At 44.4% G+C, this 72,089-nt stretch overlaps 5 protein-coding genes across 5 annotated transcripts in view; 3 read left to right on the top strand and 2 right to left on the bottom strand.

The window, feature by feature from the left end:
* LOC8080872 (putative UPF0481 protein At3g02645) overlaps nt 1-2,739 on the top strand; it is a 3,506-nt gene extending 767 nt beyond the window's left edge. Inside the window, exon 2 of the mRNA XM_002445075.2 lies at nt 1,231-2,739. Within this exon, the coding sequence (XP_002445120.1) occupies nt 1,231-2,554 (1,324 nt within the window). The 3' untranslated portion in view covers nt 2,555-2,739. The remainder of the gene's footprint in view (nt 1-1,230) is intronic.
* LOC8080871 (valine--tRNA ligase, mitochondrial 1) lies at nt 19,674-28,088 on the top strand. Its single transcript, XM_002445074.2, has 22 exons — nt 19,674-19,935; nt 20,041-20,082; nt 20,220-20,267; nt 20,708-20,767; nt 20,854-21,023; nt 21,121-21,193; nt 21,345-21,410; nt 21,503-21,586; nt 22,683-22,760; nt 22,982-23,065; nt 23,201-23,280; nt 23,413-23,470; nt 23,556-23,858; nt 23,969-24,139; nt 24,671-24,861; nt 24,965-25,367; nt 25,919-26,170; nt 26,248-26,748; nt 26,860-26,957; nt 27,077-27,176; nt 27,469-27,614; nt 27,722-28,088. The coding sequence occupies exons 1-22, from the start codon at nt 19,927-19,929 to the stop codon at nt 27,873-27,875; spliced, it is 3,171 nt and encodes a 1,056-aa protein (XP_002445119.1). The 5' UTR covers nt 19,674-19,926; the 3' UTR covers nt 27,876-28,088.
* Nucleotides 28,237-30,961, top strand: LOC8069654. Its single transcript, XM_002445073.2, has 2 exons — nt 28,237-29,236; nt 29,422-30,961. Exon 2 carries the CDS (start codon nt 29,452-29,454, stop codon nt 30,835-30,837), a length of 1,386 nt encoding a protein of 461 aa, XP_002445118.1. The 5' UTR covers nt 28,237-29,236; nt 29,422-29,451; the 3' UTR covers nt 30,838-30,961.
* LOC8069653 (forkhead box protein D1) lies at nt 33,105-33,629 on the bottom strand. The gene has a single exon (XM_002443876.2). It carries the CDS (start codon nt 33,627-33,629, stop codon nt 33,105-33,107), a length of 525 nt encoding a protein of 174 aa, XP_002443921.2.
* Nucleotides 36,986-41,393, bottom strand: LOC8069652 (ABC transporter G family member 14). The gene is made up of 3 exons (XM_002443875.2): nt 40,859-41,393; nt 39,807-40,722; nt 36,986-38,472 (listed from the first exon to the last, which is right to left on the bottom strand). Exons 1-3 carry the CDS (start codon nt 41,144-41,146, stop codon nt 37,427-37,429), a joined length of 2,250 nt encoding a protein of 749 aa, XP_002443920.1. The 5' UTR covers nt 41,147-41,393; the 3' UTR covers nt 36,986-37,426.

Raw genomic sequence — 72,089 nt, 5'->3', positions numbered from 1 at the left:
CTAAACTTCTTACTCCCTCTGTCTCCCCTGAAAAATACAATTGTCATTTTTTGAGTAGCTAAACGGTTTAGAGATTGACCAAATTAAGTTATTATATATAAAAAGGGAGTACTAACATTTATGAAATAAACACACCAGTACAATAATTAATTATAGAATATATTTCCATAGCAAACCAAGTTATTAGAGACATAAATGTTAATATTATTCACTGCACAAATATCATAGTTACATTCTTTTTTGGTAGGGGGAGTATTGGAGTGCTAACTATTGTTCTCCTAGAGTGTATTGTTTCCTGCTGCCTTACTTAACTTCATACCAGATGGTTGTTGACTTAGCTAATGTGATCTTTTTTTTGCATTTATACTAAGAAAAAATGAGAATGAGGCAGAAAAACAAGTCGGATTGACCCGGTTTGTCGAGCCTGCTAAAATACAGTAATACACACAAATTTTTGGAGTTACACATTTCCGGCCTTTCCTATAGAGCTTATACGTTGAGTGAAGCTTTTTTTTTTTTGAACCTAGAGTGAAGCTTTTTGTTGATACAATAGTAGCACTCATTATTTTGGAAGCCAAATTTTGGAGCAGTGATGGTTTCACCGGTCATATAGGCTTCCATTTTTTTTTAAAAAAAGACTCATATAAGCTTTAGAGGCCGTTTGACCAAAATGGGCATTAAAAAGGCTAACAGTTCACTGGCTTTTGGGCTGTTTTGGGGCAAAGCCCAAACACTACCGGCCCATTAGTAACCAGACTCTGTACCCTAGTGTCTACTAGGAACGATTCACAAAATCAGTCTGTTTCAAACTTTCAATTCACAACAACAACAACAACAACAACAAACTGCCTGCTTCTTAGGCCTTGTTTAGATCTATTCTTTTTAGATTTGTACAATGTAGCATTTTTGTTTATATTTGATAACTATTATCTAATTATAGACTAACTAGGCTTAAAAAAATCGTCTCGTAATTTTTAGGCAAATTGTGTAATTAGTTATTTTTTATCTATATCTAATGCTCTAGAAATTTACCGTAAGATTCGATGTGATGGAAAATCTTGAAAAGTTTTTAGATTCTGGAGAGAACTAAACAAGGCCTTAGTCCTCTCAATCTCAGATTTCCCACTCTTCACACAATTAGAATATAACTGAAGTTCTGTAATATTTAATTTTGGTTACAAGATTCACTAAATAATTAACTGATTACTATTAGTGCACGTACGTCCACAGGTTCCTGGAGCTGAGCGACCAGACGCTGGCATGGATGATGGCCATTGACACCTGCTTCCTCCTCGACTTCCTCGAGAGCTACCACCGCGACGAGGTGACCGACATGGTGTCCTCGGCGACCAACTGGATCAACGCCACCGTGCGCGACGCCATGATGCTGGAGAACCAGATCCCGCTCTTCCTCTTCTCCCAGGCGCTCGCGCTCCGCCACCCCAAGGCCGAGCAGGCCGCCGCCGGCGCGCTGCACGCCGTGCTCGACCGCTTCATCAAGGAGGTGTCCCCGATCAAGACCACCGCCGAGCTGATCGCCGCCGACGTCGCCAGGCACGCGCACATGCTCGAGCTCCTCTACCACTTCCTCGTCCCCGACGCGACGGTCTTCGACGGCGGAGACGGCGGCGGCCGTGAGCCGCCGCCGATGGTGCCCGAGGAGTTCACCATCGCCATGCTCGACCCGTCGCAGCAGCTGCCGGACTACGACAAGGTGAAGCAGGCGTGCATGCAGGTGTCCAGCCTCGACGTGGCGCCCGTCCGGTTCATCCGGAAGAACCTCATCTCCCGGCCGATGAGCATGGCGTCGAGCCTCCCGGGGAAGATCATGCGCAAGGTGCCGCTGCTGTCGGCGATGGCGCCGCTGGTGACCAAGCTGATGGCGTCGACGGACATGGAGGCGCGGCTCAAGGGCGTGAACCTGGGCGGCATCATCAGCAGCAGCTCGCCGCTGGCGCAGGAGATCATGATCCCGTCGGTGGCGACGCTAGCGCGGTGGGGCGTCCGGTTCGTGCCGGCGCCGGAGGGGATCGCCGGGATCGCCTTCGACGCGGCGGCGGCGACGCTGAGCCTGCCGATCATCACGCTGGACGGCAACACGGAGGTGGTGCTCCGGAACCTGGTGGCGTACGAGGCCGTGGCGGTGCGCGGCCCGCTGGTGCTGGCGAGGTACACGGAGCTGATGAACGGCATCGTCGACACGGCCAAGGACGTGAAGATCCTCCGGCAGAGCGGCGTGGTGGTGAACCACCTCAAGAGCGACAGGGAGGCCGCCGACATGTGGAACGGCATGTGCCGGGCGACGCGGCTGGGCAAGGTGCCCCGGCTGGACGCCGCGATACGGGAGGTGAACGCGCACCGGAGCCGGCGAGCGGCGGCGCGGGCGCAGAAGCTGCTCAGGAAGTACGTGTTCAGGTCGTGGCGGATCCTCACGCTGCTCGCCGCCGTCGTGCTGCTGCTCATGACGGCGATGCAGACCTTCTGCACCGTGTACCCGTGTTCCCGATGGTTCGGATCGGTGTTCCAGATGCCGCAGGTCGGAGGAACCCAGTGATTCAGTACCGTAGTATTTGCTATAAGCTGTATGATGCGTTTAATTGGACTCACTTTTTATATGTTGCCTGTTTTTTTTCTTTTGAGAATTACACAGTTGAACGCTGACGTCTAAATATGTATGCGCACTTAATCCTATGAACACACGTACGCTAACATTATCTTCATGAGCACGTATGTGATTTTCTAAATTGGAAAATCAAAATGAAACCTTTGTTACCTTTTTGTATACTAAGTATTAATTAGAATAGTGCATAAGTTTCATTTGGCTGATAAGTCATAGTTAAAAACATTGTTTGTTGATTTATTGTGAGAGAGAGAAAAACACTGTCAGATTTAACAGATAAACTCAAACAAATAGATAAGTGAATCTTCAAAATTGCAGGCCACCATCACTTTTCATTAATGAAAACACACACCTCTGAATGGCGAAAGTGATCTTAGGCAAACACACGCCTCTATTGATCGTCTATAAGAGACCACTTCAGTTAATGACTATTTGAAATGAATTTCTTAGGATGTAACACACCTCTCTAAAAATAGTTGCATAAAAAATTCATAACTTTTATACAAAGTTGGATGAATATAAACTTTAAGTAAAAATTGTAGATCTCAACATTATCTACAACTTTGTGATTGATAAATTCTTTATTTGTTAGAGTACAAATTGTTTTTGTTTAAGTTCTTAAATTTTCAAATTTAAATTTTTTAAACTAGTTGAGTCTACAATTTTGTAGTGCAAGTTTTTTTATTCAAAATTGCAAAGAGTCCCGAATAAATGTTTTAAGTTCTTAGATTTTGAAATTCAAAATTTATAGTTTCTGAACAATTAATGAAACTTAGATTCAAACGAATTTGAAATTCAAAACTCAGAGCCTGACCTTCTGTTGGAGCAAGTTCTTTAAGCGTACGACTCCCAGGTTGAAAACTGTCGGATGTACGAGCATTCTAACTTGAATTGACTTTTGCCGCGAGCCTCTGGATCTACTGTTTATTCACAAAATTCTGATATGCCCAAATCAACAATTTTGTTAAGGGCACCTGAAAGAGGCGGCAGAGCACCCAAAAGCTTGCGACGAAAATCTTGTCGGCGTTGGCGGCGATGGTGAACGACCCAATCGCTGAGACTAAAAAATTTTGTGGCCCATGAAGATTCATGCACGAAAAGTAAAAGAGAAGAAAGCTCGTTAAAGCCCATCCCGTCAGGTGCAAATTGGGCCAATTTTTCGAAGACCCCACATGCTAGTGGAACATCTACAAAAATAGCCTACTTGTGTAATGCCACTCCACTTGCCCCGCCTGCCCAATGCCCCAATCCCCTTTCATGTCCAAACCGGAAATGTTTGTTAAAACAAATCTATGTAATTTTATGAACCCATAGACTCCCGACTCTGTCATGCTTGAGCTAAAAGCATGGACAAAGTAAGACTTTGTTTAGTTTTTAAAAATTTTCAAGATTTCTCATCACATCAAATCTGTATATATATGCATGAAGCATTAAATATAGATAAAAACAAAAACTAATTGCACAATTTGTCTGTAATTTACGAGACGAATCTTTTGAGTCTAATTAGTCTGTAATTGGATAATAATTTTTACATACAAATGAAAGTACTACGGTAGCCAAAGTCAAATTTTTTCGCGAACTGAACAAGACGCCGATCAAGCAACCCGTCCATCCGCTACTGCTACTCGTGGGGGTCCCTTATCTATGTTTGGGTTTGTGGGAGTGATTTGGGTGTGGAGTTAAGCAAAGCCGAATGTTTTTGGTATTTGATTTGACATAAAAGATCACAGGAGGCGAGTGATGGACTGTTTGCCGCTATTATTGGCTGCCGACCAGTCAGACACGATCACAGGAAGATCGCCATGAGTACTGTAAAAACTAGGTGAATTCCCCGCATGTTGTCGTAGGATTTTTTTAAAAATAAATTATTATATACATAGTATTACTATATAATATTTAGTCTATTATGTATGTATACATATGAATTGGACTTGCATGTATTTTATTGTATTAGATCTAGTAAAAAATTGCTAAGCTAATAAAACAAAAACTAATATTTGGTTACATTATAGAGAAATTAATTGGTGATGAAACAAATAATGTATGTACATGACTTGTATGTGAATATATTAAAGATTTAAAGTATTTCATATGATATAGATGACATGGTTATTTTTTATAATTAATATGAAATGACATGGACTTAGTAGGAAATGATGTGGACATCTTGCATGAAGAGATAAAATATTTAGTGGGTCACTTAGTGGGAATGATGTGGACACCTTGCATGAAGAGAGAATTAATCTAGGCCTTGTTTAGTTCACCCCGAAAACCAAAAACTTTTCAAGATTCCCCATCATATCAAATCTTGGAGCACATGCATGAAGCATTAGATATAGACGAAAATAAAAACTAATTGCACAGTTGCCTGTAAATCACGAGATGAATCTTTTGAGCCTAATTAGTCCATAATTGGATAATATTTATCAAATAAAAACGAAAATACTACAGTGTCGAAATCCGAAATTTTTTCGGAACTAAACAAGGCCCTAGTGGGGTTTAGCTTTATAAGAGTTATAGATAAGGGAAACATTATCAGAACAATAAAATAAAACTAGAAAAGTTTCAAGATAACATCACAAGATCACAAAGGTCACGGATACATGAAAAACTTCTATTAAATATATATAACAAAAATACAAACAAAGATATATAAAAATAATATAAGGTAAAGAAAATACAAATGAGCAAAGAAAATACAAAACTTGAGGGAACATGAAAAGCGAAGGGAAAGAACACTCGTAACATAGGACGAAAGAAAAAATGTAAATAAAGAAGTGATTTGGAAAAAAAATAAAATAACAGTCAATATCAAGAATAATAAAAAGAAAACAAGGAAAATAAATAAGAAAAAATAAGAGAAAAATAATCTTTTTTGAGGGGAAGAAAAGAAAAGAATAAGAAAGGCACGCACATGCATCTTAGTGTCCGGCACAACTGGAGCAACTCCATGCTAAAAGTACTTGGCATCATAGAATTTTTGCCAAAACCACAAAAAACAACCTCCAACAAGTTGGCAAAACTACTTGGCAATTTTATGAGCTTGATTCCCCCTTCACTTGGCAAATATGCCAAGTCCTCCATCGCTTGGCATCACGTGTATCCTAATTTGCCAACTAGTTTTGCCAATTTGTTGGAGGCTTAATTTTGTGATTTTGGCAAAAATCCTAGGATGTCAAGTTCTTTTGCCAAGGCTAAATAGCAAACTATTGGAGAAGACCTTATTAGAGCAACTCCAAGAGAGTTGGTAAAAATGGATGGCTAAATTCAAGATTTAGCCAACCTCTAAAATAGAAAATTATGTAAAAAAAACAAAAATCTCCAACAGTCTTTCTATATGGCAAATCATATAGCTAATGGGACATGCAAGCTATATTTACCATGCGAGAACTCCAGTATAGATGACTTGCTATTTTAGCAAACCAAATACCATAGCTGTTGGATTCTCTTTTCTCTCTCAAAATAGGCAAATATAGAATACATAACATGGATAGCTCTTCTCTTGGAGTTGCTGTGGGGGTATAAACCCCTATACCCTTACGGCTAGACTTCGGCCAGGAGGCTTGGCCCATTACGAGACGAGTTCAAGGCTTGATCCGACAATCTGGAGTTTCGCGCAAGGAAACAAGATGTGGAGATCAAGCAGGATTCTAGTCGGTTAGAATAGGAATTGATATCGAATTATCCATGGCAATTGTAACCGACTAGGATTAGTTTCCAGATCTGTAACCCTGCCCTCCAGACTATATAAGGAGGGGCAAGGGACCCCCCTAGGACACATCATATTCTCTCAACACAAATCAATACAACCAGACGCAGGACGTAGGTATTACGCCAACTCGGCGGCCGAACCTGGATAAAAAGCTTGTCCGTGTCTTGCGTCACCATCGAGTTCGTAGTTTGCGCACCGTCTACCGATAAACTACTACCGTGGGTATACCTCAAGGTAGACTGCCGACTAGCTTTCGTCGACAGTGGCGCGCCAGGTAGGGGGTGTGCGTGCAACTTTTCCGGCGAACAAGATGGTCACGATCCCAGCTTCCGCGACCGTGCCCGAAGGCCTCACGTTCACCGTCGGCCAGATCACGTGGACGACGTGCAGCGGCGGCTTCGCGACCACGGTTCCGAAGGAGATCCAGATCCAATCTGAGATCACGCCGTCTCCGACCACACGCATGACGGCACCAAGCGCCCGACCACCGTTCCCACTCTACAAGGGAAAGGAGATCGACTGCTCGGACCTCCTCCAAGCGCTTGATCGCGCTGACTCCAAGCTACTCGAAGTTTCCCAACTAATAAATGGAGTTCTGCGTCGGCCCGACCAAGCTGCTCCAACGGATTTTTTCAAATCTCGCCGGCCAACTCGTGTCACCACACACGAACGGCTGGGAGCGTCTCTGACGATAACCTCAACCCCCTCAGGACGATCCGTCGAGCTCAAGAAGGAAGGCTATCCTTGCGGCCTGAACAACTCGGCCTCTGTTTACTCACAGCACATCCAGTCCACTTTCAGCAAGGCGGGTTGGTTGCCGACAAGGAACAATCGTCACCACGTCAACATGGTGACCATCCGAGAAATACGGGACGACCAGGTTTCCAGCACCAACTCAAGCACCGGCTCCGTCCCCACCGAGGTTATAAACACCGAAGATGAGGACTACGACCTGGATTTTCCTTCACACCCTCCGGGTTTCGACCGATTCCCGATATTCCCCCCCCGCCGAGGGGATATTGTGTTCAATATCAGCGCTGACGAACCCGACGTTGATGGAGAAACAGATGACCAGAGGCAACTCCGCGAACAGCGTAACGCCGAGCGCGCCCGACGACATGCGGACGAGCAACAACAAATGCCACCAAATAATCTCAACGATGCCTTTGACATGGTCGGGGACCAGCCAGTCTACAAAACGCCAAGCGCCAACGTGGCTGTTGCCATGGCTAACCTAGATCGGCTTCCTGATACCCCCGAATGCCAGGGAGTCCGGACCAGCATCCGAGCACACCTGATCGCCGCAATGGGACAGACAGCCACTCTGCTCAAGAGAGTCCAGGACGTCTCTTATACGGGAGCCGCCTCCGACCAGACTAATCGTAGCCGGGCCTCACCCAGCAGGCGTCACCGCAGCCGCTCCCCCGACAACCGTCGAGGGGACTCACGGCGCGATGATGGTGGTCGGGACGCCGATGGCCGCCGCCAGCAGAACCGCGCACGCGGCCAAGAAGAAAATCAACACAGGGATCTCCGCCACAACATCCCTCCCAAAGATGCCCGGGACCGCATCAACAGGCGCACCGCAGAGAGGGCAGTCCACGAAAACCTGCGCCGCATCGAGTACGATGCAACGCACGGTCCTCCGGGCCTAAGACAGTTCTCCTCACACCTCCGCCAGGTCGTGTGGCCCCGCAATTTCAAGCTCGAAAAACTTAAAAAATACGACGGCAAGGAAAATCCAGAGAACTGGATCACCCTCTATGAAATCGCCGTCCGATCAGCGGCAGGGGATGAGCACGTCATGGCCAACTACTTCCCCGTAGTTCTCGACCAGGCTGGTCATCAGTGGCTTCTCGGCTTGCCCGAGGACTCCTTCGACTCTTGGGAAGAGCTGCGCCAGGCTTTCATCGACAACTTCATCGCCACATGCGAGCAGCCTGGAAACAAGTATGACCTTGAAAGGATAAGGGACAGGAGGAACGAACCTCTGCGCGATTACATCCGACGATTCTCGGATATGCGCCTCAAAATCCCGAAGATTTCTCACGACGAGGCCATCTCAGCCTTCATCAAGGGCCTGCGATTCCACGAAGCGCTGAGGAACAAGCTGTTGCGTAAACGTCCAACAACGGTAGCAGAGCTCCTCGCCACGGCTAAAAATTACGCCGATGCCGACGACGCAGAAAAACTAATCCGAGACGATGCGAGAGGTCCTGACCAGCCTCCCCGGCGAGATGACGGTCGTGGTCGCTACGACAACAGAAATCACCGCCGCTCTGACAACCGCGATCACCGAGAGGGTTGGGATCGGCGGCGCGACAGCCGCGACGACTTCAGAGGAAAGCGCCCTCGCGAATACGACCACGAAGTAAATACGGTCAAACGTCCCAATGGACGACGGGACTACCAAGACGACTACAACAAAACGTTGAAGGGATCGTGCCAGCTACACCCAAAGTCTAACCATACCATGGAAGAGTGCCGCGTCCTCAAAAGTATCTATACACTGCGGGCCGCCCAAGAGGACTCCGCCAAGAAAAATAACAAGCGCGACGGGCACGACCACGAAGATGAGGATGAGGACCAAGACAGGGACCCCCGACACCAATACGTCAGCCCCACCGACGTGGTCCACTCCATTTTCGGGGGCAAGGTCTCCACTGAGTCCAAGCGAGAAAGAAAGCTGTTAAAGAGAGCCTGCCTCAACATAGACAGCACGGACGGGCTGATTGCAGATCCGAAATTTCCCGCGTGGTCCCACAGGGAGATCTCGTTCAGCAGGAAGGACCAGTGGGCCGCTATCCCAGAGCCGGGTCGTTTCCCACTGATTCTTGATCCCTGCATCAATAGCATCAGATTCGAGCGCGTGCTCGTGGACGGGGGAAGCTCCATCGACATCCTTTTCCGCAACAGCCTGCCCGCCCTCAAGATATCACCGGCACAACTAAAACCTTACGACGCCCAATTCTGGGGGGTTTTGCCAGGTCAAAGTTCGGTGCCCCTCGGACAGATAACATTGCCTGTCCAATTCGGCACACCCGATCACTTCCGGACGGAGTTCATCAACTTCGTAGTCGCGGATATCGACGGGACCTATCACGCCATACTGGGCCGCCCATCGCTGACAAAGTTCATGGCAGTCCCGCACTACTCATACCTAGTCCTTAAGATGCCCACGGAGAAGGGTGTCCTAACCATCAGAGGCAACGTCTACACCGCGTACACCTGCGAAGAAGAAAGCTTCAAGATCACCGAGGCAATCGACCTCTCAATCCGCATGGCGGAAACAGCAAACCAAGCCGCACAGCTGCCTCCCGACCAGCTCCGATTACCTGAGCAGGAGACAGCCAGAAAGAACTCGAAATCCAAGGAGTACAAAGAAGTGCAGCTGGTCGAAGGCAACCCCGAGAAGACAGCCCTCATCGGGGCTAACCTGGATCCAAAATAGGAAGACGCGCTCGTCAGGTTTCTAAGGGACAACGTGAGCGTCTTCGCATGGAAACCCGCAGACATGCCCGGTGTCCCACGAAACCTGATCGAGCACTCCTTAAATGTCTCGAAGACCGCAAGACCAATCAAGCAAAAACTGCGACGGTTCGCTCGTGACAAAAAGGAGGCTATTAGGACAGAAATAACACGGCTTCTAGCAGCCGGATTCATAAAAGAAGTGTATCACCCCGATTGGCTCGCCAATCTGGTTCTTGTACGCAAAAAGTATAATGAATGGAGAATGTGCGTTGATTACACCGATCTCAACAAACACTGTCCTAAAGATCCTTTTGGTCTTCCTCGCATCGACGAGGTGGTCGACTCAACGGCCGGATGCGAACTCCTCTCCTTTCTAGATTGCTACTCTGGTTATCACCAGATCTCGCTAAAGGAAGAAGATCAGATCAAAACATCCTTCATCACACCCTTCGGCGCATACTGCTACACTACCATGTCTTTCGGACTTAAAAACGCCGGGGCCACTTATCAAAGGGCCATCCAGCAATGCCTCCACGACGAGATTCGCGATGACCTCGTCGAGGCCTATGTGGTCGTAAAAACAAGGGACGCGAGCACCCTAATCGACAACTTAGACCGAACCTTCAAGGCACTCAATAGGTACAAGTGGAAGCTCAACCCCAAGAAATGCATTTTCGGCGTTCCTTCCGGTCTACTGCTCGGCAACGTCGTCAGTCGCGACGGCATACGACCAAACCCTTCAAAAGTCAAAGCCGTACTCGACATGCGACCACCGAAAAATGTCAAGGATATTCAGAAGCTAACCGGATGCATGGCCGCCCTCAGTCGTTTCATCTCAAGGCTGGGAGAAAAAGGCCTCCCTTTCTTCAAACTATTGAAAGCGTCAGAAAAATTTTCTTGGACAGAGGAAGCCGACGCTGCGTTCACTCAGCTTAAGACCTTCCTCACTTCACCACCTGTCCTCACAGCGCCTCAGCCCAATGAAGACCTACTCCTTTACATTGCTGCAACCGACAGGGTTGTTTCCACGGCAATAGTGGTCGAGCGAGATGAACCAGGTCACGTCTGCAAGGTCCAGAGACCCGTTTACTTCATAAGCGAAGTCTTAAACGAGTCCAAGGCCAGGTACCCACAAATACAGAAGCTTATATACGCCATCCTGATAACGTCAAGAAAGCTGAAGCACTACTTCGACGGCCATCGAGTCCTGGTGACAACCAGCTTTCCTCTCGGGGACATCCTGCGCAATAAAGACGCCAATGGCAGAATCGTGAAATGGGCAATGGAATTATGTCCATTTTCCCTGGAGTTCCAGAGTCGCACCACTGTCAAGTCTCAAGCCCTGGTCGATTTCATTGCCGAATGGACGGATCTCAACGAGCCTTCCGTTCCCGATGTCTCAGACCACTGGTCAATGTTCTTTGATGGGTCCTTGAACATCAACGGTGCAGGCGCTGGGATATTGTTCGTATCACCCAACAAGGACAAACTCCGTTACGTCCTTCGGATCCTTTTTCCGGCGTCAAACAACGTCGCCGAATACGAAGCATGCTTACATGGCATACGGCTAGCCGTTGAACTGGGGGTCAAGCGCCTCTATGTCTACGGCGACTCCGCTTTGGTCATCAACCAGCTCAACAAGGAGTGGGACGCAACCCACGAGAAGATGGATCTCTACTGCAAAGAAATTCGCAAATAGGAAACTAACTTCTATGGCATAGAGTACATCCACGTGGTCCGGGATAAGAACCAAGCAGCAGATGCGTTGTCAAAGTTAGGCTCATCTCGGGCCCAAATCCCGCGGGGTATTTTCGTCCAGGACATCCATGAGCCGAGCGTAAGCCCCCCCTGGTCGACAAGCAACCCACCGAAGCAATGCTCATAGATGACGCCACTCCGACAACCGGTGGGCGTGACTGGCGTACCCCGTTCATCAAATACATATCAGACGGGACAGGCTTTCAGGACAAAACAGAGAACGAGCGCCTCATCCGACGATCAAAGAACTACATCCTGGTCGACGGAAAACTCATGCGGAAAAACGCAAGCTCCGAAGTACTGCTCAAGTGCATACCCCAAGATGATGGTATCAAGCTCTTGGAGGACATACACGCTGGATCCTGCGGCAATCACGCCGCATCTAGAACGCTGGTCGGAAAGGCTTTCCGAGCAGGTTTTTATTGGCCAACCGCGGTCGGCGACGCAGAAAAACTGGTTCGGCATTGCGAAGGATGTCAGTTTTTCGCTAAGAGGACCCACGTACCTGCCCATGAAATTCAAACCATCCCGTCGTCTTGGCCCTTTGCTTGCTGGGGGCTTGACATGATCGGACCATTTAAACCAGCCCCGGGCAATTTCAAGTTTGTCTTCGTGTTAATCGACAAGTTCTCCAAGTGGATTGAATACATGCCCCTGGTCAAGGCAACCTCCGAGAAGGCTGTGGAGTTTCTCAATCAAATCATACACAGATTCGGCATCCCGAACAGCATAATCACCGACCTGGGCACTCAGTTTACTGGCACCACTTTTTGGGATTTCTGCGATGACAGAGGCATAGTCATAAAATATGTGTCAGTGGCACATCCACGTGCCAACGGTCAAGTCGAACGTGCTAACGGAATGATCGTTGACGCCCTAAAGAAAAGGCTGTACACCGAAAACGACAGAGCACCCGGTCGATGGATGAAAGAATTGCCGGCAGTGGTCTGGGGCCTCCGAACCCAGACCAGTCGAAACACAGGGGTGTCTCCCTACTTCATGGTATACGGTGCAGAGGCGGTCCTGCCGTCTGACATACACTTCGGATCCCCTAGAATCGAGCACTTCGACCAGGCGACCGCCGACAACGCCAGAGAACTCGAAATCAATTGCATGGAGGAAAAGCGTTTAGTTTCATGTCTCCGAACAGCAAAATATCTCGCGGCAGTCAGGCGATACTGCAATAGGAACGTCAAGGACCGTTCCTTCGTGGTCGGCGATCTGGTGCTTCGATGGAAAACAAGCCAGGAGGGAATGCACAAGCTATCCACTCCCTGGGAAGGACCCTTCGTGGTGACCGAGGTCACACGACCTACGTCCTACAGATTGGCATACCCAGACGGAACACGAGTGCCTAACTCTTGGCACATCGACAAACTGCGACGTTTCTATCCATAAAGTTTTAATGACTTTCTTTTGTAAGTATCTTATAATTTTTGATAATGAAATTCTCTATTTTTTGCCTATACCTTGTCACACACAGCACTCGGCAAAACTCCTGCAATGGATGCTCCTAGCGACAATCAAGACAAATACGGTGACACGTCACTCAGATATTTTTACAGCGCTCAAAACAACAGTCATGACAAAAAGTAAACTTTATTACAAACTTTACATACAAAGTTTACAATAAATACCCTGACGGGCAGACACTAGTCTATTCATACAGACTACTTTATTGGCCTAGCTGCTCGGGCTGATCACCCGCCTGGCCCTGCTGCCCGGACGAAGGGGTCGGGGCCACCGGCGCCTGGCTGGTCGAGACCGCAGGCGTCGACCGCCCATCTCCAGCAACGGACGCGCCCGACAACTCCCTGGCCGACCTATCTGAGCTCGGCTGGTCTGGAGGAGTGGCCGTTCCGCATAGATTGATGTCGCCGATCACTGTCGACGACAAGTCCAGCAGACTACTCCGAAGCTCGTCCGCGTCCTGCGGGCCGACTTCCTTCGGGTACCCCTTCTCCAGCCTGCTCAAGTCGACCAGGGGGTAGTGGGCGCGCACCATGCTGAGGACGTGCGCGCCGGCAAACTCCCCGGCGTCCTTCACAAACTGCTGGAGCCAGTCCCACGCCCGTTGCGCCTTCTCGACCGGGGTCAACTGCGGCGCGCGGGGCTGGCTCTCCGGGAGCTCGGGACTGATCAGGTCTAGGACCGGGGACACTCCTTTCCAGATCCTGCAACAGTTGACCTTACAGGAGTCCCGGTCCTTGATCAGATCATCCAGGTGCTTTTTGGCGTTCACCTTGAGCACTGCAAACGAAACGAAGCGTTATTTTCGGCATACCAAACAAACAAAGGGGCAGGCAGCAACCAACAAGGCGGCACCCATTACCAGATAGCTCCCGGTCTTTTCGACCCAATTCCTCTTCTGCTCGCCGCCCGGACTCCAGCGCACCGGCGAGCTGTTGGCTGAGCTGCTCCTTCTCTTGTTGGAGGCTCGCCACCTCCTCCTCCAAGTCTGCGTGAATCCTAAACTGGTCAGCAAAGCAAACTATACAAGTACGCGAAGCTGCTCGGAGCGTGTGACTAACCTTCTTGCAGCCGGTACTGGTCGGCCAAACGACGAGCGAGGTCGAGACGACGCTCCTTTTCGGCACTCATCTCGACCACCTTCTCCCCGACCTCCGCCCGCAACCGGTCTACCTCCGCGGCAAGGGCCTTGTTCTCGGCCATGACGCCTTCTATCTGGTCAAAGCACCGTTTCCGGTACTTCGCCGTTTTCATTGCGTCCTACAAAGCAAGCATATAACGACCATGCAAGACAAGGCAAAAGAATGTGCAGCAGTGCAAAAAGCCGCTTACCTTGACTTCGTCGACGAGGCGCTTGGCCGCGCGCTCCACCCTGGCGGCCTCTTCGGTCTCGGCGAGCTCCTCATGCCCGATAAAGTGATCCCCGCGTTGGCGCCACACATACACGTGTTGGCGGCCATCACGGGGACGACCCTCGATCTCTTCCACCTCATCATCGGAGGTCGCCCGGGTTTCCTCCTCCTGTGCTGCGTCACCCCCGGTGGTGGTCCCAGGTATTACTGGAACTTGGACCAGACCTGGGGAGCCCGCAGCAGAGGAGGCTCCTGCTCGGGGCGGTGTAGGGACTTCACTCCCCCCGGCAGGAGGAGCGGTCGGAGATCTTCCCTTCTCTGAGGAGTCAGTTGGGGGAGCCTCTCCAGCCCTGGTCGGGCTGCTTGTCGTAGTCGGTGCCGCGCTCGGGAGCCCCTCGGTGCTCCCAGGCGCGACTGCAGCTGTTGGCTGCTCTGTGGTCTGGGGGGCCGCATCCCCAGAACCGCGGGCAGGCTCGCCCGTCCCTTGGCTGGCAAACTGGCCGGGGTCGACATCCGATGCCGCACTACAGGAACAAAAGTCAAATTTCAAAAAAAAAAGAAAATCAAAGAGGAGTCCAAAAATACGTAAGTCGAACACTTACAGGTCTGATCGACGGTGGGTGGCGGTGAACCTCCTCCTCGCCCGGCCGGTCGGCACCTGCGCCCCCGTCTCGACAACTTGCGGTGCAGGGGCGTCGCTGGCCACCCGATCAGTAGCGGCCGGCGCATTATCTGGGCGACCCCGGGGCCGTCGGACCAACGACGGCGCAGCCTCCTCGTCGTCGTCGTCGTCGTCAACGATCCGCACGAGCCGACGACGCTTCGGTGCTTGGCTGCTCTCCGCCGGAAGATCCGCCGGCAAAGGATCTGCCGGCAATGGCCTCTTCCCCGCTACCCTCTCCTCGGAGGTCGGGATGGGGCGGGCTTGGTCCTCTTCACTGCTGGTGTAATGAGTACACCGAGCAGCGTCCTCCTCTGGCGGGTCTTCTCCCGCAGGATTTTCCATCCCCGGTGCCAGTGATACATACACTGTGCACCGGTCGACACCGCCGATCTGCAAAAGCAACAGAGATGAGTCAACTGCCGACGATATACGAATGCTAAAACAGAATCTGCTACATACCTTTGGTGCTGGTCGTCCTAACTTGAAGGCTTGCACCCGATCACTGCCACGGATGAAGCCTCCGTCCGCGAAGTTAAACAGCTCGTTCAACAGCTGTTGTACCTCCGCTTTCTCCAAGATCTCCGACCGCATCCTGGTCGGGTCTGCGCTTCCGGCATACTCGTACGCCGAGTGCACCCTCTTCTGGCAGGGCATCACCCGGCGGCAAATGAAGTTGCCGACCACGCCAAGCCCGTCCAGGCGCGACCAGTCGATCAGCTTCATGAGATCCGCCACTGGACCGTCGAACTCCGGGCGGTCGGTCCAGCTCGTCCTCTTCTCAGGAATGTATCCCACGTCGCAGAACGTGGAGCTGCCCGGTTCCTCCCTGATGTAGAACCACTTCCTGTACCATTCGGTCAAGGAAGTGTTCCATGGACAGTGCAGGTAGCGATTCTTCATTCCATCACGAAGGTTGAGGTATACTCCACCTGCAACCTTGGAGCCTCCAACTGCTCCCTTCTTCCTCAAGCAGAAAAGATACCGGAAAAGATCGAAGTGCGGCTCTATGCCAACATAGGCCTCGCACAGGTGGATAAAGGTGGAAATGAGGAGAATTGAGTTCGGGTGCAGATTGCAAATCCCGATCTCATAATACAAAAGAAGACCTTGAAGAAAAGGATGAACAGGAACACCAAAACCCCTCTTAATGAAATCTTCAAATACGACGATCTCACCGGCGCGAGGGTCGGGGTAGCTCTCCCCCTCCGGTGCCCTCCAGCCGCCGAGCTCCGGGCCGTGCAGAAGCCCCATATCGACGAGGTCACCAAGAGATTTTGTGGTGCTGCGAGACTTCTTCCACTCCTTGGCCATCAGTTCGGCCCTCTTCCTGGAGTCGCTCTTCGCCATTAGAGGTGAGAATGTGGGCTTGAGTTAGGGAGATGCAGGAGATTGGAGAAGATGAGAGCGGAAGGTTTGAAGGCAATGGCAGCGAAAGCGGTACAGGCGGACCTATTAGGCTCTTATAAGCCCGCAACTCCACCTCTCCCACTTCCTGTATTCTCGGGAAGTGGGCAGGCCATGCGGCGGACGCGGCGTTTCGGTTTACAATGATTATAGACAATTAATGCGGCGGAGTTTTCGTACCAATTGATGGTTTCCTTTTCTCAAACCATGCAAAGGGCGGCTGTACAGTTGTCAGGTGCAACTTTTCATGCATCCGTCTGACACCCCGTCAGGAGGCCTCGTCACGTCAACTTTAACTGGACAGATCTTTTCAAAAATAAGAAGACACATACGCCAGTGAGTCAACAATCCGGGGACTGCACCGACCACCGAGCACTCGACGCTCGGGGACTGGTCGCCCAGTCTATCAGCTCAGACCTTCAAGGACTGTGCCGACCACCGAGCACTCGACGCTCGGGGACTGGTCGTCCAGTCTATCAGCTCGGAACTTCAAGGACTGCACCGACCACCGAGCACTCGACGCTCGGGGACTGGTCGCCCAGTCTATCAGCTCGGACCTTCAAGGACTGCACCGACCACCGAGCAATATACGCTCGGAGACTGGTCGACCAGCTCACCAATTTATGAACTTGGGGACTGCACCGACCACCGAGCACTATACGCTCGGGGACTGGTCGACCAGCCCACCAATTTGAGAATTCTAAGGAGCGCACTTGGTGCCTGGGGACTGGTCGATTAGTCTATTCAATTGCAGACGGACTGGTAAATTCAATTATTTAGACCTTGCTACAAGGCTCATACTTCGCCTTCCAGCAAGCTCGGGGACTACATCGGTACGATGCATCTGGCGATGCATCTCAGTTACAGAATTTCTTTGAGGACTTTTATTTTGACCCTGGCACCACGTGCCTACGTCACCTACTACCAGGCTCGGGGACTAAGTGGGCACACTTCACCTAGCGGTGAATTCGCTTGCTTTTTTGATGTTTATACCAATCAAAAAGGTAAAGTGGGCACACTTCACCAGGAAAGAAATCTTTTTTAATTTAGAGCACCATGCATTCTTCGAACAACTCGCTTCTTCGATGCCAATGTTGATCAACTGTCTTTTGAGTTGGTCAAAGAACCGTTGCAACTGTTTGGGCGACTTTCCCACTTATTGAAGACGTCGAGTCTCACTGATCGAAGAAGCTCAAGACGGCGTGTTACATCACAATACATGGTGCTCGGGGACTAGCTGTGGGGGTATAAACCCCTATACCCTTACGGCTAGACTTCGGCCAGGAGGCTTGGCCCATTACGAGACGAGTTCAAGACTTGATTCGACAACCTGGAGTTTCGCGCAAGGAAACAAGATGTGGAGATCAAGCAGGATTCTAGTCGGTTAGAATAGGAATTGATATCGAATTATCCATGGCAATTGTAACCGACTAGGATTAGTTTCCAGATCTGTAACCCTGCCCTCCAGACTATATAAGGAGGGGCAAGGGACCCCCCTAGGACACATCATATTCTCTCAACACAAATCAATACAACCAGACGCAGGACGTAGGTATTACGCCAACTCGGCGGCCGAACCTGGATAAAAAGCTTGTCCGTGTCTTACGTCACCATCGAGTTCGTAGTTTGCGCACCGTCTACCGATAAACTACTACCGTGGGTATACCCCAAGGTAGACTGCCGACTAGCTTTCGTCGACAGTTGCTCTTAGACAGCTCGATAACAAATCATCAATCTGTTATAGAGAATAAACGGAAAAAATCCATGTTACATCGCCTAACTTTTGTGAAAGTCTACCATTTTACTTTAAACTCTAAAATCGAATAAATCACCTTCGTGAACGTTTAAAACCCTTCATTTAGAAGTGGTTTTTAAAGACAATTTTGTCCTTTTTTTTGGCTAAATATTTAAAAAAATCTTAGTCAATTACAGAAAAATCATAAATAGAAAATCTAATTTTGTTAGACTCCAAAAGCATAGATCTACACAGTGAATATATAATATAGTATTCTTTAATACAAATTTTTGTTGTAGCTTTAGATCTATGCTTTTCTGTAATGAATTCGTAGCTGCAGTTTCTATAGTTCAGGCCTTGTTTAGTTCACAAAAAATTTGCAAAATTTTTCAGATTCCCAATCACATCAAATCTCGCGGCACATGCATAGAGCATTAAATATAGATAAAAATAACTAATTACAATTTGCCCTGTAATTTGTGAGACAAATCTTTTGAGCCTATTTAGTCTATAATTAGATAATATTTGTCAAATACAAACAAAAGTGTTACAATGTCCATTTTGCTAAAAAAATTGGAACTAAACAAGGCCTCAATTGTGATGAATTTTTTATGGAGGACTAATTATTGTATGCTTGAACTATAACAAAAATATCATACTAACAGGATCATGTATAACTTATGCCTTGTTTAGTTCACCCCAACCCAAAACATTTCAAGATTCCCCGTCACAGCGAATCTTGCGGAACATGCATTGAACATTAAATATAGATGAAAATAAAAACTAATTACACAGTTTGTCTGTAAATCGCGAGACGAATCTTTGAAGCCTAGTTACTCCATGATTGGACAATGTTTGTCAAATAAAAACGAAAGTGCTACAGTGTTGTTTTACCAAAAAATTGTGGAACTAAACAAGGCCTTAATTATAGATTTATAAATACTTTTTAACAAGCATACACCTAAATAAATCTATAACTAAAGTATATATGATCCAATGAGTACGAAATTTTTATTATAGTTGAGGCATACAATAATTAATCTATCATAAAAATTTCATCACAATTATACTATAAAAACAATATATAAAAATAAATTATAGAACAACATAGATCTAAATCTATAACAAAAAAATTTACTAAGCATACTATATTAAAATTCACTGTGTAGATTTATTTATATGAAGTCCAACAATTTTAAATTTTCCATTTTATAATGTTCCTATGACTTATTATGATTTTTAAAAGTTTAGTCAAAATAAAAAAAAATAAAAGGACAAAACTAGCTTTGAAATTTTCTTATAACTAGTTAAGGAGATAAAAAAGTTTATGAGACCGGTTTTATTGTGTACAGAGAAAAAACCGACTTTCGTAAAAGTGATCGAAGATAAATGGTCTTCGTTAAAAAGAGGCCCATGAAACAGCCCAAAGCCCAAAGCCCAAAGCCCAAGTCCCCAACACCTATCCCTTGCTCGGACTCTCCCGCATGGCCGCATATCCGCCGCCGCCGCTGGTTGCTGTCCCGCATCTCTCTCCGAGTCTCCTCTAGTCGCTCCCGCCGGCCGCCCGCACGCGCACGCGCACGCGCCCGCCGGCCGCCGCTCCTCCTCGCCCACCGGCGACCTCCGCCCACACACGCCTAAACCCTAAACCCTTCCGTATTCCACTGTCCGTATCCCACCTTTCCTGCTGCCGGCGGCAGCGGCGCAGAGAAGAGGCAGTCCGCCGGCTTGATCTGAAGCATGGACAAAGTAAGAAAGGGGGCTCCGATCGAGCAACCCGTCCATCTGCTCCTGCTACTCGTGGGGATCTCTTCTCTATGTTTGTGGGACTGATTTGTGTGTGTTTTTGTGCAGCAACCTGATGCGCGGGGGGCGGAGAAGGTTGCTGAGGAGAAGGTTCGTGTACTCACTTACCTCACCTTGTGTCACGGATATCCTCCGGGAGTACTTGGCACCTTTGTGCAGTCTGAACTGCATTTCCTTTTTGTTCAAGTTAGCAACTTATTCTATTCACTCATTTTTTATTCCTGCAGCAACTTGATGAGAAAGAGTTAGAGAGGAAGCTGAAAAAAGATCAAAAGGTATCAATCAAATTCTGTCTTGCATTGCTCTCTGTACTAATTTCCCTGATATATTCTTTGGACTTGGCTCAACGGGTTAATTGGTGACTGGATGGCCTGAAACGGTAGTTAGATCATACTTAACAGTAATGATGTGTTTGGTTTGTGGAGTCACCCCCGGATGCATCATGAGTTCATCCCATGAATTTTGGTGGAACCAACTCATTGCTCATGCATATACTAATTATTAGCTTGTGAGGAATGAGGTGGTGATGGATCGACCCATTCTATTCGACAAACCAAATAGAAAAAGTGAGGAGTGAGTAGAAGATGGACCACCTTATTCCTCAAACCAAACACACCCTAACTTCACTAAGTCAGAAATGATCTGAATTATGAGATCAGGCTGTTTGTTATCATGTATGTTATAATCATTTATGGGTTAAATGTTATGCTCTCAGGCAAAAGAGAAAGAAGAGAAAAAACTTAAGGCAAAACAAAAGGAGGTGGCTAGGCTCCAGGTTTGAATATAGTACTCTAATCTGTTTATAACTGAGCAGATGATCCAGATGTCTAGTAAATGAAATGCTTGCTGGATATGACTTAGGCACAAGCAAACTCAGATGGAGCAAAGAAGACCGAGAAAAAACAAAGGAAGAAAGCTGTCGAGGATGAAAATCCACAGGATTTCATAGACCCAGACACTCCTAATGGGCAGAAGAAATTGCTCGCATCTCAGATGGCCAAGCAATACAGCCCAAGTGCAGTTGAGAGATCGTAAGATGCTAGATTAGTTGTCTGCATTTGTTGATTTTATAATTCCTAGCATTGGAAATTTCTGGCTCAAATGGATGATTTCTTTAATTCAATGCAGATGGTATGCCTGGTGGGAATCATCAGGATATTTTGGGGCAGATCCTGCAAGCACAAAACCACCATTTGTTATAGTAAGTGATTCACTGATTCATGCTCTTGAACAGTTGTGCAACATAAGCTAGAAGCTGATTTAGCATACTGCATCTTTTGACATCACTGCAGTGCCATGTTATTGTCAAACATTTTTTAGCTTCCAACAAGAGTTGACTTATTTCTTTTCAGGTTCTGCCACCTCCAAATGTGACTGGAGCTCTTCATATCGGCCATGCACTTACAGTGGCTATAGAGGTGTTCCTTTTTCTTTTTTTGGTTTGCAGAGATTGTTATGCCATGTTAATGGTATAGACGTTGACTATACAATGGTTTTGCAACCAATGCAGGATGCTATGATACGCTGGCGTAGGATGTCAGGCTACAATGCTCTGTGGGTCCCTGGAGTGGACCATGCTGGCATTGCTACACAGGTCTGCACTTATGGATTTGTTTACTATCAGATGATGTTTATATGATGAAACATACAGTTTCAGATGATAGAATTTGTCATTCAAGTCGTGGGACAGACATGTATTGAATCATTCTGTCGGTGACAATTAACAATGTACTTCCATTAAGAAATCCTCAACAAGGTTGTTGGGACATGTCAATGATACCCTTTTCTGTATTTTTAGTGAAACTTAAACTCCAAGAGACTAGGTAAAATTAGATTCCAAATTGTAAGATTTAGCTATTATGCAAAATAGAAAACCCCATCTAAAAGGTAGAATTCTACAACAGCCTAGGTAAAATTTTCCTTGTCCATCCGATTTTTCACAAAGATCTGATTGGCTTCGTGCCTTCGTCCACCGCCTGAAGCCTACTTCGCACGGCCAGGTAGGTTTGAGAGAGAGGCCCACACAGAGACAGCTAGTAGCTAGTGCGTGGGGCCTGCAGCGGCAGCCGTCCAACCATCTTGCGTTACTGCCAGCAAGGTCCGTTCCTTGGCCAACACAGCCTGCCCCCTAGCATACGTGCTGCTGCCAAGAACGCCCAAGCAGCATTCAGCGAGCTGCAGGACCTGTGGTGCAGTGGTGGTCGCAACACTTGGAGGCCGTCCAATTAGCACGTGGGAATGGTTTAGCTACGCAGATAGCAAGTAGGACTCGCTAGGGAAAAATGGGCAGCGTGAGTACCGGGATACCCAGTTGGGAAAAAAGGAAAACGATATAGACAAACTGTTGGACTGTTTTTTTAGGCACAATAGCTATAAATAGTTTCAAAGATGCATTTACCCAACCTCTTGGAGTAGCTCTTATAAAATAATGTTTTGAATCACATTTCCTACTTTTGGATTTGGAATTTACTGTTTAGCAAAGCAATTGCTCATTCATTAATTGCATAGTCCACAGCATTTTTGTCGCTTCTATTCACTTGAGCAAATTAATACTGTATTTTTTTTTCTCATTTCAACTTGTATATGATTTAACTTAGCATTTGTAGTTCAGACTTCTTGTTTGGAGTTTGGACAACAGAGTACTTAATTTTTTTGTACTTCGTTTTGACATCTGTTCTCATTTATATCAGGTTGTTGTAGAAAAGAAGCTTATGCGTGAAAGGAAGCTGACAAGGCATGACATAGGGCGTGAAAATTTTATTTCTGAAGTAAGCACTTTTTTTGCATGACATATGATTATATGTGGGCCAACTGTTTCTCCATCTGTTATTTTACCATTAATAATGGACTCGGTTTCCTCTGTGGTTCTGAAACATCATAGTTACTTCCATGTTCTGAAATGAATGTGTTGTCTGCCTTTTCTGATTCTGATGTATCATTTTTAGGCTTGATGTTTGCTTATTCCATTTTTTTATCATCTTACAAACAGGTACTCAAATGGAAAGATCAATATGGTGGTACCATATTGAATCAATTGCGCCGGCTTGGGGCTTCACTTGATTGGTCCCGTGAGGTAACATACCTATTTATTTTAGCTTGGGAAAAAAACATGTCTCGTGCTTGAACCATGCATATTAAATTATTAATACATACTAACTTCATTTCAAACTTGGCACCAAAATTAAAAAAAAAAAAACTTGGGCACCAGGCTTTTACAATGGATGAGCAAAGATCAAAAGCCGTAACTGAAGCTTTTGTCAGGTTGCACAAGGAGGGCCTGATATATAGGTCAGTTTCCTCACACTTCTTTTTTGAGTGTTAGAATGAAATATTCCACAATTCAGTTTGCCACGATCCTTTACCTGTTTTTCAGTTGGCATCCTAGTTGTCACATCTAATGGTTTCTTTATTCCTTTTCAGAGATTATCGCCTTGTTAATTGGGATTGCACACTTCGAACTGCAATTTCTGACATTGAGGTTGATGGAACTTTATATTATTTATGATACACACCTTTGTACGCATGATTAGATGATTTTCTGATGGAAAATACTGTTTTGTCAGGTTGATCATATTGATCTTAAAGAAGAAACTATGTTAAAGGTCCCTGGTTATGCCAATCCTGTACAGTTTGGTGTATTGATATCTTTTGCCTATCCTCTTGAGGAAGGACTTGGTGAGATTGTTGTAGCAACCACCAGAATAGAAACAATGCTGGGCGATACAGCAATAGCTGTTCACCCCGAGGATGAAAGGTATAAGCATCTGCATGGAAGATATGCAGTCCACCCCTTCAATGGACGAAAACTCAAAATAATCTGTGATGCTGAGTTAGTTGATCCCACTTTCGGTACTGGGGCTGTCAAGGTAAGACCTGCTGCTGAGGACTACCTTTTTATCATCTTATATTGTACCTACCTGTACCTTCCTCATATCTATCCTCTTATACTGCATTGTTCTTTGCTGTTTTTATGCAGATTACTCCTGCCCATGATCCAAATGACTTTGAGGTTGGAAAGCGTCATAACCTTGAATTCATCAATATATTCACAGATGATGGAAAAATAAATAGCAATGGAGGTGCACAATTCGATGGAATGCCTAGATTTGCCGCTCGAGTTGCTGTTATTGAGGCACTGAAGGAAAAGGTATTATTACTGGATTTGCTTAACTATCCATTAAAAAAGTATCTGAACATAGCTGATTATCAGTCGCTTTTTATGAATATGTATGTCTAACAAAGTGAAAATAATAATAGTGAAATATCATGATTGTTGTGCCATAATAGTGTTTTATGCATTTATTTTGTAATGTGTTGTACAAAGAAGACAATCAGTTTGAGTCACATTAGTATATATTCTAGCATGAATTACTTTCAGTTCAGCATTAGTATTGAAAACAGCTTATCATTTAATTTATATAAATATTGATTCTATTAAAATTAGCAATTCAATCAGGTATTCAAGTTGGGATCGGCTAGCCATAATTACGATTTTTCTTTTTTCTCAAACACGATAATCATGAATTTTCTTGAATCTCATGTCTTACATATATCCTTCACACTGGAAATTATGGATAACTTATTTTATTGTTTCATCATTTTTTGAAGACATTGGTCTTTGCCTTCTTGTTTTATATATGTATTTTGATTTTAACATTTTTTTATTCTTGTAATTAAGGGGTTGTATAAGGACACAAAGAAGAATGAAATGAGTTTGGGCGTTTGTTCAAGAACTAATGATGTAGTGGAACCTATGATAAAACCACAGTGGTTTGTTAATTGCAGCTCCATGGCCAAGGCAGGCCTTGACGCTGTAAGGTCAAAAAAGATTGAAATTATTCCCCAGCAGTATGAGCAAGACTGGTACAGGTATTACATACAATGTGTTGTCACTTGTAATTATCATGCCTCATGCCAAATGAATGAGATAAATCTGAAATAAATGACCTATCCATTACTGCTGTCTTTGTAGATGGCTTGAAAATATACGTGATTGGTGTGTCTCGAGACAACTTTGGTGGGGACATCGTATACCTGCATGGTATGTGACACTAGAAGATGACCTGGATAAAAACCTTGGTTCCAACAATGACCGCTGGATAGTTGCAAGAAATGAAAGCGATGCAAACCTTGAGGCACAGAAAAAGTATCCAGGAACAAAATTACGTCTAGATCAAGACCCTGATGTGCTGGACACATGGTTTTCATCTGGTCTTTTCCCCTTAACAGTACTTGGTTGGCCGTCTGATACCGCTGACCTCCGTGCTTTCTACCCTACATCGGTACTAGAAACTGGACTTGATATTCTCTTCTTTTGGGTAGCAAGGATGGTGATGATGGGAATGCAACTTGGTGGTGATGTGCCATTTCAGAAGGTATAACATCAGTCTTCATTTCCTTAGCAGTCTATTTGTTCATGTTAGGTACTCTATTTAAATCCTATCGCTGCCTTTTATGTCCCTTCATGTGGTTAATTTTTGTAATATTATAATCTGATCAAGAAGAGACACATGCTAGAGCAATGGTCAGTCTACCTACAATACTGTGGATGTTTAATCAAGTTATTAGAAATTTGTTAGATGAAATAAGGACCTGCCCATTTTAGGTCATTCGTTACTGCTTTGCTCCGCCCTTCCATCTCTACAGGCCACACTGATATTTAATATATATTGTTCACGTGCTTTGGTCACATCATTCATTAGCAGAACGTGGTGTCTGCATATCTGTTGCAGTCTATAATTCATGATGCCACCATATTCTTTTTTTTTTCTGGCTGCAAAATATTCCTTCATTTTTTTAGCTCAATTAGCAAGTCACCCATATACCGTGCGTCTACCAAAGAAAAGAAAACAATGCAGTCTAGTTGAGTATATATTTCCTAATCATCTCTTCTCTGATGATCAATAACCATGTGTTCTCTTCTCAGGTTTATTTACATCCTATGATTCGGGATGCACATGGCCGAAAGATGTCAAAATCACTTGGTAACGTTGTTGACCCTCTTGAGGTGATAAATGGCATGTCACTGGATGGTCTTCTGAAACGTTTGGAAGAAGGCAATCTGGATCCAAATGAACTAAATATCGCAAGAGATGGGAAGAAGAAGGATTTCCCTGATGGCATAGCAGAATGTGGTACCGATGCCCTCCGCTTCGCACTGATATCGTACACTTCCCAGGTTCTTATGGCACCCAGTTGATTTTTTCATGTATAATTATTATACATGCTCTTATACAAGCTCTTTTTCCCCCTCAGTCTGACAGGATAAATCTTGATATCAAGAGGGTGGTTGGATACAGACAATGGTGCAACAAATTATGGAATGCCATCCGTTTTGCGATGGGCAAACTGGGTGATCATTACATTCCGCCAGCAACTGTTGATGTGTCTCTTATGCCACCAATCTGCAAGTGGATACTCTCGGTGCTTAACAAAGCTGTTGGGAAAACCGTTACTTCTTTAGAAGCATACAAATTGTCTGATGCAACATCTGCTATATACTCATGGTGGCAGTATCAGCTATGTGATGTATTTATAGAAGCTATCAAACCTTACTTCTTCAACGATTCTCAAGAGTTTGAATCAGCAAGAGCTGCCTCCAGAGATACCCTGTGGATTTGCCTGGAGACTGGTCTACGCCTGCTCCACCCATTCATGCCCTATGTAACAGAAGAGCTCTGGCAGCGTCTTCCACAGCCCAAAGATTCTTGCAGGAAAGATTCAATTATGATTTCAGAGTATCCATCTCCTGTTGAGGTAATAATACATGTGTCCTAAAGAAGATTGTTCTTGTAGGAAATATTCAATTATGATTTGAGGAAAGAGTAGTACTTATTACCCATGGGAACATATGGTTCTTTATGATAGGAATGGAGTAATGGCGGACTTGAAAATGAAATGGACATTGTCTTGGATGCTGTCAACAAAATAAGGTCTCTGAAGCCACCAACAGATTCAAACGAAAGGTATGTATACTGCGATCTGTTTTGCTCTGTGTTTAGTATTTGCTTGGTTGATTCATCAACCTGCTTCTGCAAAATGGAGTAATAGCTTATTGATGTTTTCTTTTTTATTTTTTTTATAGACGGCCTGCTTTTGCACTTTGCCGAGGGCAAGAGATTGCTGCCACTATCCAATGCTATCAATCTCTAATCGTGTTTCTTTCTTCCATATCACATCTCAAGGTTATGACTTACACTTTTGTATGACTATCTGTGTTAATTTCCAGAAATATCTTTTCCCTTTCATCATCTACAATCAGTTTATACTTTATGGATTGGAATTTATGCTGAAACCTAAATGGAGTTTTGTGACCTCAAATAGCTATTGTTACCCACTGGTTCTTCCCAAATAACATTTCTTCATGTATTTCTTCATCTGTTAGCATTTATATGCTACCTACTTACGCTAGAAAAAAAAATCCACCTGAGTTAAAAGGTCCTGAACGAAAGCACTGATCTGTTATTGGTACTTCAGATCCTGACGGAGAACGATGAAACTCCAGCTGATTCTGCAACTGCTGTTGTCAACAAAGACTTGTCTGTGTACCTTCAGCTCCAAGGAGCTTTAAATGCAGATGCTGAACGTGAAAAGCTAAGGAAGAAAAAAGACGAAATTCAAAAGTAAGTGCACCCCTGTCTTCTTGGCTCATTTTCGACAGTAAAGATCCTCCACATGTTTAAGTGTTGTTCGATCTTATCGGTAAATAAGTCTCGTATCATACACGCAGGCTACAAAATGCACTGGCACAAAAAATGGACGCCTCTGGCTATCGCGAGAAGGCTCCACAGAGCGTGCAGGAAGAGGACATGAGAAAGCTCACCGCTTTGTTGGAACAACTAGAGGTCATCAGTGAAGCTGAGAAGAAATTAGATGCAAACTGAGTCTGTGTGACCTGTGTTGAAGACGCCCTGATTGTACCGAAGTTAGTCCCCACATTTTTCTTGTTTGCAAAAAGCTCAGCTATGTTCTTGATTGCTCAGGTTTACAATTGATGGTTCAGATGGAAGCCACACTTTTGCAGCGTGTAAGAATATTCACTAACCATATTTTTTAGATGTTCTATTTTTCTCAAGTTAGAAACTTTTGATGATGCATATGGAAACTCTGAGAATTAGCAGGTAATCCGGCGCTTTGTGCGGGAAAAAACTGATTTACCTAGTGGGTAAGAAAAAACAAACGTGAAAAAAACTGACCTTTTAGTTCTGAAAGATGCTACAGTACCGTGGACAGGTGCGCTAGTAGTGGTGTATAAAATAAAAAGATAAAATAAAATGGTAGATATGCAGTAGCTATGTGGTGTTTTTTTTTATCGGGATTATGGAGTGTTTGGTGTCCACCTATTTGCTGCTCTGAAAAGCTATGGCTTAAAGTAGTGTTCGCTGATTTATCGTGAGAGAAACACTATTGGCTGGTAGAAAAAGTACGGCTAGCGAATAGACATCCACTATAATTTAGGAAAATAATAAGTTAAAATTTTCTCCTCTAATAACTAGAAAGATAAAGCAAATGACTAGAAAGAAACAATTTTGAACCGCAAGCAAACATCCACAGTAAAAGAGCCAAATAACAAGGTAACCTCTATCATCAAACAACTAGAAGGTAAAGCAAATGAATGAAAGTGTACCTTTACACAAAAACCGGCATCCAATGTAATAGCTCCAATTGCAAGAAAAAAAAAGGTAACCTTTGGAGAGTGTCTATAACTTGCACGAAACTCGACTTCATCTTAAACCACACATTCCGCAAGCACCTCTTTTTTCTCATATAGCATGAGTCCAACTAGTAACACACCTGTGCCCACTTGAGCATCTTAGTTGTTCTACATAAGTACACAAGTAATATCTAGTACACAAACAGAAAGTTGTTTGATATTTTTTTTAACAAAGAAATCATTAAGAAGCAAGCATGTAAGATGGTAAACGACAAACCGACTATAGCTAAAAGATACAAATGAAAGGTGCATGGATAGCATCATGAGTTAACTAATGTGTGAATGTATTGATAAAACGGTGGAGAAGATGTGTATAGCTACAAAGGATAGCAAAAATAAAAAAAGATATCTATCAACAAGTAGCAACCTTTAAATATTCTAGTTTTTCCTATTTTATTATCCACAAAAGGTGATCCCTAGGTTTCCTATAAAAGGCACTGATGTGGTGTCCATTCTCATCGATCACCGATAGTGCTTTTTGGACTTTTGGTTTATCAGGGCTCCCAAACTTCTAAGTTCTAATTAATTAAGGTACATCATCTATCTTATTATTCTTGAAAGTAGTTTACATATAGTTTGTTTCTACGTATATATGTATTTTGAGAAACTATGTTGTTTTCCAAAGCTATGCTCTATAGGAGAATAGAACTAATAATTTATTGGATGAATCAACAATTCATTTTATCATTAACATTATGAGTGTTTTCTGTATCTAGGTGAATCTATCAAGCCCAAACAAGAAAGAAATGGATTGTCCAATTAACATCCGTACATCACCAAGGACGCCCTTGTCATTGTCTAGGCAACAGATGATAGAAGAATTTTGGATGAAGAAACAAGAAGAAATTGAGGCGACTAAGGACTTTAGAGAGCGCACAATCCCCGTGACCTATCTCAAAAAGGTCATTTGTGCTGAGAAGGGTAAAATGATGATGACATCTGATACCCCAACCTTCCTGACAAAGGCATGTGAGGTATTTGTGCAGGAACTTTCTGTCCATGCTTGGGTGTGTGCTAGTTCCCACAATCGTAGCACGATATTGGACTCTGATATTGCAGAGGCAATTGCCTCTATTGAGTCCTATGATTTTCTAAATGATGTTCTACGCGCACATCTTGAAAAGTACAAGTTTGATCCATGTCTACAGTCTACTAAGAAGCCTCACCACATGTTGACAAGTCAGTCATCAACATCCCTCGAATCTTCTTTGGATCAATACCAAATGACACAATTTATTCCTCAATATACTAGATACAATCCCTTTCTTTGCACTCCTCAACCTTTGCCACCAACTAATGCTAATCCAATGCATTTACCTTTGCCACTTCCACCACAAAGAGCATTCTCTATAATGGCAACCCCAATAACACCTACACCAATTGTGAGTGGATCATTCCCACCTATCACATACATGACAAAGGATCTATGGTTCTTGAGGAAATGCATTAGCAACAACGATGCTGCTTTAGGTCTTATAACTCCTCATCAATTACTTCCAAAAGCACTACCCAATATTCCAAACAACTGCTACGTGACTACCATTGCTTCTACTGATACATATTGTGTTGGTAGTGCTAGCACTAATAATTTTGTTTCTCAAGATGGTGACATGACATTCCATTTCCCTCATGTTCCTCTAAAGCCCTTTCAATTATCATCCTCTTCAACAATGGATAGTATTGGTTCCCCTATATATACTGATATCACTGAATTGAATCATACCAAACTAGATGTTACACATACTGGAAATTCCACACATGACATTAATCCTAAAGCTACTTTCAATGTCGATGATGGTGAACAAAAACATATGGGAGTTGAAACCACTGCTGCCAATCATATGAATGTTGTGCATGAAGAGTTAGATTCAAAAGTTGTTATTACTACTAATGTGGGTGCAAACGACAATAATATAAATTGGGATGAAATTGACATGGCCAGTGATTCCATGCTGATGGAGTTTTGGAAAGATGTAATGATGGAAGAAGAAGAAGAATTGACACCTTTGCCAGCAACCAATGATCTTATTCTACATCCTAGTGATATGGTGGAACTTGAGGGATGTTGTCATGGTTCATATCTTCTTGATGACATCATGTTTGATGCAAGTACCGATGGAAGGCACAACTAGATCGATTAAAGGCAGGAGAAGAAAGCAAGGACATATATATGTAGCTAGTGACAAATATTTTCTATTTGTATATGTTGGTGTCACAGGCTTCTCTAATAAATACAAATTAGAAGCAAACCCCATGCGTTGCTGCGGAAATTGCGGATTAGTAGATTGTGTGGAACGATGACGTGGACAAAAAAAATGCTTGTGTGTCTTGCTGACGTGGATATTACAATTGGATGTGATAGTGAATTTTAATTGTATGTGATAGTGCATTGCCTAATTAGATAGTTTGTATGTTAAGATAAATAGCTAGTGGGCTTTTACTTTATAAGAGTACAAGATAAGATGACATGTACTATTAGACAGGCTTCGTCCGTTTGTTCCATGTTAAAAACATGGGCTGGACTGTGTGGACCATAGGTGTAATTCCAAGTTTCATAGGTGTCGCTTCAGTTCGGGCTAAGGAGAAGATGAAAAGGCCTATCAGTGCCAAATAAATACTGGTGGAACATGCCGTGTTCCAGGTCTTCAAACTCCGTTCGGTTGTTCCATTCTACTCCGTTTGAAACAGTTGTGATTTTAAAGAAATTTATGACTCGATTGGTTCTCGACAAAATCTTCTTCTGAAAAGAATCTAGCTGAATTGGTTATGTAATTTATATAAGCTTCAGCAAATGATTCCAATTTCCAAGGCTCAAACCCCCGCCTACCGAGGGAGCCGTTAAAGCCCGCTCGTTTTCAGCTCGAAATGGTCTGAAATTGTTCCGGGCCTCGAATCCCTACCTGAGTAGTAATCTTGAATCCAAGTCACAGTCGTTGGCAATTTCAGGAAGGAAAGAAAGAAAGACCGCAGCTTGAAGTGAGAACCTCCAGCTGCTACGAAAATCTAAAACGATATTCTTTTTGGAACAGATGGAGTAATTTTTATTATCCATACAGTAATTTTGATATAAAGGTTAGCTGAACGAACTCTTATCTCCTTATCTGTCCAAGGACCCTTAAAACTATAGAGCCGGCCCTGATACGAGTTGGAGTCGAGCAGAGTCCATTTCTTGGTCGGCACGAACGGGTCGAGCCTGCGCTGCGCTGTCCTTGCGTTCCTCCAACGCAGAGCAGAGCAGGCAGCCGCCGGACCGAGTCAACAACGACCCGAATCTCCAAGGCTTCACACACACCTGCCGCCCCAGCTTGTTGACTCGCTGTCGCTATCCTTGGAGGCAACGGCAACGGCAACGGCAACGCGACCATGAGACCAACTCCTCCCCCAAGAAAGAAAGAAGAAGAAACCCAGCGCGCGATTCATTGCTCCTCCCCACTTCCAGCTAGGGCCTTGTTTAGTTCGCTCCAAAAACTAAAATCTTTTTAAGATTTCCCGTCACATCGAATCTTACGCCACATGCATGGAGTATTAAATATAGACAAAGGTAAAAACTAATTGCACAGTTTACTTGTAAAAATCACGAGATGAATCTTTTAAACCTAATTACTCTATGATTGGATAATGTTTGTCAAATAAAAACGAAAGTGCTACTGTTCCGAAAACTTTTTAGTTTTCGGAACTAAACAAGGCCTAGGCCTACTTCCACCCAAAATCCAAAGTTTTTCAAAATTTCCAATCACATCAAATCTTTAGACGCATACTCCTATATAAGTATTAAATATAAACGAAAATAAAAACTAATTGCATAATTTAGTCGGAATTTACGAGACGAATCTTTTGAGTCTGGTTAGTCCATGGTTGGATAATAATTGCTACAAACAAACAAACGAAAGTGCTATTGTGTCGCGAAATTTTTCAGTTCAAGAACTAAACACACCCTATCGCCAAGACGGGCCGTGTTTAGATGGTGAAGGAAAAAATTTCGCAACACTGTAGTATTTTCGTTTGTTTGTAGTAATTTTTGTCCAACCATGAACTAATTAGGCTCAAAAGATTCGTGTCGTAAATTTCGATCAAACTGTGAAATTAGTTTTTATTTTTTATCTATATTTAATACTCCATACATACGCCTAAAGATTTGATGTGACGGAGAATCACATCAACAGCGACTGCAGTAAATTAATGTACATGTACAGTTGCAGTTGCTTCCTCTGCACCTGCAGAGAGGAAGGCAGCGTGGGAAAATGGCTAAAAAAAAATTTCGAAAGAATGAAACCAAAAAAAACGTGGGCAACAAAACTGTTTGTCGCGGCAACGGCAAATGTAGCTGCGACTGCGAGGAATCCGAATCCGACGAACGAGCTCTCGATGGTCGACGCTGATGCTGCTGCCACGGCGTTAGCTAGCTCGACGCCGAGGACATGGCGGAGAGGCGGCTGGGCGTGGGGCGGAAGGCGTCGGCGCGGCGGCGCGTCGTCTGGGAGGGCGGCGGGCGGACGAGCGCGGCCAGCGCGCGCCTGATGTGGTCGCTGCCTTCCACCGCCGCGATGCGCACCAGCGGGTTGGCCATCGACGCGCGCCGCGGCGCGCTGAGCCTGCTGGACACTGGCGCCGCGGAGGCCGCGGCCGCGACCGGGAGCGGGGGCCCGGCCGCGCCTCCGCCGCCTGCTTGTCCTTGGCCCCTGTGCAGGGCGCAGCGGTAGGAGCCCGGGTGCGTGGTGGGCGAGCACGCGCACGACGCCCGCTGCTTCGCCTTCGTCGGTGGCCCCGGCACGAGGCGGTGGTGGTGGCGGCGGTGAGGCTGATGAGACCGCGAGAAGGCGCCGCGGCGCTGGGGGACGGCGGCTGCGGGCGGTGGAGATGCCGCCGCCACAGCAGCAGCAGCAGCAGCAGCCATGGCGCTCGGTGGATGACGGGACGGCGCCATCGCTCTTGCCATCAGGGAGGCCGGGGGTCCAGTCCAGACGCGGATGCGGAGCACACGCGGGAAGAGAAGGTGCTTGCTGGTCACTGGTGGTGGTGGCAGCAGCTGGCAATGGCCAACAGGTGAGCAGGGACAGATTCGGTGGTGGTGGGAGGTGGGGGGCGTTTCGGCGGCGATGCGGCCAAACCTAGCGTGGCGGCCGTGGCGGGGTATTTGTAGTTGGCAGTTGCAGTTGCAGGCGACGAAGAACGGGGATGGCGGCGACTGGGTCCAAGTCCAACGCAAGGGGCGATGGAGCGGGCCCGTTTCGGTTTTAGTTGGGCCGCGAGAGGGAAGACCGTTTGATTGCTTTGGAATGGAATGGAATGGAGTCTCCTTCTGGAACTTGGACTAGTCTCCTGTCGTGTCTACTGGGCCTCCTGCCTTTGTCGCCACTCGCCAGGTCCATGTCACTGGCAGGTTAAGCACTTATTAGGGGGTGTTTTCTGCTAAAAAAAACTTAGGGGGTGTTTAGATCTATATAAGGGAACATGAGCTAATTGTAAAACTAATTACATATGAGTAGACTAATTAGCGAGACAAATCTATTAAAATTAATTAATCTATGATTAGCACATGTTTACTTTAGCACTACATCGACAAATCATGGACTAATTATGTTTAATAGATTTGTCTCGCAAATTTAGATGGAACATTCATTTGCGGACTAATGAAAATCTTCATATTTTTTAGAGAAGAGAAACATGTTAGTTCTAAAATAACAGACACGAGTGTACCTAGAGGGGCCGCAACCCCTACAGAGAATTTATTATTAAAAAAAAATAAAAGAGCAGTCAAGAGATTACAGTCATCAGATTAAGGAGTGAAGATTACAGCAAGGGGAAAATTATGATATGTAAAAGGAAACAAAGAAAATAAAGCTAAGACAGTGATCTATTGAAGGTTTTGAATCCATTACTCATAAGGTTCAGTCAGACTCTCTTTCACCCTTAAAGAGACCAGGTTGATTTCCTGGAAGAAGAAAGCCCTGCAGTCTTGAATACCAATCTGATTGTTGTTAAAGTTAAGCTCATTCCTGGCTTTCCAAATGGTCCACAACATGATAATAACAGCAATCATGAGGAATTGTGATTGCAATTGAATTTTGATGGCCTCAACGTTTTCAAATGAACTTGACCCCTGGATAGTTTGCAGGTTCAACAAATCCCAACGCTGCTGAGCAAATGGGCATTCCCAGAACAGGTGTTCAACTGTTTCTTCCACCCTTGAGGAGCAGAGGTTCATGTGCTTTCTTCTCTATATATTTCTTATGCTCAGTCTGTCTTTAATCAATAGCCAACAAAACACTTTATGCTTTGGCTGACAATAGGACTTCAGAGCTACCTGTCAATTGGATCAATGCTCTGGTGACCAATCAATTGTCTGTAAGCAGAGGTAGAACTGAATTTCTCTGACCCTCCATTGAAGCCCAATCATCATTAGTGTCCACTAGGATTGTTTCAGTTGTTAGTCGTTGTAAACTGGTCACTAGAGTGTAAGCCACTTGGGAGAGGGGCAAATTAAACAGAGAGTTGCTTGAATCCATAGCGAGTGCTTTGCTGAAAGTGATGGTTTTACTTTTCGCAAATGAGCCTAGCTGGGGGAACTGTTGCTCCAAAACCTGTGTTGACCATTTGTCGCTTCAAAAGAAACAGAACTGACCATTTTGACTTGCATTAGTGCCATGTCTTTCAAGGGGTGCAAGAGTTTGAGTGCCTCTCCACCAAAAAGACCCCTTCTTCACATTGCTAGGCAACCTGTCATTTCTATAATGCTTTTCCCAAACTAGATGTACCCAAGGAATATATTTTTTGTTGAAGAATTTGTCCAGATTTTTCATGAGCAGGGCTTGGTTTTGCATTTCAAAATTGATGACTCCTAATCCCCTTTTGTACTGCATACAAAAACAGCTTTTGGGGCTCCCCTACCATTTAAATTTGAGCCTCTCTACAGACAATTTTTCCTGAATTTATCAATTTTTCCTGAATTTATCAATTTTGGAAGTTCAAGAGTACACATATAGAAGGTTGGCAAAAGAGGAGAGAACAACATTTGTCATTTGGAGTCTGCCAGCTTGGTTTAACATTGTTGAAATACCCCCAGTAGAGTTGGGATGAGTGTTGTAAGTGTGTTGGGTTCTTACACCCATTTTCTTCTTAATATAATTATGTGCAGATCTCCTGCGTTTTCCGAAAAAAAAACCCCAGTCTTCTTTCACATTTGCTGACTAGTGGTAGAAAGTCCTGCACCCTTGGCTTTGTTGTTCCCAGAGGGAGGCCCAGATAGGTGAAGGGCAGAGACCCTTTGGAACAACCAAAGGTTCTAGCCAGTAGATCCAATCTTTCTTAATGGGTAACATCATAGATTTGCTATAGTTAACCTTGAGCCCAGTTGATTCAAAGAAGTTGTGCAGTAGAGTTTTAAGGAAAAAAAAAGCTGCCCTGGATCCCCCTCCATGATCATAAGTGTGTCATCAGCATGCTGAACAATGGGAAAGTCTAATTGCCTGAGTTGAGGTTTAAAGCATAGCAGTGTAAGCTAGACTGAACGAGGACACTGTATGTAGGAGTGGTGCAAATGTAGCCCTCCTTGCAGAAACCAATCAATCAACTGAAGGTGAGAGGTTGGAGTAAACCAAGCAGATCTCTCGTCATATCTGCCCATTGATAAGCTGCAGTCTCTGATGATGAACCAGTTTGTTTCCCTGCAACTCTCACTTTCAGTGCCTGACAAGAACACAAAGATCAGGTAGGAAACAGGGAAATGGGAACAGAACAATCACAGCTAGGAAAGAGGGAAATGAGAACATGACAGTCACAGCTCGAAGCTTCTGACTCTGCAGCTCGACCCAAAATCTGTATAGCCATGTCAAGAAGGAGATGCCATGGTATAATCAATGGGAGTTGAGGAGTGCAAGCACTGCTGCAGCAGCATCTGTTTCTGTTACAGAACAAAAGCATAGATAGATAGATATTCTCCTTTGCAAAACAAAATCTGTTTCTGTTACACTGTCCCTTCATGCCATTCATGCCCACATCCTAACACTGTTGGAAAGCTCCAAGGCATGGTGGGTGCTAGAGTCTGTGTCACTCAGAGCTCGTCAGGCTTCAGTTCAGTGCATTTGGACACGAATTATTCTTTCGGAATACATACTGCATACTTGATATGAATAGCACAAGTTGTTTTGGTCATTCATTAGGTGAGATTCGACGATGGTTGTGTGAAGTTGGAGCTGAAGGAAAACATATATACGAGTATTATCTGATGAAGAAAAATACCATCATTTGCGTGAAATGTCAGGGCAGATTACTGAATTGTCAGGAGTAACAGGTCTGGAACTTGATCTTTTGTTCAGAGTATCAGACAGAGAGAAGCTGCATCTAGCTGCAGGTTTGTATTGTACTCATCCCCCTCGTTGTATTATACAGAGCAGAGCACTACTAAGTGCTTCCTTCTCTTCTCGTTACAGATCAATCTAGCGATTATTTCGTGCCACGTCATCATCCACGTACACTAATCAGTAAGCACCACCATTAATCCTGCTCTTGATCACCCGATGGGATTAATAAGCGCTAATCACCTCTCGCCATCACCTAAATTAACTAACTCTTCTTCCAGTTAAGTAATGCCTCTTGGTCTTGGAGCTGACTGATTAATCAGACTCTTCTACTGCTCCATCCATGGCCGGATGCATGCCATTTTCATGTTTGGGCAGGCAGCTCTCGGCCACTGCAGCTGCAGACAATGGCCGCTGATCATCATCACCTGGGCTTGAGGCGATCGAGGGCAATGTACGCGACGACGCGGTATCCGACGAGGAGCAGCGCCATGACGCAGACGTCGACCCAGTGGTTGTTGAGCCCGACGGCCTTGATGGCCGGGAACTCGGCGACGGCGCAGAGCTTGCCGTGTCCGTCGCCGCAGTCGTAGTAGCCGCCGCCGTTGGGGAACTGGATCCCGAGCAGGAGTCGGTAGCAGTAGAAGCTGTAGTTGAGCCACCTAAGCCACGCGACGAACGGCGGGATGTGCTGCACGTAGTAGCCGCCGGCGATGAGGAAGACCATGGTGATGACGGACGCCAGCGTGGTCCCCTGCTTGACGTCCATGAGCACGGCGCCGATGGCGAGCCCGAGGCTCTGCGCCACGAGCACGCTGTAGAGCACGACGGCGAGGGAGAGGAGGAACGGCGCCGGGCGCGGGTCGAGGCCGCCCATCCAGTAGAGGATGAGCACGAACGCCGTGGGCAGGCCGAGCTCCATGGGGAGGTCCGTCGCCGCGCGCGACGCGAGGTAGGAGGAGAGGCGGTACATCCCCGAGCACCGCTCCTTCACCAGCATGGGCCGCTCGAGAGGGAAGGTGAAGACGGCGTTGTAGAGCGGGAAGAAGCCCCAGAAGACGGAGAAGAAGAAGACGAGCGCCGTCCGGTCCTGCAGGTGCGACGCCGGCGTGCGCCACCAGAGGAGGCCCGCCAGCGTCGCGACGCTCAGCACCTGGAAGACGCGCAGCTTGTTGAACGACTCGTGACGACGCTCCTTGAGCCCGCGCTGGAACAGCACCAGGAACTGCGTCCACCACCCCGTCGTCCACGTCGTCGTCGCGTGCCCGGCGCCGCTGCTGCCCGGCGGCAACGCCGCCGTCGACGTCGTCTCCCGCGCGCAGATGTCCAGCTTCACCGCCGGCGCAATGTGGCGCTCGTACGCCGCCGCCAGCTTGGCGCGCACCTCCTTGTGCTCGCTCTCGCTGCCGCTGGTCACCGCCGCCATCCCGTCCGCGGCGCCGTCGCCGCTCGTCGTCTGCGGCGCGATACCTGCATGCACAGCACGTCAGCAACAGTGTTGGAGGCGTCGAGCACCACGAGGTCGACAAGTGTCCGCCATTGTTCATCGGGATTGGGCCATTTTCCGTATGCGAAAAAGAAAAAAATCAAGATTGGGAAATGGGAGAGGGAAAGGAATGATGGGAGAGGTGGATGGATCCATGATTGGCAGTGCTGAGCTGAGCAGTGTGTCCCTGTCCATGTCTGTCTCCCCTCCACCCAAACCCCCCGCTAATTCCATCATTGCCGGTGCCCATTCGGCCATTCCTGCTCCCCTCACCACACTTTTCCTTCTATATATAAAAGAATCAAAAACATTTATATATATACCTTCTCATATGAGCAACAACAGAGGATGATGTATTTGAACTTTTTTTTTGTGAGATTAATTCTTGAAATCCATGTAATTATCTTCTAGTTATTACTGTTGCACAGATGCTATGATGAAGATGAAGATGATGGTGATGCATGCTCATCAAATCATGACGCAGATCAAATCAAAGGTAAACATCGCTCTCGTCAGGGGACCCCCCAAAACCCCAATGGGCTGCATGCGCGCACCGTATCAAGAACACAATCTCGACACATCAGTTTGTGCCGCTCACACTCCCCTTCATCGTGTATATAGATATATATGATGTGCTCATTTCTTTTTGCTTGTTTATGTTTTTTTTTTCAGAGCCCGTGGTATTCCTGTGCGCTTTATTTTGTTCGATCCTATAGCTTTTCTATTTTCCGTAATCGAGGTGGTTAACTCAACAACTATTGCCCAACGGACCTGATTCCTCTGTTTTTTTTAATTAATTAACTGAAATTCATTATGTGGAGGTCGTCAAACGAGGATCTTGACGACCTATATTTTATAATTGATTATAATTGCAGAAAAGAAAATAGAGCTACCTATAGTTGCCAATATGGATTGTTGTTTTCTCCCTTTTTCACTTTTGATGAATAAATTAAAAATGTAGTAGATGTGAGCAGAGCAGCAATGGCATGCGTGCTCTCCTTAGTGGCTCAGTCTCAGCCTCTTATTAGGGCAAGTCACCAAGGAGGCGACGTTATTAAGTGATGGGCGTCCTTTGCCATCCGGAGTGGTTGTTTCCATGGAAACTTTGTTTGTCGCTCACCTCGTCTTCTAGCTACCTAGCTAGCTATCAAGGAGAACGGATGACGTCAGCGCAAGGAATGGACTGGCACATGGCATTGTATTGTGCCCTATGAATTGGAAGGCATCGTAAAAAAAAAAAGCTAGAGAGAGAGAGAGAGAGAGAGAAGGAATTCAGTGCACCGTTACATATGCATGAGTGCATGACATGGCGGCGTACCGTTGGCGAGGTCGAGCATGAGGTCGGCGGGGTTGAGTGAGAGCGGCGACGCGAAGCCGACGGAGGCGAAGTAGTCGAGCGCGTCGGCGGCGCGGCCGTAGTAGATGGGGCGGCCGTCGGCGGACAGCAGCAGCACCTTGTCGAACATGTGGTACAGCCGCGACGACGGCTGGTGGATGGTGACCACCACGGTGCGGCCGCCCTGCGCCGCCATCCGGCGGAGCGTCCCGACGATCCGCGCCGCCGTCGTCGAGTCGAGCCCGGACGTGGGCTCGTCCAGGAGCAGCAGGCTCGGGTCCACCAGCATCTCCAGCCCGATGCTGACGCGCTTCCGCTCGCCGCCGGACAGCCCGCGCACGCCGCGGACGCCGCCCACCATGCTCCCGGCCACCTTCGCCAGCCCGAGCTCCCGCGCCACGGCCTCCGCCTGCGCGCGCTTCTCGCCGGCGCTCAGCGACCGCGGCAGCCGCAGCGCCGCCGTGTACCACAGCGTCTCGGAGACAGTCAGGTGAGGGTACAGCACGTCGTGCTGCGTCACGAACCCGGTCCGGCGCTTCACGGCGCCGGAGAAGGGCTGCCCGTTGTAGGTGATCTTGCCGGACAGCACCGCCGCTCGCCCGCCGTGGCGACCGCCTAGCGCCGTCAGCAGCGTCGTCTTGCCGCTCCCGGACGGGCCCAGCATCGCTAGCATCTCGCCTGGGCGCACCACCCCGGACATGCCGCTGATGATGGTCTTCTCCCGCGCCCGCGCCCGCGACGACGACGACGACGACCCTGCCGCCGACGCAGTGGCCTTCTTGTTCTTGCTCCCGTCCCCGCCGCCGAAGGACGCCATGTTCGACGCGGCCGCCGACAGCTTGTCGCACCATCCGGCCGTCGGCTTCCCGAGCTTCACCTTGTACACCACTTCCTCGAACTGCACAAGACACCAACACACGTACACATGACATGCATGCACACGTCTCATCATCACCTTGACACCATGCACTCGATCTCATCACATGACATTATCAAGGAAACAAGACATGTATATATATATCGTCAACAACTACCTTTAGGACGAGAGGGAAGGAGTTGGCGGCAGGGCGGGCGGAGGCGGCGGACGACGGCGGGCTGGAGGTGGTGGGATGGACGACGGCGCCGGAGGGGACGTTGGTGGTGGTGGTGGTGGCAGAAACAGAAGTAGGAGAGGGAGTGCCGCTGCTGCTGCTGCTACTACTGCTGCTGCTAAAGGTGGGCATGCTGTTGGGAGGAGGAGGAGGAGGAGGTGCAGCTGCTCGGTGGCCACCACCTCCGGCTGTCTGCTGCTGCTGCTCATGGTGCTCCAGCTGAGGCGGCATGGCGATCTATCTGTGTATCTTTTCTTCTGTCTGTCTCTGTCTCTCTCTCGCTCTTCTCCCCTGTGTTATCACTTCACACAATCACTGGTGTAGGTGTGGGAGCATGACAATTTTGGTTGGTTTGCTTCGTCTGTGGGTGCTACTACACACTCTCTGTCTTCTAGCTACTTGGTTGATGAGTGCTGCTTGGTTTAGGCTTGTGTCCTGCAAGTGTAGTTGTAGTTCTGGAGTGGGCTGCCTCCTCATGGCAAGGTATTTATCATAGGAGGGGAGGGCATTGGCAAGGGCAGAGAGGAGAGGAGGCCTACCAGGTGGGCCAGGGGGAGCAACACTTTGCTTGTGTCACTTTTTTATTGGCCAGGGTATATGGCATCCCAGTTAGTTACAAGGGGCAGTAGTACTTGCATGCTCTAGTGATCATCAGTACCGAATTGCAGTTATATTAACAAACTAATTTGTGTGGTGATGTGGGGATTTTGATAGCATCATATCACTTCACCACTAGCTGTGTGCGTGTATATATATATAATATATGTATCCAGTTACAGATGGTAGTTATTGGAAAAGAGGGGTTTACTGGTTTGGTGGTTGTTATTGTAGGTTTTGTCTCTGGGAGGTGGATGATAGATGCATGGGTGGGTGGTGGATATTCAGTAGATAACATTTCTCTTTCTCTTTCTCTCTTAGTTTTTTCTGATAATGGAAAATATATAACTGGTCTATATGGTGGTGCTCACTGCTCATTCATGTTTCATTAATGGATTGGGCACCTCTCGTTTACAACCGGAAATTTACCTGCATGTCTCAATGCCGTGTTTCACAATATATGCCAATTGTGGAACTCTTTGGGGGGAAAAATGAAGGAAATAATGGGCATAGTTATATAGAAAATTAACACATGAAAATAGTTTCTTGGTTGGAAGAAACACTTCCTTTTCTGTTCCCATGCTATTCTCTCTTTCTAATTCATTGTTCCATTGATGAGGTTAATTAGAATTTAGAGCTGCACAATACTACATTTGTTCATTTTTGTAAATCAAACTTTGATATGGCAAAACTAATTTTTTACTACAAAGTAATAATAATACGGTGGTCGTTTCGAGTAAGATTTACAACACAAGTTCCATGCTAGTAAATCTATATGTTATTGGACGACTGATTGTCTGGTGAAAAGAAAGCACAATCTACGCCTCTTTATAAAAATGATTGGACCGGTAATTCAAGACAAAAAGAGTATGGAGGGGAAGATTCAAAGATGGTGCTGGCAAAACTAGAACAAGGACATAAGTGATTATCATCACTTGTCTTGTAGCGTGAGAGGTTAACCCTTTTGCACGAAATAAGGATGAAACATCAATTGTGTGTTGGCACGCGTTAGCCTTTGCGGCGTTACGTTGTGACCCATTAATGAGTAAAATTTAATAGATTAGTGGTGTGATTGTGGTTGTGGAGGATGACATAAGGAGATCTAAACACTCGTTTTCAAAATGTTAGGACTGAGCTCCTAGTCTTTAGCTAGTGTTTCCCACCCTTCTCTTTTTTTATTTGTGATGCATCTCTTCCAGTCCATTTCTCCAAATGCTCTACAACTAGCCATAGCCAACTACCTCTATATGCGTGAGATAAGCATTTTCTCAGTTAATTCTTGAATATACAGTGCCTACAGGTATATATACTGCTTGCAGTTCCTAGATATATATCTAGTTATTGGATACCCTCTCAGATACTCAACAGGTATATATGTCTAGTCTTCTTCTTTTGTGAAAAAAACCAATGCAATACACTAGGTGTCTAATATTATGTACATATTATCTATTTACTGTACCTACTTTGTGCGCTACTAATCACTACATTCTCATGACTCTTGGCTAAAAATGAGCCACAGCAAACCCTAATAGGGTGCATATGTGCATGTATGTTGACCTGAGTTTTGAACCTCGATTGCAGGCACTCTCAAAATCTCAAATAAGTTAGTGTCTATTTTGCTTGAGATGGATACGTGCCAATTGTTATTTTAATAAATTTCTTTATCTAGGTTCGGTTGGAACTAGCATGCGTGATAAAAGAAATAATAGCAAGTAGCTAGCTAGCTAGAAAGAGACATGCATAAGTCACAAAGTACATGTTTCTGTGAAGTGATCAAACTATACATTAGTTAGTCCCACAAATCGGAAAGAATGAATGTTTCCGTATCTATGGTAGTTGAACTGTTTAATCTGTTGTAAGTTTCTTTACAAAATTATTGTTGTGAAATTCAGTTGTTGCAGACAATCCTCTAGAAGCTTTGATGATGGGTAACAAAGTAATCAAAGACCATGTGAATGTATATGAACTCGAGGGAAGATGATTGTGATATCTGGCTAGCTGCTGTTTGGGTGCGCTCTGACCCAAAAATTAATTCTGGAAGAATAATATATATATATAAGTACACATACCGTGATCAATCTTTTCCCCTTTTTCCCCCTTTGTATTTGTTCTTGAGCATTTTAATAACACCGCATCAATCGTCTTCCCTGTATGCAATCTAATCTAGCGCACCAACTGCCACCTTTGGTTTATTTTTCTTGTTCATTTCATTTTTTTATGATCAATACAAGAAAACACAACAAGTCCACTATATATTCTATCTAGATCACAAAGACAAATGCAGTCACCTAATTACGTCGAATTAACTAAACCCAAATAAGAAAACAAATCCTCATGATAGCATACATCGTTTATGTGATTGATTTCTAGCTAGAAAAAGAAAGCATACTAGTACTGTTCAGAATGAGTTGAGAAATAGAGAGATCTTGAAGCAAGATCTTCCTTTGGGCAGTGATGTCACATTAACAATAAAGCCCAAAACTTTGGCTACTTGCGGGGACAAGTGTCGACCCCAGCACCTTTACTTGCAGCAGAAAGCAAGCTGCAAACCATGCAGATCAAATCAAAATTACTGATTCATTAGTCACTGGGACTAGTACATATGAGTGCTAACTGTTGCAGCTAACTGCAAGGTAATTACGTACTGACAAGAAACGACACTTAGATATGAGTAGCCAGACAGTGCAAGTTCCCTGTCTTCTTGCTCCAAGGCTTTAGGCGCCAAATGCCATCAGTTTTTGTCCAGAGGGAGCTGGTGAATCTGTGCCACTCACGTCAAATTGTCATCTGAATTTATGCTACTGCCACTAGCCTCTTTTCCCTCCGTCTCCCTCTGCTCCTCATTTCTATCTTTTCTCCCCCTCTTTTTTTTTCCCTCTTTGTTGCCTTTCTACTACTTCTTTTTTTTTCTTGATTGCCTACACTAGCCACGGCTAGCACTAGCAGGAACAGATTTTGTAAAGGCTGCCAAGCTGAGATATATATGTGGTAGATCAACTGTTTTGTTTCATGGGCTAGCTAGCTTTGCATAACCATGTGCAGGCAATGATGCATCTGAGGACTGAAATCAGCCACCTATCTCAAAGGTGCAGTGTAGTACAAACCAAATCAGCTGGGGTTACCTTTGCATGACATGGAAAAAGTATGGTGGTACTTGTTCAGTTTTTCCCCAGCAGCTGCCATTCATTACATGCTTTCCTCTATGCCTGCTTTGGCCACAATGATCATGATGTGGGCTCACAAAGTTTAGCAGTGACTAAACATAAAGGCGGCGTTAATTTTGATGTCTCCGACTGCTCACTTTACTTAAGCGAAAACTATATCGATTTCAAAGCAAGCAGGTGATAGACTCACATCTTGCTGCCAGGGATTATCGGTCATCGTCGTCTGAAGATCTGTGGAGTGGTTAATTTCTCTATTTATAATGAGTGAGTACAAATTAAGCAGGAGACCTCCTGAAACTCGGTCTGACGGAGTTGGGTACCATGTGCTGAGCCTGAGATATTGTAGACTAATGGGCTGAAATTCAGATGTGTCATTGCTCTAACTGTAATGTAGCAGTTGTAATCTAGCCTCCATTGGAGGATCTTTTTTGTCTGGAGATGGTTTGTGCTTTGAGTCAGTTTATTGGTTGGGCATGCATACCGTATATGATGGCCATGAGTAGGGGGCAGACTCAACTACTACATTCAGAATCTAGTGAGAGGCAATTGAAGAAGGTACTTGATTTTTGCATCCATACTCTATCTCTCTCATATCATGTGATGTTGTTCCAGCATCAACTAACCTTTGTTGCCTCAGATATATGCCGAGGAATTTTCATATAGCTCTCAACTCAATTGGCTAGTGTGCTCCACTCGTCCACTGAGCAATTGCTCATGAGTCCTTTTCACATATCAAACATGCAACTCGGGGACCATTGGTTTTACAGACCGAATAAGAGTGCGGAATGATGGATATACATGATGAGCATGGCCTGATGGTGATGCATCAGTGTCGATCTGCTAGCTAAGCTTGCACTTGTGTTAATTCCTGATGATCATCAATCCACCCAGAGGAGCCCAAGAATATATGTCATATCCATGATCTATGGACCAACAGAGCAAGATCGGTACCGAGATATTGATCCCCACACACTCAATCCAGGTTTGGTTATAATTGCATGCCCTTTATGGACCGTGTGATCCCTACATCCATTGGTCACGCCATCCAATCCTGATGACCTTTGGAGAATCCCATGCAATGCATGCGCTGATCGGCGTTAATGGAAAGCTAGTGTGAGTGCACATATATAGCAGCTGGCTAGCTGCTAAGTGCTAATGCTGAAACCTAAGGATCTGATTAATTCCATTCTTCGAAGACCAGCACAGGCATTGCATCTGGGAATAGAAGAACATGACAACAATTAGTTCGACCGCACTAATACTACAGAAGAGAAATATTGTGCGTGTTACGCTTGGCATATATTGACTGAGCTTTAGTTCGATTCTTTTTGGATGTTTAGGTTCTCGAAGAACATAGGGGGACAATAATTCCATGAGAATATGACTTTCTCTTGGGTTTGTGTAGGAACAATTAAAAGGAGCCAGCGTTGGACCGAAAGCTAGGACCTAGAGAGACAGGTAGCTGGCTGGATGGATACTCATGTTTGCTTGTGTGCTAAATGTATTCTAATGTGTGTCTACTAAGCTTGCCCCCCCCCCCCCCCCACCGTGCCCCGTGTTAGCAGGGCATCTTTCTTTATTTGTTGACACTCCATGAACGCCCTAGATGCATGGAATATAATTAGCTAGTAGCAGCAAGTATATATGTGTCCTTTGGTGTGGGGTTGTTGTATAGGCGCCCTAACTAGCTATATGCATATATGCCAAGAAGTATGCATGCATGAAGAAAGGCACATGCTGCCCACCACAAGCACACACACATATGTGCGGCATCGCAGTACAACACATATATGCAGCAGAACATTGTTAGGTGATAAGATATTATATGTGCATGTATAGGGCATCAGAATTCACAAACAACAAAAGGCAGCCCCTGTTGTGAAGGACCTTTAGGGTTGTGGGGTGCCTGTGTGTTGAGGGAAAGGCCAGGGAATGAAGGGAATTCAACTCATCAACTCCATGTGCTCTCAGAGCCAGTCGTCCCTCCTTTGTGCAAGAGAGGCAGTAGCTAGCAGCCAACAATGAGACAAAAAAGCCTAGCAAAAGGGAGGTAAAGAGGGCAAAAGGGGAGGCTGTTAATTGTTTGTGAGTGGTGAAGGGGAGAGGCCCGGTGTATAACATGAGTCAACTGGATTCTCATGTACATTATTAATTATAAGAAGGTTGAAGAATTGCTTAACTAGCACCAGAGAAATTAAAGAGGGGCATCATTTCACTACTCATTTTCATATATGTACACATAAGTGTATCTATCTATAATAATTCATGCACCCTTTGCCTTTTGCAATGAGGATATAGAGAAAAAAAGAAGTAGAGGGAAAGAGGCAGACAGTGGATGATTGATCACCCTTGAGAGATGCTGCCTGCACCCCTCTCTGTCCCTTCCTTTAGTTTCTCTCTCACAATCAACAGTTCCATTTCCCTAGCTTATTGGCATCGACCAGGAGTGCGTGGTAACTCAACTAAGGTCTACCCCCTCATTTCCAAATTATAAGTTGTTTTGGCGCAGAACGACCTATAATTTGAAACGAAGGGGGAGTATATATAGTTGTTATCAAAACCTTTTACTTGTGAAGCTACAATAATTAGATTGATGGACAGTGCTCCAATGAGGTTGGTGAGTATTCATCTACCATCCATAATTTTTTAATAGACATAAGGTTCACTTGCGTTTTTGTCCTCGCTTGCCTGTACGACAACCCCTGTTAACTTCCATTGCGAGGCTAACCAACATCCACTACTACTAATAGAACCTGGATAACTAACAAGCCAGGCGGTATGGTATGGTAGAATAAAAAGGCGTGTTGCAGGGAGTGGGCACGACATGGTTTGGTGATCGATCTATATGATGCCCACCAGATCTTGCTCTTGTGATCTGCACTTGCCTCCATTGGCCCAAATAAAACGCCACTGTGTGGACAAGCCAGCAGCCACCACCTGCACCATCATCAGATTATCCTTTTAACTACCTGTTGCACGATCGATTAGCTACTCCGAGAGTCCGATCTGTAGTACTAGTACGTCCTGCTCCTGCACACACGCATGCTCAGCTCAGAGACAATGCGTGCATCAAACTGCGGCGCATGCCAGCTTGAGTGGCACGCACTCAGGGCACAGCCTGGGCCTCGCATGCATACTCATCACCCTGCTTTCTCATATATGGAGTTTATTATTCTCTGGTTTGCACATATAGTGGTGCGATTACTGCCTCCGTTACAGCCTGCTGATTTTGACAAGTACTACATTTGTGGGAAGCTTAGTTCGGCATGGGTAATTTCTGGAAGAAAAATTCTCCACCGAAATGTCTTTGTTAAACTGTTTATTGCAATGGTATATATGTAAATGTTTTGTTTTTTTTTCTCAAATATACAAAAGATTTATGCGTCATTGTAATTTAGATAGAATGATGAGTGTTCTAGGAGGGGGCTAGACTGTCTTGACATACATGTTCAATTTTTGATATTACATAAAAAGTAGACAACTGAGATAAGAGCAACGCCACAACCTAAGAAGTGGGCTTGTGCCTCTGCTGGTGCCTACGCGACCTATTTCCAATGTCTGGAAAGAGCACTCCTAGTGCTATGATTTTTAGATAAAAGATAAAAATAATATCTGGCCTACATCTATGGATGTACGCAGCCAATTATTACAAAGTTGTCGATTATGAAAAATAGAGGAAGCCAGAAGTCTTATACATAGACTAGGACACTAGAGCAAACGAAATAAATGCTTCCACCCTCCACTTGAAATCTCTAAGGCAATCATCTCCAATTTCTTGCTAACAAGCGAGAGTGCGTCCTTGGCTTGCTCGTCACGCTGCAGCTGAGCCCAGAAGCGTAACCAATATGTTCCCCTGAAAATAACATGCATGATAAAGTTTCTTTTCATTTTGTTAAAAATAACATCATTCCGGCAACGCCAGATAGCCCAGCATATGGCAGCCACCCTAACCCAGATCAAACCTTTGATCCTTTATGCTGATTAATAAGCTAGGTACCAAACATATGGTTGATAGAAATCGGTTGGTTCAAATTAGTAGCAAAGAAGATAATCCTCCAGATCACTTTAGCAACAGGGCAATCCAAGAATAGGTGTTGAATAGTCTCATTCCTATTACAACAAATACATTTCTGGCCGCCTTTTCAGTTTTTCTGGCGATGTTGTCTTTGGTTAGTATTGATTTGGGGAAAACTCTGTCTGGCAACTTCCAGAACAGAGCCACTCTATTTCTTGTTCTCACCTTTTACATATAGGTCCCTTTACAATCCATTATTTACACCAACACTCTCCCTCAAGATGGGCTAAATATATCTAACATGCCCATCTTGCTACAACTCAACTCAACTTCACTAGGTCCTAAACCTTTTGTAAAACAGTCTGCTAGTTGGCCACGCGATTTTACATACTTTAACTTTAGGACTCCACTATCTAGCTTCTCCTTGATGAAGAATCTATCAATTTCCACATGCTTGGTGTGGTCAAACTGCACTGGATTATTTGCAATATTGATTGCAGCAATGTTATCGCAATGAAGCATCATTGTCTCATTTCTTAACACCCGCAACTCCTTTAGCAAGCCTTTTAACCATAACATCTCACACAAACTCAATGCCATTGCCCTATACTCAGCCTCCGCAGTAGACCGAGCCACAACCGCTTGCTTCTTGCTTCTCCATGAGACAATATTGCCTCCCACAAACACACAATACCCAGAGGTAGACCTCGTATCATCTTTGCTACTCGCCCAATCTACATCACAGTAGCCCTCCATATCAAGGTGCCCATTCTTCCTGAACCATAACCCTCTCCCAGGGGTTACCTTTAGATACCTCAAAATCCTGTAAACAACTTCCATATGTCCTGGTCTTGGATCATGCATATACCTGCTCACCACACTCACTGCATAGGAAATGTCAGGTCTTGTATGACATAAGTATATCAGTCTTCCCACCAATCTTTGATATGTTTCTTTGTTCACAGAATCTCCACACTAGGCATTGATTTGATGATTTTTATCAATAGGAGTACTACATGGCCGACATCCAAGCATACCGGTTTCAGCCAACAGATCAAAGACATATTTCCTTTGAGAGAGAATTATCCCCTTAGGCGACCTGACAATCTCAATCCCAAGAAAGTACCTTAGTGGTCCAAGATTCTTTACCTCAAACGCCTTTCCCAGATTCTCCTTCAAACATTTGATTTCCTCCACATCATCTCTGTAATCACAATATCATCCACATACACTGCCATAATGGTGATAAATGTTCCCCTATGCTTGTAGAAGACTGTATGATCACCATTACATTGAGTGTAGCCCATGCCACTTACTGCTCTCCTAAACCTGTCGAACCATGCCCGAGGTGATTGCTTCAGTCCATAGAGTGACTTTTTAAGTCTACACACCTTCCTAACAGTTTGACTATTCGCAAACCCCGGTGGAATTTCCATGTAAACTTCTTCTTGTAAATCACCATCAAGAAATGAATTCTTCACATCCATTTGATGTAGAGGCCATCCAAAGTTCACTGCATAGGAGATTAAGGTTCTAACAGTACCCATTTTTCCCACAGGAGCAAAGGTCTCGTCATAATCAATGCCATATGTTTGACTATAGCCTTTTGCAACCAGTCTTGCCTTATACCTGTCCACCTCTCCTTTTGAGTTTTGCTTCACAGTGAAGATCCACTTGCAGCCCACAGCTTTTTTCCCTCTTGGAAGTGGGACCAATTCCCACGTCTTGTTCTTCTGAAGAGCATACATCTCTTCTCTCATTGTTGCATTCCAGTTAGGATCCAGTCTTGCACACCTCCAGTCCTTTGGAATAGGCACTGTTTGTAAAGATGCAACAAAAGCTCTATATGCAGATGAAAGGCGAGAATAGGAGAGGAAGTTGGCAATGTCATGATCTATACTAGGATGCTCAAAACCATAGCAAACAGGTGGTTTTCCAAAATTAGATCTAGTATCCCTATGTTGTGCAAGAGGTAACTCTACATGTTCAGGGTTAGGAGGGACATTACCACTTGATGGAGAGGTCCGAGGAATGATTTGGGACTGGTGTAGTAGGCTGTTGTGGCTGTGGTCCACTGATTTGCTCCCCCTGACTCCATCTCCTTTGGTACACTATTGGTTCCTTTGCAACCGTTTGCTCCCCCTGACTCCTGAACCGTCTCCTCTGGTACATGATTGGTTCCTTTTGAATCTCAACATTCACCTCTTCACTTACTTCATTGATTATCTCCTCATTCCCATTGCCAACCATCTCTTCTCCTTCACAGTCACCATTATCCACATTATCCTGATGAACTCCTGAGTTTCAGGCCTACCGATTGGACATGGGATGGTACCAACAATCATCTCTTTTTGAGCATTAGCTCCTTCATTCCCCCCTCTCTACAGTCACCCTTAGTGACTGAAGAGAATTCCTCTAAGAGCGGATCAAGGTCACATGGCTTTGTGTAGTATGGTTCAGACTCCCTGAACGTCACATCCATACTCATAAACATTTTCCTTCCAATAGGGTCCCAACACTTGTAACCCTTTTGTGTAGAAGAATAGCCAACAAAAATACACTTCACCGCCTGAGGGTCCAATTTACCAACCAAAGGTCTATGGTCCCTGACAAAGCACACACAACCAAACACCTTTGGAGGTACTTTAAACTCTTGTTGTCCCAGCAACAGCTCTACAGGTGACTTCATACCAAGAATTCTATATGGCATACGATTGATTAGATATGCTGCTGTTAGCACCGCTTCACTCCAAAGATACTTGGGCACATTCATCTGAAACATGATTGACCTTGCGACCTCTAACAAGTGTCGATTCTTCCTCTCAACAACTCCATTTTGTGGTGGGGTATTAGGACAAGTAGTTTGATTATAATCCCATGTTCCGAAAGACACACCCCAAAATCATTATTCACATACTCCTTTCCATTATCAGTTCTGAGGATCTGAATCCTAGTATTGAATTGGTTTGCAACCAATTTATGAAAATCCTAGAAACACCCGAGGACCTCATGCTTACCCCGAAGCATGTAAATCCATGTCATACGTGTATAGCAGTCAATAAAAGTGACAAACCACTTAAATCCACTCACAGATGTAACTGAGCAAGGACCCCAAACATCAGAGTGTATTAACATAAAAGGTTCACAACTTTGGAGGCCAATGCTAGGATAAGTTGTCCTTGTATGCTTCCCAAGTTCACATGCATCACACACAAGTTTTTTATGTCCACACCCTTAAAAGCATCAGGATATAACTTATTCAAGCTTCCAAAAGGTACATGTCCTAACCAGCCATGAAGCAAGTAGATCTCCCTCTCTTGTGCTTCAGTAGCTGCTGCCAACGCTGACTGCTCTTGGTTGATGAACCACAACCCATTACGCCTGACTCCAATCCCAATCACTCTCCCCGTCCTTTTCTCCTGAAAGATACAAAAATTTTCATCAAATGTAACAATGCATTTGAACTGATCAATAAGAGAGCCAACAGAGAGTAGATTGATTGGGAAGGAAGGAACATGCAAAACAGAAGATAAGTGAAGAGATGGAGTGCACTCTATAGATCCTACACCATGAATGGGTTGAGAGGTACCATCAGCGGTTTGAATAGTCTCAGAATAGGAATGTGGAGTATAGGTTTTAAAAGAACTAGACATGCCTGTGACATGCTTGGAAGCTCCTGAATCAATAACCCATTCTATGTTATGCCTACATGTGGATGCAAGTGCCTGTGCTTGAGTACCTTTGCCCAAGTGGGAATAGTTGGCAAAGTTACCAAAGTGACTAGTGGTGTCAATCACAGAACCAACTGGAGTAATACTGGATGCTTCAGATGCCTTAAACTTCTGCCATTGTTCCCACTGCTTGACTTGTTCTCCAGTTAAGGTGAGGGACTGAATCTCAGCATTAACCTGAGAACCACTCTCTGTGGTAGAACCCTCCATGGCTGCATTGGCTTGAGAAGCACCACGGCCTCTGCCACGTCCTCCTGCACGTCCTCCACCTCGACCACCACGACCTCCTTGGTCGCCACGAGCACCACCACGACCTCCTCGAGTTCCACTCCTAGCACCATATATTTTTGGAAGAGGACAATTGTAGCTCATATGTCCCCTTTCTCTACAGTTGTAACACAGCCTCTCTGCCATACTGGTATAGGCTGAATTCACAGGATGGTCACCACTCATCATCTGAAGTCTGCTCTCCTCAATGACCATGGCTGACATAGCCTCCTCTATGGTAGGTAAACTATCCTGATGGCAGAAAGTAGCCCTCCTACTCTCAAGCTCAGGGTCCAAGTTCTTTAGAAAATGAGTCACCCTCCTATCTTCTACCCACTTCTGAACATCAAGGGCATCCTGTGGATCTCTCATATTGAGTGGAGCATAATGATCCAGCTCTCCCCACAAGTATTGCAACTCACTAGCATATTGCTCCACTGATTGTCCTACGTGTTTCACTGCATCGGCCTTATTTTGTATCTCCATCCTCACCATCACATTCCCCTGCTTGGAATACCTGTTACTCAGGGTTTTCCAAATTTGTGCTGCAGTGTGCATAGCTTCTACCACTTTACTAACCGATGGTGACATGGATGCCAATAACTATGCCACTATGGTAGAGTTAGTTGTATGCCAAACTCTCCATTCAGGGCTAAGCTTGTTAGCCGGCTCAACACAATCCTCCCTCAAATAGTTCTCTACCCCTTTTCCTCCTAAAATCAATTGCACTCTTCTAGACCAACTCAGATAGTTCCTACTTCCCTCCAACTTCACATCATTTGGAATGAGTTCCAATTTAAGTTCACGTACCTCCCTAGGACCAATTAGATTCATCTCCTAAAGCCCTTGAATCATAGACATCATCTCATTTTTCAACTCACTTTTAGTAATTGGTAGATCACCACCATCATTACCACCACTCCCTTGCTCACCTGCTGCCTTCTTTGCAGTCTCTACCACTTTCCTCTTTTCCTCCTCTGGATCCATCTCTCAAATCAGCTTTTCACTAGCAATCAAATCACCTCAGTACACTCAAGTAGCAAAGGCCTCCACCTTTACCTACAGAGCAGCAGCAGCAGCAGCCAATTTTTCCCTTGTTTTCAGAGTACGCAGCAAAGGCTTTCACTAAATCACAAAAAAATCCAGCACCAAACACTAGCACACAAACAACCAATCTCAGCTCCTTCTTCCTTGGTAGCACCACGCAAAAATAGACCTTCTCTCCTCACTACCTCTGCAGCAACAACTAGCAGCCACCCGTACAGCTGAAGTCTCTCTCCACCCAGCATGCTTGGCCCATGCACAGCACACTGCTCTAGGCCGCACTGGTGGCCCTGCTCTCTCTCTAGCCTCCACCTGCTGCACGAGCCTCCGCACTCCAGCCCTGATCTTGCGTCCACCTGCTGCACGAGCTTCCGCCGGCCGCTGGACACTCTACTCTGCTCGCTCCTCCTGCAGCCCTTTGCGCTTGCCTTCCACCATGCGCAGCGCATAGGACCGTGCTGCTCCGCCCTCACGTGCCGCTGCACTGCCTCCGCACACGGCGCACAGGACCGTGCCGTGCGCACACCGCCTCCAGCTCGCTAGAGCTCGCGCCAACCGCTGCGTGCTCACGCCCGCACGCAATCAGCCCTCGAAACCCTAACCATGGCTCTGTATACCATATTTATTTGGGGAAAACTCTGTCTGGCAACTTCCAGAACAGAGCCACTCTATTTCTTGTTCTCACCTTTTACATATAGGTCCCTTTACAATCCATTATTTACACCAACAATTAGGATGACACCTCTTTGAAGGAACCAAAGGAAAATTTTAATTTTTAGAGGAATTTTTATCTTCCAGATCTTCCTATGAACAAAAGGTGGTCGTGTATCAATGAGATGGAGATACATTGAGCGGATATAAAATAACCCAGATTTGATTAAATTCCATTTAAATAGTCTAACCCTTCCACCAATTGAACATGTGAGATCCTTGCAACTAGATGGAGCAAATCTGTAAGTTTATTATCCACCAGCGCCCTCCTAAAGGAGATGTTAAGAGGGGTTGTGGCCATCACTTTAGACACAGTTGCATGGGGGTCACGCACTATACTATACAAGGAAGGGTAGTTAACTTTTAGAGGCTTGTCTCCTACCATGTATCATCCCAGAACCTCATATGGGTCCCATCTTTGATATCGAAGGAACCTTTAATCAACTCTTCATCTTTAATATGCATGAGGCCTCTCCAAAAATGGGAATCATTTGGTTTGGCTGTCACTTGAGTAAGAGTTTTTTATCCTAAGTATTTATTCCTTAACATAGACTGCCATAAGCCATCTGTGTTGAGTAAATTAACCAGCCATTTGGCCAAATAAGCATTTATTTTGTAATTTTAAATCTAGGATACCTAGACCCCATGGTCCTTAGGACGACATAAGATGTTCCATCTACCAAGTCTATATTTATGGTTGTCCGAAGATCCCTGCCAAAAGAACCTTGACCTGTAATGATAGAGGGTTTTTAGGACTCCTTTTGGAATTTCAAAGAAGGACATCATAAACATAGGCAAGCTGCTTAAAACCGAATTAAGCAGCACTAGTCTTCCCCCATAAGACAATTATTTTGCTTTCCAGCAAGAGAGTTTTTGTTGAAAGCGTTCTTCAACCTTTCTCCATTCTGAATTGAATAGTTATCTATGGTGCATTGGGATTCCTAAATATCGAAAGGGATATCCTCCTGCATTACAACCAAAGAGAGTAGTATAAAAGGGTTCCATCTCTTTAACTGCACCATAGCAAAAGATTTCACTTTTATGGAAATTGATCTTAAGCCCAGATAATTGTTCGGAAACGCAGAGCAAAAGTTTTAGATTATTTGCTTGTTATGGGTCGTTATCAATAAAGATAATGGTGTCATCTGCATATTGTAAAATTGACAGACCATCATCAATAAGATGGGGGAGGACGCCTGTTATTTGACCATCATTTTTTGCTCTGTTAATCAGAAGAGCTAGCATATCCACAACGATGTTAAATAAGATAGGCGACATTGGATCGTCATTGACTCTAATCCCCACACTTCCCCCTATGACCATACTTTCCACCCACCTACACCATTTGGGAGAGAATCCTTTCTTGTGTAAGGTTTGCTGCATGAAAGACCACTTTACCTTATCAAGGCCTTCTCAAAATCAATTTTAAAAATGATATCGTCTCTTTTTTTGGTATGCAACTCATCGATGGTTTCGTGTAGGATAACGACTCCTTCCATGATATTCCTGCCTGGCATAAAGGCGGTATGCATAGGACTCACCACCGTTTTAGCTACCTTATTCAGCCTATTTGTGTCCACTTTTGTGAATATTTTAAAACTAACATTAAGAACACAAATTGGTCGATATTGCTGAATTTTGGTGGCATTTTGGATTTTCGGAATTAATATAATAATTCCAAAATTCAGATTGTATAAATCTAGAGCCTCTCTATGTAGACCATCAAAGAGAGCTAGAAGATCATCCTTGATCACTCCCCAAAAAAATTGATAGAATTCCACACGGAATCCATCAGGACCTGGAGCTTTATTGTGCTCCATTTGGAACACAACTTCCTTCACCTCCGATTCAGTGAAGGGACTAATTAGGATATCATTTTTCTCTGGGGAAACTTGTGGAGTATCTAGGTTTTGATCTTCCATTAGTGTGATTTCTTAATTTTCTGGTAGCCCAAAAAGGTTTTTATAATAACTAGTAATATGGATTTTGAGGCCATTATCGCCAACAACTACTCCTTGATCATCTTTAAGTTTATAAATGTGTTGCTTACGATATTTACCATTAGCCACTAGATGAAAGAACCTGGTGTTAGCATCACCCTCCAATAGGGTTTTGACTTTGGCTCTCTCATAGCATTTTAGTTCCTCTTCTCTTAGGAGACCAACTAAATGCTCCTTGAAATAATGTTTAAGGTTAATTTCTTGATCAAATAAGAAGGCATTCTCAGCTTTCTTATCAAGATTCTCTAAAAGATCTATCAGTCTTCTTCTCTTTTTTGTAAACTCCTGCTATATGTCTGGCCCAGCCTCTTAGATGTTGTCTGAGTCTACGGATCTTAGACTGCCAACATTCTAGAGGAGTGGACCCTGTCGATTGAGATCACCAGATATTTGCGACCATATCATAGAAGACATCCCTAATAAGCCACCCCCTCTCAAACTTGAAAGGACGGTTCTGGGTCTAGTGGGTCGACGATCCTATGTTAAGCACAAGGGGAGTGTGGTAAGATATATTCCTGTCTCTTGGTTCAACCGTTGCCAATGGGAACTGATCTTCCCATTCTGTACTGATAAGAACTCTATCTAGCTTCTCAAAAGTTGGATTATCGCCCAACCCAGCCCAAGTAAATTGGCGGCCAGACATCACAATCTCCCTTAGGTCCAGATACTCAATGACAGCATTAAAAAAAATTGGCCATTTTGGGTCGAAAATCCCTAAGCTCTTATCCTCTGGGGTCCTCATTATGTTGAAGTCCCCTCCTATCATATACAGAAGGGATTCTTTAGAGCAGGTGTTGGCTAGCTTTGAGAGGAAAGCACTTTTATTTTCAATTTGTGCTAGTCCGTACACAGAATATAGTACAAACTTAAAGCCATTTGATTTGCATCTAAGGGTAAATTTAACATAAAAATCACCCTCACTAATAGCTCCAATATCAAAAACATTCAGGTCAACTCCTAGAAGGATGCCCCCTGATCTACCATGGGGTGCCATGGTATGCCAAAGGAAATCATGTCCACCATATAGATTTTTGAGGACATGATCCGGGAAGGAATCTCTTCCAGTTTCAGAGAGTGTTATAAAATTAATTTGCTCCTCCTTAACTAATTCAGCCAAGAATCTATGTTTAGCCAAGTCTCCAAGACCTCTGCTATTCTAGAATACCCCTTTCATTTTAGGATAATTTTTGAAGGGGTCTTTGGCTTTTTGGGAAGTTTGCCTTTGTTAGTATTTTTGGCATTATAATATTTTTTCTTACGATGGAGCGGAGAGAGATCTAAGATTTGATCATTCTCCACATCTAGCAAATTCTCATTGAGATCTCCACAGGCGTGGCTGAGAATTGCTTCTAGTCGGTCTTCCCTCTCATCATCACTTTCTAGGTTTATGACATTAGATTTTAAACTACCTTTCTTTGATTAGCACTTAGATCCAACCTATCAACCTCTAGATTTTTAATGGCCAAAACAGCCGAGGAACCTAGGTTGATGCCTAGCCTACCAAGGTTTGAAATAATTTGCTTATCTGAGAAACTTGAAAAGAAGTACCTAAGGATTTCAGGTTCTTTTTCGCCTTCAGACGTTCGGCTTTGTACAAGGTATGTTCATCCGCCATCGCCGCAGATCCATTGCTACAACGTAGCACCTTAGTGGCCACCTCCTTTGCATCGACTGCAGGAATGGTCCTAGCAGCAGTCGGTGCAATGACCTCAGCAGCACCGGATGGGTCACCGAGCTCTCCTCAGCTCTGGTTGTTGCGGCTGATGCAACTGTTAAAAACGCAGGGGTGAGCGTAGCGTCGTGTCGTGGCATGGCTAGCAGCAACGTGGACACATCAACTCCAGCCCCCTCCTTCCCCACGTGAAGCGTGGAGAGTTCCTCCATCCCGACAGATTCATGCTGAGAGAAGGCCTGGTGCAGTTGGGCGAAGGTTCTGGGCGGCGTTCCCCCTCCAATGTCGCCCGTGTCCTAGACTGGTGCTCCTGATTGCGGTAGAACGGTCGGGGATAAGGTGATCCCATCGTCACCTTGTCCCGACAGGCCGCAGTCCAGCACTTGGGGGGCGATAGGCGATGTAGAGCCCCCCGTGCCGAACTGCCCAACCGCGAGGACGTCCTCCTCGTAGCCCAACGTGTCTGGCAAAACAGCAGTGGAAATCACCGATAACGGCGGGGCAAAGTCAGAAGAGGGCTGCATTTTATTAGGATCTTTATATGCTGCCAGCTCTTCTTCTGTCAGAGGAGAATAATTTTTCCTAGTAGCCCCGTCATCCTATTCAAGCATGACTTTGAAACTGATCTTGTTGAACAGCTGTTCGCATGCCATGTCCAGTCCCGTCTCAACAAAGGATGCTAGTTTCTGATGGGGAATAATGTGAGGAGGTGACTGAGACGTGCCAGAAGTGTTATTATTATTTGGAGGGTTTGGATTAGACTCCTATGCATCTTGCATCTCACAGTCTTCCTCATGTAGATCATTATCCTTATCCCCATCACCTAGCAAATCATCTTCGTTTGGATCGAAAGCAACATTCTGTATAACTTCATCAGGTTTGAAAAAAAGGCGATATATACTGCAGCCAACACACACATCGGCCTTCTTAGGAATTTGCTTAGCATTCAACACCACCACAAGTATATGATCCTGACGAGTTGCCCGCAAGTGAATCATGTCAACCTTTTGTGTGGCTCCAATAATGGACCCAACTGTCCACAGCGGAAGAAAAGAACGCAGCACCCGGGGCACCTTAGTGACTATCACCCAAACTTGGTCTAACACCTTTATAGGCTGAACATCATCCACAAATTATTCAAAGATAATAGTGCCCTCTTTATTTTTCATAGTAATCATGCGAATCACAATCATACAATCTAGCTCTTCCTTACTTGGAAATGGTACAACAAAAGATTTAGTACCTTGCTCTTGCACCTCCCAATCCCAACGAACAGGTATGATTAGGGATGAAAACAGATCGGATACGAACGAATATCATTGATATCATATTTGTTTTCATATTTCTGGTCAGATTCACATTCGAATACAGATAATGTCAACCATGTCGGATAAGATACGATTGGATGTCGACACTATAAATATACAATTTAAGTATTCAGATACGAATACGGTATCAGATATTGAACTTTCGGACTCGGATACGGACAGATCTGAATCCCTCTAAATGAATTCGATCTCGAATACAATCAACAAATATTCGTACCATTTTCATCCCTAGGTATAATCCTAGCCAGCTCGGCCTGTAGCAACTGAGTCAAAACTTCACCCACCTCCACTGTGATGAGAGTTGCAACTCACGATTGAGCTAGATTAACAATTTGATTGTTTCTTGCAGCCTAAATTTGAAAAAAGCCTGACCCATCATCTGCAGCACCACAATAAGCTATCGTAGGTTTTGGGCCACGATGTAGCGGACACTGGTTTGTGTAGTATTCCTTGATACAGATAGAACACTCCAGCTTTACAGATTGCTCCTTCCTTTTCCTCTTTTGCTTGCCTTGTTTGTTAGCCATGAAATTCACAGGGGCCTCCACCATGAAGGTGCGGCTGCGACCATGTCCCTAGGGGCGCTGGTCTACCCCCTCGCCATGTGCGCTAGGGACACCGCGATCGGCAGCAGCGCTGTTGAGTCCCTCTACACCATCATCGGTTGCGGTTTTGGGAGCACCACGATCCCGACCATGAGCAGCATCTATCTCGATCGGCTTGGTAGATGCAGGATCTCCGAGACCGGTAGCACCACCCGAGGATGGGCCCCCATGACTCCCGCGAGCACGGTTCAGGCCACCGTCGCCCTGGGAAAGGGTGTCAGCAGGGCCCCAACCCCGACCGCATTGGCTATCTGGTGCTCCACGTCTAGGGGCACAGCCCTAGAATCTCCCACCTCCAGCCATCAGCACGTCGTGGTAGGAGGGGCTCGGCGTGGAAACAGCGGCGTGGAAAAGTGTCGGGTTGATCAGACGGCGATTAAGTCTTCTAATAGATTGGTGTTGGTCCGGTCCCACTAAGTTATGGGCCAGGGGTGGAAAAGTGTCGGGTTGATCACATGGTTGTTCTCAGGCGGATCACTGATCGGCCATGGACACCGAGTTTGAAACCCCTCACCAAGGGGATCACAGCCACTATCGCGGCTGTTTCTCATGGATTCCAGGGCTGGCAAGAGGAAATCGCCGAGGGTTGCTACCAGCATAATGCGGCGCGGGGGTAGCGTTCCCTTCCAGAGCCGCTTCCATGGCGCCAGGGTTCTCCTTGGGGATGAAGGAGAAGCTGTCGTCGCCACAGTCGCCTTCGAGGATGCGATTGCTGTCGAGGTAGTCGATGTAGGTTTTCGAAGAGCCGGCTGGACGACGCATCGCGAAAAGCCCCCGCCCCCCTGATGTTCACACTTCGACTCGGATTTAGAGTCCCAAAATTTGTTGGATCCTTCACATAGATGGGTAGAAGGCCCGACAAAGTCTCTTGATTTGAGTAGGCCATCATGCACTTCCCGTAGTCAATATCAAGACCACGAGAATCCTTTGCCAATCTTCTTCGCAACGCCTTCCGAATCAATGGCGCTATCGACACAGGGGGCATCCTCCATTGCCTGGAAACACCACAAGAAGCAAAATGTGCGCAAAAACAAAGTGAAACAGTGAAGAAACAGATTCAAACCGAGCTGAAATCACGTGTGCCGCACAAAAGGAGACAATACGTGTTCTCAAGATGCGATACGTTGCCATCGGACTACGGCACTAGACGAACGCCTTTGGGATCTGCACTGGCGCCTAGTGCCGATCTGGTCGCTGCGTGGTTGGCAAGACTACACGAGATGCCACGAGATCCGACTGGTGACAGGGAGATCTGGTGGTCCCCGTCACCCCGCCGGCGCCCAACCACCGTCCGATAGAAAGTCCTCGCTGCGTGGCGGGGCGAGGCCGCAGAGCCTAAGATCGCCACTTGGGTGTAGTGTTGGCAATGGGTAAATCCCCATTGGGTATGAACTCCCCAGACCCATCCCCGTGACAATAATATGACACCACGGGTATCCCCATATACACTGATGGGTGAGGAAATTTCCCCAGACCCATACCCAGGTGGGTAAATTAGACCCGGCGGGTCACCCATACCCGCCAAACATCAGCAATTCACAAGCACCAGTCACGTAGTAGCAATTCACAAGCATCGTCACATAGCCATTCACAAGCATCGTCACATAGCCACCTCACCATATACTTAGCAAATAGCAACATAATAATTTCTGCTGCAACCACTAGTCAGAACATCATAATAGTTCATTGTCCATACAAATCACGTAGTAGAGAGTAGTACTTTGCTAGCACTACATAGGGTTTCAGTGTCTGGGCTGCCGGTGGACTGGTGGCTGGTGGGCTTCTTTAGTTTTGGGCTGGATATTTTTTACCCATGGGTAAATGGGTATGCGGACTACTAGAACGTCCCCATACCCGCGTACCCAATGGGTGAAGAGTTTGCTCCGTTTGTGTACCCATGGGTACTGGTTTCACTCCATATTGGTACCCTAATAGAGTAAATACCCATCAGGTCGCGGGTCGTGGGCCCCCATTGACATCTTTACTTGGGTGTGTCTATGTGTATGGAAACATCAGATCTCCTAGTGCTATGATGTTAGAAGAGTTCGACCAGCCTCATAGAGCTTCTCATAGGCCTTCCTTTTTGACACACTAGCATGGATAGACCTATGGCCAAACCCAACCACTGCATGATTAGAATCTCATCTTGCTTAGAAGCAGATAGTCAAAAGAGTCTCTCTGGGTCACTAGACGCTTGCTCCGCGGTGGGAGCACCGTCTTTGCAGGAGATGGCAGCTTGGGGCAGCTCATGAATGGGGAGGCAGCCTTCCGTAGGACTCACTTGGTGAAGTTCTCAAGACAGTGCGTGGTGTAGGTGTGTAAATGTTTAATTAACACTTCTTTAATTGGATCATGAATTCACAAGCTTCACTGATTCCACCATGTGCCCTAGTGGTGAGCCCTATACCTAGCCATTGAATTGTGATATGTAAGACATGGTGGCAAGGTTTACCAAAACTCGAAACCCCACTTTTTCTGGAGGGATCTATTAGGACGAGCGGCGATTATGAGCTATCCTAGGTCCTTATTACCTCATAATTCGTTGCTATATATCGACCAATGAAGAATGATAAACTCAAAACTAGGGTCAAGAGAAATGGTGGGTTTAAAATAGTGGTATATTTTTTTAGATAAAGTAGAAGTAGTAAATGTATTAATTTCATTATGTGTTGGCAATTGGCCAATATTTTCTAACTGCTAATAATAGCGGCATAGACTTCTCCAAAGAGAGTAGGATTCTATGCAATAGGCATGTAAAGGATGCCTAAAACACGTTCGAATTCATGGCTGCCACTCTCCATGCCCATACAAGTTGAGTGTTTAGGCATAGCCCTAAGTCTGATCCCAAAATAAATTTGAACACATGACATGATCATTGATAATTTTCTAAACCTCTTGTACAGTTGTACCTATAGAGTTAGAGCAGCACATGTCTAGACACAATATGGAGTTTGATTCATGAACAAATGGAAACATGTGACATGATTGCAAAATAAATTTCTAAACCCCAAAGTCAACTAGGTAACCATTCAACAAGTTGCACTTCCAGTTGCAACATATGTTTGCTAATGAATGTCTAAATATATATCTACATCAAAAAACTTAGTTCCCACAGAGGGAAGAACTAGTATATCATCAGTTAATATCATGAAATTGTGGGTAAACAATTGGATATTATAGGTTCAATTTGATGAGTACCTATACATTGAGTACTCTCACCAACTAGGAAGCATGGCATAGCCACCACTAAGCCCCTTGTCGGATGGCACTCAGTCAGATTTGCCGACTCAGGGGGGCTAATCCAAGTAGGATGGATGCATGTGGCCCTAAACACAAGGGATCTGTGGCTGTAAACTCAGGGTTAGGGCCTGTTGACGGTCCTTAAGTATCAAATTTAATTATCAAATAAACAAAGAAAAGGATCCAAATGAAATCAACATCCAGACTTAGGGTTTTATCCGACAGAATTCCACGAGTTTTGGTGTTTGTCTATTTCTGCAGGGGGTTATCAGGAAATACAGAAGAAAGGCCCACATGTCGGGATTACATAGAGATATTAACGTACCACGCAATTATCTTACATCTAGAAGACTCCAGAAGCCACGGGAACGAAGCGGAGGCAGAACGGGGCCTGGCCCAGGGCGCCCGCCCTAGGGACCAGGGCGCCCGCCCCTCTCTGGAGTCCAATGAGGACTCTCTTTCGGGATTACGCTCCACCGACCTAAAGGATCAAGGATAACCGTTCAATCAATGTCGGTTTGATCCGACGGCCCATATTCACTTGGAGGGACTATAGAACCAGACCCCCTGGCCCCTAGAGGAGAGGAGCTCTCAACCCTAATTCATTATTCATCAAGGGAGAAGAAGCCTCTGATCAAGCCTAGAGCCACCACATCAATTAGATATCTAGATTAGCATAGCTACATAGGATTAGAACTAGAAGGAGTCAATCTTCGGTTGGTTTCCGGATCTGTCAAGAGGATTCTTGGTAATTCTCTATTGTTCTTTAATTGTTCATCTTTGTTCTTCGATATTATGAATATGACTTTGTTCTATTTCAATATATTGATTATGACTTTGCTCTACTTGTTTATATTCGCAATTATATTGTTCTTAGTTTATCATAGTTATATACTTGGCTTAGTTAGATTAGAATTATATACATGTTTAGGATCGTATAGCGTTTATCCATCGGATCCATGGGTAAATGATAGATATTGTGTAGGCGTGGTGCTTATACCGTATTTATCTGCGATTGTACCCTATATGCCAGATCGCGGGGTAGTTCGTGATAGTGACAGCTTCATTGATTCTTATATAGTCCCCCTCTCGTGTATAGGGCTGACAGAGCAACATTATTACAGGGGAGTGATTGCTATGTTTCTCATTTACCTTGATAATATCACTATGCATGGGCGTAATCTTGTCTCACAATGATTGCTAAGTATAATTACACTAACTATGATATGCTAGACTGTATAGTTAAGAATAACTTAGGAAATATTCTTGTAGTTCGTCCTAATACCATGCTAATGACTTGCTAGAATATCTAATTGAGGTGCTTATCATATTTATATGTGGCTAAGTTATGCTGATCAGATTAATTATCTTTGTCACCATTTATTACTTTATATATCCTTTATGTGACACTTACCCCTGTATGAAAGAATTAGATAAATGTTCTCAATTATACATGCAATGATAGATACTCAATCTTATATTCCATTCCATAATCAACATTGATGGTTACTAATCCCTTCCAAGTGGTAAAAATATAAATAACGATACCTGGAATACTTTCCGGTTAAAATGCTACATCGGTATTAATCTGTGCGCTTGCAGATCCCATTTATTATTTATTTAGATGAGCAATTGCATATTTCAATACCGTGTCTCTTATGTCATGCTGGGGATGACAACTTGGCTTAAGTGATATAAGGGATAGGTTTGGCATTTTTGGCACCGTTACCAGAATTAGAAAACTAAGTCTACTTTTGGTAATGATGTTAAGAATACCCAACAGGGCCCACCGCTAGCCTGAGTAGACGATGATCAACCAAGTTATGGAGGTGATGTCTTGACCTCTGACCTTGGCATCACTAGGCGGGGAGGGGGTAGGCGGGCTCGCTTGGTTCCAAGTACACCTATGTAGAGGTCCTACGAGGGGCTTACCTTGGGATCAAGTGGACTATGATTTCTTCTCCTACAAGCCATAATTATAGTGTGGTCCTCGCAATACAAGTGCCCATGCCCTTTGTAATACGGATGTATTGGGGCACAACTGCATAGGGCGTGGCATGCCCTGCCTTTGGAAGGTCCAATGTAGAGTAGGAAGACAAGAAGGGCCTCACCGACTACTTTGGGCACAACCATCCATATAGCTACTCCCATGATGCTCTTCACATAAATGGCAAAAGGCAACAATGGCAAGGATTAGATACAAAGACACGCGCCCAAGGGGCCGTCCTGAAGACCAGCTGACATACAGGATGCCCTCTCTCTCTCTCTCTTGTAACCCTAGCCTTCAGCTACATAAGGGGTAGTAGGAGCCCCCTTTCTTCTTCTTCTTCTTCTTCTTCTTCTTCTTCTTCTTCTTCTTCTTCTTCTTCTTCTTCTTCTTCTTCTTCTTCTTCTTCTTCTTCTTCTTCTTCTTCTTCAAACCTAGCAGTCTAGGCTACCTAAGTCTTCCTCGGCTTGTTGTCTTAGACACCTCTTTACTACTCTCAACACTATCACCCATTTATAACCTCTACTACAAACTTGAACGCTTGGGCTTAGGCACACAATTGACACCATGGATATAGGGCTCTTGCCCAAACTAGTATAGATCTTGAGATGCGAGTGCTAAGCCATCTAAAAAAATGCGTGAATGCAAATTTACTAGTCAGCGGTAGAAAACATGACACAATCTCTACTAAGTTTCAAGTCTAAATAAAATTGTTCAACTAACCTTGAACCATCAATGTCCAAATAAATAGTAAAACCTACCCTCTTTATAATCATCTACGTACCATTAGTTCCTAATCAAGCTATTAATTCAACTAACAAAACATTAAGAATTTCATAATAAAAACAACAAATTGTAAGGAAATAGCTGCCAACAATTATTTTAAACTTCTATATATCTTCATGCATATCATCTAGATATAGTTCAACCAAAACAAATCCCTATTCAAAATTAATTATTAAACCATAAAAACATGACATCTGGGTTGAAAGCATCTGGGCCCCCTAATTTAGTTTTGGTAATTAACGACAACACAAGCATTGTGCCTAGCGTGTGTTTTGCGGTGGCAATACTTAGTAGGGTGATTGGGCCATTATGGTTTTTTTGCCCCTTTTGATGAATATCATGTTGATTTTCAAAGAGCGACAAGGCTAAGAACATACTAGTTCTAAGGTCCATTTGGTGTTGGGAGGTACTTAGAATAGTTTAGGCTTTGTTTTATCTTTTGGTCATACTATAAAGAGGGGCATGAACTAGTAGCTTGACCTAGGTGAGTCTAGTGAGTAGGTGTGGTGCGCAATTGTCAAAATTAGCACTAGGTAGCTCAATGGAAGCCCTAAGATAATTTGAAAGTTGAAACATCTTTAAAGGTGATTGAATTGGATGAAGATGGAGCCATTTTATGGCCACTGGACTACTTCGATGCTTGCACTAGAGCAGCACCGGAGTTTAGGGCCACATGTTATAAGTGGCAACCAGGCTACTGTGATTTGAAGTCTATCCTCCAATGGTGACCGGAGAAAGACCATACGTGCTTAGTCTCATTATACATAGTGTTCAATCATAGTTGTGTAGGAGACACTTAGACCCACTGGATTATCTGGTGGGCTACTAGAAAAGTTTTGTGGTCACCTAAAATGTTTCTACATAAGGTTATTTGAGGCACCACATTTTTCTAATGGTGCCTCCAAAAAATCACCAAAGTTTTGGGCAGAATAGTAAGGGCTGGTTGGAAACTAGCCATTACAGAGACACCAAAATTCTTAGGTACTTGTTCCAAGGAACCACCTAAGATTTTTTATGAGTTCATTTTGGTTGAGTAGAATTGCAATAGCTAGTTTTTGGGGTGAGCCCTACATACCTCTCCACTTCATGTAGTATGATTCTCTTAGTATTTTGAAGTTCTAGCTATATAACCATTGGCATCTAAGAGAGAGCTTTGGGATAGTTAAGTGATTCGGATTTCATAATAAAATATTAAGGACTCCATTAGTGCTTAGGGAGTGGCAAGTGTGCACTCTTCTCATTAGGCTTGGTTAGGTCATGTGAGAGGTCGTGCTTATTACTCTTGGTGCTCGGCATCACCTAGACGACTTAGTGATGAGAAGGAGCTTGGTGATCTCTCCGTGGAGCTTGTGAGAGGCCTAAGTTATTGTTCTAAACGACATTGATGACCTCTTGTTTCATAGTTGGAGTAGGATAAACCATGAGAGAGCACTTGGTCCTTGCACAGATTAAAGGGGACCTACACCCTTGCACGGGTGTGCGGACTCTCTGGTACCTCGGGATACATCATTATACGTGTTCCTTTCCTTTCCTTTCCTTTTAGCATTTACATTCTTGCAATTTACTTTCATAGAATTATCATGCTGGACTGAATTCGAACTTATATAGGGTGCTAAAATTTTGTGTGGTATACATAGACATCACTCGGTAGTCATGTTGGGTGAAGTGGGTTAACAGAGAGGTTTAGTTTCCCTAAGAATTTTAGATTATCCGATCCCAACTCACCCTTCTCTTGGGCATCTCGATCTTTTCATGGGCTAAATAATGGGAGAATCTTGTTCCCCTATTTAAATTACCCTATGGCCTCCAAATATTTTGTGTTGGTTTCATGTCTAGTTGGATCAAACCTCAAAATCCATCAACTAAACCTCAAAATAATTCAGTCTTGTAGATTCAAGAGCTAGACAGCTTTAGGTATCATGCACTTCTTCCCGATAATCCAAATGATAGTGAGTCCTATAATTTGCAAAGATAATTAAAAATTTACTTTTTTCAGAAAAATGAACACAAAGAAAAATAATTGTTCTGTATAATAAGAGAGTACTCCCTCTGTCCCTGAAAGCTGCAACTTCTAGAGTTGTCCTAAGTCAAACTTTTAAAACTTTGACCAAATTTATAGAAAAAATGCTAAGATTTATAGTACAAAATTAATACCATTAGATTTATCATAGAATATATTTTCATAAGTTACTCATTTTATATCATAGATATTGATACTATTTTCTATAAAGTTAGTCAAAGTTAAAAAAGTTTGACTGGCACAGATTCTAGGAGTTGAAGCTTTCAGTGACGGAGAGAGTATTACCAAGAGAAATTTCATTTCAAAAGTTGAAGGTATTTCCTCGTATATTTTTACAATTTATAAGAAATATTGGTGTTCATTCTTTCACAACAGAAGTGGCAGATTTTAGCAGCATAATGATTTACCTCCTGCATGGTGGGTACGTATAAACTACCGTAGGATTTATCCAATTTAGCTTCCATAAACTTTAGCTAAGTCTAGCAATGTGGTTAATCAGTGTCCAGTGTTGACTTTTGTGGTTAATCTATAGGCTGTACTGGCATTCACAAGATCAGACAATTAGTCCATATTTGGGAACCAAGAAGAATCTACTTGAGAGATTTAGTTAGTGTGCATGATGGAACAAAAAAATTGATTATTAATTAGCTAAAACACCTACACGTCAAAGCAGCTATAGTTAGATATGTATATATATATATATCGCCATAGGATTAATCCGATGTATGTGCTGTCATTTTTGCACCAGTTGAAACTTTAAGGCATCACTTTCATTCTCTCCATTGATTTTCAGATCAGGAATCACACGAAGACTAGAGAGGCATCAATCCTCTGTCTACACGTATATATAGCTAGCTTTAGCTAGTAGTTCTATAGCTAGAGCTGAATAAAAACGCTGAAACGGCTGCCCTAAGCATCTATAAGTAGCTAGTACGTAGCCTAATTCGGCTGATCGTTTAGGACAACTTTTAGAATCTATTTCTTGCGTTAGCATCAAGGCACGTATATATGTTATATTAACCATCCTTTTCATACAGGAGAACAAGGAGCAGTGGAAATGTGTCATGTACATAGTACTATAATATTGCTGTGTGGCCGACAAAAGTTGTGACTTTGGATTATTTACAGTTTTACACTTCAAGATCACCGCAAACCTCAAATATATATGTTCAAGAACCTTTTTGGAAGGGACAGATAAATAAATATTTCAGGGGATGTTTTGTCATATATGGAAAATACTATGTTTGAATAATTAATTAGAATCTTCAGATTCTCAAAATGTACTTAAAAACTTTTGCAGTAATTAGTTTTTCCTAAAACTCATACATTTGAAAGGAGTATTATGCGAGCTACTAATGATGATTTTTCATAAATTAATTATTTCACCACAGGTTTCTCCATCGTACCATGCTTGGCAAAGCCCTAGAGCTGGTTATACAGGGCTTCAAGAAATTTTGGATCTAGAGCTACTGAGATAAACGTTTTGTATAGTTCAGACTAAATAAATCACTTTTATTTAGTCTGCAAACTAGAGGTCCAATCTGGATTTTGGAGCTAGATTTGTGCCGAATAACAAGCCATGCATATAGTCTGTTTGGAAGCTAGTTCAATTTGTTGATGAGAGTATATATATTTTCTTGATGATTATTATCAACTGCCCCCCCAAAATTTTCATGTGTTGGTAGTGGATTGTGCATGTATATATATATGTGAAGTGATGTAAGTGTTAGTACACCTGGAGTGGGTACGGTCTTTTTCTAACCTATAATATAGCCATTATGAGCATACGAAAGGCGAAAGCACTAGATAAAATCTGCATTTTAGGCGTCGGATCCTGTCCATTCCCTGATCAGTGTAATGGAGGAGATCTGGACCTGATGTTGTATCCTAGGACAAATTATTACTCCCACTTACTCCATTCACAATCTAACTTTCCGCACTAAAGTTTAATTAGAAACAGCTAGTAATCATATGATAAATACTACATCAGGTAGACCAAAATCTGTCCTATATATAACAATCAATTGATAGCCGTCAGGGACCTATCACCTTTTGCCCATCTCACTATTATATTGTCTGTTTTCCACATAGCAAGTTTGCTACTAATTAACTCAATGTACCATTTGTACCAGAAACATGACAGAATATTAAGGAATGAACTAGTTCTGAGAGTGTTCACTTATGTGATTCACCCAAAAATATTATCCATGCATTGACATAATAAAACCAATGCTACTTCAAAAAATATCGAGTTTTCAAACAAGCAACTGTCAAATTGTCGATATGCATTCTATTTTTTATTAACCTTCCATTTAACTAACCATTTGTATTTGTGTATATTTAGAAAAACATATTGCATGACCATCAGTCTGAGACGGAAATTATAAGTACAGTCACTTGGATAGAATTCAAATGAAGTGGACCCTTATTAGGTGTCAAGTACATCAATAAGTGAGATGGCTATGCAAACATTTTTTTCAACAGTGGGAGTTACCCATCTGTACACAGCATCTATGCTCAACTAATAATATGCCGCACTAATCGGATGACGAAATAATTGTAACACCCTAAAATTTGCTCCTTTCAAAATAGATGAAAATCGATTTAGTTTTGTATTTTTTTTTTGTGCTCATGAAAATATAGGAAAAAAATAATATTTTTCATTAGATTAAAGTTTATCATAAGGCTTAGCAACATGGTTGTGTATACATGCTGATGCATATGATTTTGGGTGATGTCTGCTTATTGCTCCTTTGTGTGTTGATAGTAAGAAAAATATTTAAAATACATTTAGTAGATCGATCTTCCTTATTCGACACGTATTTATCTTTTTCTACAATCAAATTCCTTGTCTCTTAGCTCAAGATTTCGGTCAGGGTCTCTCAGAATCTTTTCTTTCAAACCTAAGTCACTCGTTTGAGTTTCTCGTCCATTAAGCAATATCTACAAACTTCTCGAGTATTTTTCTAGCCTTTTCTATGAGCATAAATCTAATTTTAGATGCCCCAAATTATCTCATCATAAGCTCCAAATACTTTATTTGGATTCCTCATGTTCTATAATATCTCTGAGAATTTTTCCCAAATTTTCGAAGCTTTCGGAGTATTTTTCGTGGCTTAACTACTAATTATGAACTTTTCTAGAATTATTTTATCCATGAAAATAATTAATTTCGAAAATAATAATTTCTTCATTTTACTCAAATCCAACGTCATCATGATTCAAAGACCAAATGTTTTATTTACTAATGGGCTTTAATAATTAATTAGACCTATTAGTAAAGATGGAGATTTCAACATCAATTAGTACCATATTGCTAATTGATGTGGATGTGACGAGTTTTTCTCCCTATATATGTACCAACTTTTTGGGTTAAGCACACACCAAAACTACCATGAGGGAAGCCCCAGGTTTAGGAATCCCTAGGTAGTAAATCAATTTTTTTTTCCCCTCTTTATCATCCCAGCATTGCTGATCCATCTACTATCGCTATTCTTATCACGGAGGTGGAGAATCGTTTGAGCAGCAGGTCTGGTCATCAACGCCTGCTGTCTTCTTTGGTGCTTCTCTGTTGTTGGTAAGGAACCGTGCATAACCTTGCTTTTAGTTCACGCATCTATCCTAATTCAAGCATAATCCTCATCAGCTGACTACACTAGATATCTATTTGAGCAGTCGCTGCATCTTACCATCCTGCAATCCAAAGCCAAACCAGTGGAAGGACTCAAGCCAGCTTGCTCCGTTGCATGCCGCAAGTGACATAATGATTAATGGTCAGCCCAACCTCCTTTCCAATTCAGTGATAATCACGTCACATGTTTCTGAGTTAAATAAATTAGCTACTAATTTGATTAGTGTGCATGCTACCACTTTTCTAAATTAAAAGCAAACATAGGTTCTGCGCCATGATATTTTATAAGCAAACATTAATATGATCTCCCTTGATTAAAATAAATTAAGCTTGTGACTATTTCTTTTGTAATATAAAACTCTCGACGGTAATATTA

This window comes from Sorghum bicolor, chromosome 7 (genome assembly GCF_000003195.3).
Source record: "Sorghum bicolor cultivar BTx623 chromosome 7, Sorghum_bicolor_NCBIv3, whole genome shotgun sequence".
Classification (NCBI taxonomy): domain Eukaryota; kingdom Viridiplantae; phylum Streptophyta; class Magnoliopsida; order Poales; family Poaceae; genus Sorghum; species Sorghum bicolor.
This window is presented reverse-complemented; position numbering and strand designations above follow the sequence as displayed.

Coding starts and splice junctions, on each gene's coding strand:
- LOC8080871 (XM_002445074.2), top strand. Junction 26,749..26,859: donor AGTATCCATCTCCTGTTGAG/GTAATAATACAT, acceptor TCTTTATGATAG/GAATGGAGTAATGGCGGACT. Junction 27,177..27,468: donor CTTCCATATCACATCTCAAG/GTTATGACTTAC, acceptor TTGGTACTTCAG/ATCCTGACGGAGAACGATGA.
- LOC8069654 (XM_002445073.2), top strand. CDS start 29,452: ATGGATTGTCCAATTAACATCCGTACATCACCAAGGACGCCCTTGTCA.
- LOC8069653 (XM_002443876.2), bottom strand. CDS start 33,629: ATGGCGCCGTCCCGTCATCCACCGAGCGCCATGGCTGCTGCTGCTGCT.
- LOC8069652 (XM_002443875.2), bottom strand. CDS start 41,146: ATGCCGCCTCAGCTGGAGCACCATGAGCAGCAGCAGCAGACAGCCGGA. Junction 40,723..40,858: donor CCTTCCCTCTCGTCCTAAAG/GTAGTTGTTGAC, acceptor TGTCTTGTGCAG/TTCGAGGAAGTGGTGTACAA. Junction 38,473..39,806: donor CATGCTCGACCTCGCCAACG/GTACGCCGCCAT, acceptor CTGTGCATGCAG/GTATCGCGCCGCAGACGACG.